Source organism: Grus americana, chromosome 6 (genome assembly GCF_028858705.1).
Source record: "Grus americana isolate bGruAme1 chromosome 6, bGruAme1.mat, whole genome shotgun sequence".
NCBI lineage: Eukaryota > Metazoa > Chordata > Aves > Gruiformes > Gruidae > Grus > Grus americana.
In genome coordinates, this window is record NC_072857.1 from 27,269,342 (window position 1) to 27,330,289 (window position 60,948).

Genomic DNA, 60,948 nt, shown 5'->3' on the forward strand with positions numbered 1-60,948 from the left:
CTGTCATCTCCCTGTCACTTCTACCTTTACTGTGCTGCAGACAAGTAAAATTGCATTTTCTTCAAGTTTTAACACATCCATAAACTGAGAGTACCAAGATATGAAACTATGAGAGACCTCCTGTTGTTTGCTTGTTTGGTGTTTTAAGGCCATCATGTTTCAGTTACTACTTTTCATGCAGTCACCCCTCGTCCAAGGTGTGTTACATGCAGCTGTAACACGTTTGTGGCAAGAGTTTTCTCTGCCATGAGCGCACACAGCAAGCTGATTTTGGTGGTGGTTCTGCAGTTGGATACAGCTGCAGAGTGCACCCACCAAGGTAACATGAAGGAAACTTTTCACCCGTTTCATAACAATGCCTGGAATTACAGGATCTTGATCCTTTTCAAACTTTAAACAAATGACCTTGAGCTTCTTAAGAAGGAATTTTTGGATTTTCTTATTTTAAGTTAGTAATGTCTGAAGGGAACCACATGCTGCAATCTGGAGTCTAAATTAACAAGCTGTAAAACAAGGTTGCACAACTGTGTGCAAATAGACAGCTGTTAAAGCCACCCAACCAACAGAGCCAAATCTGATAGAAATAAAACAGCAGAAACTATGTTCATACTTACTCAAACTTCAAATGACAAGGGATTTTTTTTCCCTTATCCCTTCTTTCACCCTCGGTTGAACTGATTCTGATCCTTTCTTGGAGGGGGCAGTGTCCTGAGAACAGCCTGGTTTTTGAAGAGGTCCAAGCTCTCTGGAAAAAAAAAGCCAGGCGGGTGCTATTCTGTTCAAGATTTGTTTGCAATTGTGTCTGCGTGTGCACACGTGTAAGTGTGTGTGAACCTTTGAGGACTGCTGCTATTTTGCATCTTAGCTTTTCCTCAGAGGGTGATTATTCAGAAACAAGCGTGGGACGATGAGCCTGCCAAGGAATTCACTGTATTCCACCATTCTAAGGCCAACGATGGCCTCGCACAGGATGGGTTCGGTGTACAACATGCCTTTCTTACAGTCAATCTCATCATCACGTTGGATGAATATTTGGTGACATCTGTTTTAGCTGCCCTTTTCTGAAATGCCCTTAAATTGCTCTGTGGAGAAAAATAGTGAGGAATATTGTCCTTCTGTGGGCAAAAAGAGGTTGAGGAAAAAATGAGCTCATGTGTGTGTTAAGCCTATAACTGCCTGCAAGGCAGAGCGCGGCCCTGTGCCCTATGGCTCTTTGTACGTTCAGCAGCTCCGAGCACAGCAGCTGGAGTTTGGATCCGCTGGCATCCGCCATGTACTTCTGTTAACCAAAACTACACACCTGCGCGCTCTGTGCCTGTGACACCGCCGCACTTGTTTTACTGAAGTGACGTGGAAGAAGAATTGAAACCAGCACTCCTGAAGCTAGACTGCAGGCTGAAGAATCATTTCATTTGTGCTCTCACTGCTTTTCCCCTTACCCCTCCTCCCTAAAGATCAGAGGACACTGATCTTTCAGCTTTCACAAGCATTTCTGGAAATTCTGCCTTGGTTTGCCCATGCGCACTGCTTTTTGCAGAAACGAGATCAGTTTCTAGTACTTCGATCTTGGTGCTTTCATATTTATATGTGACATTATTTATAACGTCTCTGGGGAAGGGAAAAAAGTCTGCAAGCACCAAAAATAGTGTCTCCAGAACAAAATATTAATCTGAAAGATAGTGATGGAAACTTGATACTGGCTCACAGAGGCTGTAAGGTAGTGCCTTCCATTGGTGCTGATTTTTATTTCTTCCACGTGTGCAAAATATCAGGGAGATATCTATGCCATCTTTAGTAACAACCATGAAAAGTTATCTTTTTGGGGATAGCTGAGTTGGATAATTAAATGGCTGAATAGCACAGTCCTTCATGCCTTGCATCCTTCACACTCTGGTCTAAAGCAGAGCCACAACCACAGCAGGACTTTGTTGAGAAGAAATTAAAGTGGGAGTGTAACATAGCTGAAATTTCTCCTTCGAGTCTCCCACTACTTTAAGAAGTCTTATTCCATCCAAATGCTTACTTCAAGTAACCACACTGTTTCACTCAAAATGTTACCAGACACATTAACTGTGTATTAATGGCCCTTGCATAGCTGATGTATTTGTAGCTCTAGGGGAAGGGAAAGCAAGGCCACTTTGATATCAGTTTATGTAACATAAAATTTGTTTCTTGGAAGGCTCGAGGCCATTAAGAGCAGAAACTGTATTGCAATACGTTCCATATGGCAGTTTCTCAGGTACTGTGATAGCTAACCCAAGTTAATAATTAAAATCCATTTCTATCACTCTTTCCTTCTGCATGCAAAAAAAGGACTGGAGCTTTCCTTTAAATACCATGCCACCTTTTTCTGAGTATGTAACACTGTCATTATCACAGCATACTTAATTTTTTATTGTGTAACATTTCATCTGGGTAAACAATCACAGGGGAGGAGGATCGGTTTGTTCTTTCAGGTATTTTTGTCTAAGATGAGCCCACGGTGATATTAGTGATTGATGGAGCACGAATAGCCCCAGTAGCTTTAAGACTCCTTTTCCAGAATAATACTGGAAAAGGTCCTCTGCTCCCTTCCTCCCAGCCGCATGTTTTGGTGTGCTATGGTCGTGGTTTGGGCAGCCAGAGAGCGTGCTGTCCTTGTGCTCAGCAGCACCAGCAGCCACTGCACTCGGCAGCAGCTATTTTGGGATTTGCCCGTGTCGGAGGGACTTTCAGAGGTTGAAGGTATAAGCGTAGCACAATAGGGAGATTAAGCTCAGAACTCTGATTCAATGCTCTTAAGGTCTTGGGGACATTTCACCACTTCTTCAGTTATAAAGCATGGGGGTTTTATTTGCCTGCCTGGCAGGATGCTGTAATCTCATGATCACTGGATGGTGCTGTCTCTATATTAAGAAGCCCGTAAAGGAACCATCACCATTATAAATACAGGAACTAAGTGTAAATACTCAGAAATCTGAACTTTAAAAATTAATGTACTTCAGGTTTGGGTTTTTTTTTCCCCAAAAACCGCTGTTCTGCTGGGAAATGGAGTCCATGCATAAAATAGAGAATATTCTAGTATCCTTCCTCAATACAGGGGAATAGGAGTTTGGTGTCCTATCACCAAACCAAAAGAAAAGGTTTGGGCTGAGTTACACAAATGTGAAAGAAAATGAATGCAACTCTCTCCCGCTTGGCAGGGCAGCTCTTCAGCCTCTCCTCGTAGGGTCAGATAGAGCTGTGGAGGTTTGCTCGCAACAGCTGCAATTTAGTGACTCCTGGATGTGACCACTGGCTGATGTTCGCAGAGACCCAGCAATCTCAACTGTTTGCTTTTGGCCTCCAAATGCCAAACTAATTTTTTTAACTAATTTCCAAGGAGCTGCTGCAGGAGCAGTTGGAGATTCAGGAACATCTCTGTTTGCAGATGCTTTCACGCTGCCGGGAGTGGCGTCCAACCTGCTTTCTGGCATGTGGGCTGACTTGCCCTGTGCCAAAGATTTTTTTGTTCTGTGCTTTTTCTACTGCATGACTGTCAGATAGCTTTAGAGTTCATGGTGGGAGCATTCAGAGCTGGTGCAGCTGCGCCTGCTGCTCCAACAGCTACTTTATATCTCAGGCAGGTCACAGTGCAGGACAAAAAGCAGCTGTGCTGCCAGCGCGTGAGCCAGAAAGCATCTTCCACCTGGGAAGAGAACTGTTATGCCAATAGGTTAGGTACCTTAATTCTCCAAAGTTACTAAGTTGCTGCTCAGTTCACTTCTACTTAGTAGTGTAAAATTGTGACTAGAACTACCTCATAATGCTTTAAAATGGGCAATACTTTTGAATTAAATAATATATATGTTCACTTTTTTACTAACGTGAGAACGAGGAGCTAAGTGAAACATCTTTGTTAAGGAGCGTGCAGTCTTTTACCGAAGCTTTACCAATGACACAATCATGAAAATAGCTAATTAGGGAAAACTGAAAGTTAACATTTTTCTCAAATAGTACTAGCTGATGACAGTATTTCGGCTTGTGATAAAAGGGAACAAATTATTGAACATCCTCTTCTGGCACAACTTTTCAGGTATTAAAACCTAATTCCTTTTTTCTCTTCAAAGCCTTGAGCATTTCTGGTCAGAAACCCAGATTTGCTGGGGCCAGTGCTACTGTTTGATGTGGGGTGACCAGTGCCAGCACCCCCCGTCCCAGCCACAGTGCCCTGGGTACAAATGGGGGGCACTGACTTATGTAGAGCCTGGGAGATTTGCCAGATTGCTGCCCACATCCAGTGCCTCTTTGAGGGAGTGAATGCTGCACCATTCTTAAAGGCACTTAGGTTGCTGAATTTCCTCCTTCCCCTTGGATAAATGCTTTATTGGAAAATAGATTGCGAATCTGTACAACTGACAGGTCGGGCAGTCCTCATCAAATAGCTTAAAATTCAGCAGAAGCAAACACACGTGCAGTTCTCTCTGGGGAACAAATGTATCTGCAGGAATTTGGCTCGTTGCATTTATTTAGCAATTTGGAAGAGAGGACTTGCATTCGATTTTTTAATTGCTTTAATTCTCATTTCTTAGAGAAAAGCAATAGCAGAAATCAAGTTACCTGGTACCTCTTTACATCTGCTACAACTATGCCAGTGAAGTGCTCCCAGGTACGGCAGCTTGCCACTTCGAGCCAGGAACAGCACTGTTGTTCTAACAGCAATTCACCATTTGCATGATGTTTTGGCTTCAAAAAGTTTTGTTATCTACTGTCAGGAGACAGTATTAATATATCCATTCTCTAAAGACACCACAGCTTCACCAGAGTTCCTGTGTGTTTTTCGTAAGCTCCAGGTTATGGGCTAATCTGACTTCAGTGGGTTTGCTCTGGAGCTGCCTTACCTTATGCTGTGAGGAGCGAGCCCTGAGCTGGGAGCTGGTTTTTGGCCCCTGCTTGTTGTAAGAGCAAAGCTCACCTGTGCCCAAGGACAAGCAAGCACCTGTGCCCAATTTTGGCCCTTACCAAAATCCTTCTGGAGCACCACTGTGTCCCATGGAAACTGGTAGGGACAGTCCCTGCAGCAGCCCTCGCAGCAGTGCAGAACGCTCTCTCCAAAGCTGTTTGGAAATGCCGAATTACTTAAAATTCCATACAGACAGCAAACTCGCGGAGTCAAAGAAGAGTAGGAGAGTCAAGAATCTAGCTGCATTTCATGTATTCTTGCAAAAATTATTTGATAGTATCTTATTTTTGTGATGTTTAGCAGAGGGGCATGCTGTCAGTCACCTTCCTCGTCTAGTCCTTTTCCTGTCTGTTAGCAAAGGGTAAAAACCACTTGGGTACTGTGCGACGGTCGTGGTGGCTTTTATATGAAGATGAATTCCTGAGGCCGGGGATATTGTGACTGGTCTGCAAAAATGTTGTGCATCCTTCCTTCGTCGTTTAAATAGAAGCAGCATGGAAAGTTTGCAAAGGCTGGGGGTGGAAGAAATATTTGCTGCTTTCCAAAAGTGGGTGAGAGACTGGAATACAATTGAAATTAGATTGCTTAGGTGGTCTCTAATGGTGCAGATGAAGTCTGTTTGGATGGAGTTTTAAGCTACTTTATTTCAATGTCTTAATCATAGTTTTTGAAACCTCATGCAGCCTACTTAAGGGTGAATAGGAGCTCAGCTGGAAGCCCACACTGTTGAAAGCTCAGTATTTAATTTTCCAGCAAGCAGTAAGCTGGGTAGATGGGTACGTTCAGCGCAGCTGCTATCAAAGCACTGGTTTTCAAGAACCAATATATTAGGATACACATCAACGCACAAAAGGCTTGTAAGCGGCTGCAGTTTGGACACTGTGAAAGTGTCATCTGTATTTAGAGCAACTTATTTCCTTTTCTAATTGACTTCTGAAGTGGGAAGGCTTTATCAGCAATTTGCTACTGAGAGCACTGGGACCTTTTGTGAAGCAAGTCAGCTCTCACCTGGCAGGAGAGGATGAGGAGGGTGGTTTGGGCTCTGGCGCCGCGGCTGTGACTGGCACGGGTCCTCAGCGCTGGACCGACTCTGCTGCCTTTGAAGTCAGACAGAAAACAGGAGCCGATTCAAAGTGGTTTTTTGGAACCACCCCCCTTTGTCAGAGCGCGCCAATTCCCTAAACACCATCAGCGTGTTGGAAATAAACATGAACTCCCCCACTCTGCTTTCATTAATTGCTAATGTGCTTTGTGAAAACCAGCAGAAGGGTGTTACCAGCTTATGGCTTTGCCAAGGCAGTAAGGTGGAGTTGCATGTGGGAATGAAGCCTTGTTTAATCAGGTTTTATAATTACTTTGATACAATTTTAGCTGAAGCATGTTGGGTCAAGCAGTTCCTGGTTTAATACACTTACTGTTTAGCCTTAAGTTGCAGATTTAAGAATTTACCAAATACCTATTCAACCACCACTTTTTACTATTGCGCATTGATCATCTACAAATATGCATATAGTCACTGTATGTTGTAATTTTATTTGTTTTTTACTTAAGTAAGTAACCTCTTTTAGATGCCAAATCTTCCCTGGAGTATGCTAAATTTTTGGATAGGTTTTAAAGACAAGAGAAATCAATCCTCAGCTCGAACTCCCACCAAAGGCAGGTGAGCACAGCAGTAGCAGAGCTTTTCCCTCTCTTGTATGGTGGGTGTGGGTTAGCTTTACGGTGCTTTCTTGACTGGCCCATTAGATCTGGAAGAGAGGTGAGGTGAGGTGTAGCCCAGCAGATCGGGCTGTTCGGATGCAGAAGCACCTAAGGAGCGCCCGTGGGTGAGCTCTCTGGGGCAGGGAGGATGGGTAGAACCCTGCGCAGCAGCCCGGAAACGTCACAGCGCTGATAACCCGCTGTCGGGACGCACCGTGCCTACCTGGGAATTCGTACAGAAGCTACAGAGAGTTTGTAGCAATGAAATGTTGTTATTTATAGGCAATGGGAAAGTTTACGCTTTATGTTTGCAACTGCGGGTGAGCAAATATACGATTTCACAGTTTATTCCTTTATCCTCTTTGTTCCGTTGTTAAACCACCAGGTTTCTTCCCCTGAAGCATACTTGTTCCTCTTGATTTAACCTCTCTAACCAAGGCATCTGCCAGTTACTCCAAAAGAGTTTGGGGAGCTGCTTTTTAGTTTTGTTTTAATTTTATAACTTTTTAAACAACTCCAAGGTGTTTTGGGGGTCGGGGAGGAACATCTTGTAATGAGAAATAACAAGAAATTCATGTCTAACAAATGAATTATAGCCTACAAAGTGGCTTGAACTTTTTCAGCTGAAAGCCGCTTTGGAAGCTTAACATGGGATTAATATTTGAAGTATGCCTGGACTATTAAGAAGTTAATCGATGGAGTGTGAGCTATACCCAATTAAAAGGCACAGACATGGAAATCAGTGCGTTCTCCACAAGAGGCTCTTAATGATTTCCTTTCCGAGGCTGTGCACACTATCTTAATTATACAGGAGCCTGCGTAAAGGTACCATTGGATTGGAGCCAACAAAAGCTAAAGCAAACAATATGACAACAAAAAGGGCGCTTGCGTCACTTCACTTTAGCGTTTATAATACAAACAATAACTGGCAAATAAAAAGCTTCTAGCCTATGGTGTGCTCAGTAGCGCCAGCATAATTATTCCTTCACATGTAGTCATTAAAACAAAGAATGCCATAACTGAAACTGCTGGGACAGTCTTTCTTCCTTCGTGATCTGTCTGCATAAAAGCAAGACCACCTTTCAGCAAGGAGGCACGTTTCCTGTGGTGCTCTGCTGGCTTCATGAGGTTAATCACCTCTACATTTCACAGATAAGACTCTGTGTGATCTTCTCCTGTGTATGTGAATGCACATCTCCCCTGGAGGAAAAAAAAAATACATCAGAAAGGATGGGCAATAGAGCTGGCAGTGTGATTGAAGTGATGGAGCTTTCTCATTAGAGATGCCACTGCTTTCTGTGAAGGGTAGATTTTGATATGTCCAGTAATGGTTATTAAAATGATCAGTCATCCTACATTGTAATCCTGGCATTCAAATCCACCTTGTGAAACCGAAGCTTCTGAATCCAAGAGATCCTAAGCTATTGTTCTGGAGAACTCAGTTTTAACGTGTGATGTTGGCTGTGGCAGTTAAATGGTTAACATGCTTTCTCTAATGACCGAGGGGGAAAATGTCGAGATCTCCACACGCTATTCTCTAAAAAGGTACTGATATGGCTTCAAATGTCCCATGGGGAGCAGCTAAGGGCTTTGGGCTTGTCTAGTTTGGAGAAAAGGAGGCTGAGGGGTGACCTCATTGTTCTCTACAGCCTCCTGAGGAGGGGAGGAAGGTGCTGAGCTCTTCTTGGTATCCAGTGACAGGACACGTGGGAATGGTTCAAAGCTGTGTCAGGGCAGGTTTAGACTGGACATTAGGAAGCATTTCTTTACCGAGAGGTGGTCGAACACTGGAACAGGCTTCCTAGAGAGGTGGTTGATGCCCCAAGCCTGTCAGTGTTTGAGGGGCATTTGCACAACACCCTCAACAACACGCTTTAACTTGGTCAGCCCTGAAGTGGTCAGGCAGTTGGACTCAGTGATCATTGTAGGTCCCTTCCAACTGAAATATTCTATTCTATGGAAAGGTCAAAATAGTTTTAAACATTAATAATACATTTTTTTAACATAATTCAAGTTTTCCAATGCTAGTAAAGCCTAACCGATACAGGAGCAGTGTTTGAAAGCTGAATCCTCGCTGTTGTCAGGGAGCCATGATTCAACACACTGACCCATCCCTTCTCAGGGTGAGCCCACGAGCCTGTTGAGAAGAGGGACGTCCACCAAATACACCATCATAGTTCAGTGTATCCCGATCAAATAGCAATGATAAGAGCCTCGGTAAAAGTCTGTCGCACTTTTATCCTTTAGGTGTTGTGTTCTGTAGTATCTCCCCTAATCAAACTTACTCCGAACTTACACAAAAGGCAGGTTCCTTATCTTCAGCAGGGCGGTGTTTTCTCACCCTTCCATATCTATTGCCCTCAATTTTCTACCTGTGTGATAATCGAACCGTTCCTGTACTAAGTGATTGCGTACTTGGAGAGAGGCACAGGTACTAGGGTAGGTGTGAGAGCGCTGACTAACTGCAGGGAAGCGGGAAATGGCAAATGCAGAAAAAATGAGCTCTGGGAATTTAACCAGCTTCATAGGGAACATGCCAATGTTGGCTCTTCCCGGCGTACAGCAAAGGAGAAAGTTTTCCTCTGGTTGACAGCTCATTTTAAAGAGATGCATTTATTTTTTCGGCTGCTGCATTTGGACTTCCAGTTAATATTTTAATCTATTAAATGGATGGGAAAAAATTGCTGGCAGAGTTCAGAGCTTGGAACCATGTAAGTCTGAATTAATTAAAGCTCCCAAAGGCAGCATTCATTTAGCATCTAAAGGGGGCTGAGTAGATAAAGCCCTCTGATAATTTAGCACTCGAAGGCTTGAACTTCCATGTAATGGAATAATTTCTCTGGGCAGCTCAGGTTTGGTTCCCATTTATTTTTGGCGTCATGTTTACCACTACCAGTCCTTGTTATGCTCTTTAAGGAGCCAAGTTTAAAGTTAATGAGACTTCTGTGCACGAAGGGTTTGCCAGCCTGGACCGTATACAGCAGTGAGGTACCCGATTAGTACAAAATGTGACGTTTTTGTGACTTGGCCTTCTGCCTGGTGGGAGCTACTTCTGTTGACCATATCAAATGAATTCACAGAAGTTATCGAAGAATTTCAGGCCAGGAATGGCTGTTGGTTGCTACTGGATCAGATCAGTTTCTGACCAGTCAGCTAGAGAAATACCCTGTTCTCCAAACTCGGGAGTATCCATTTATAAACATTTTAAAATATATATGACAAGATAGAGTTGTCAGACTGGAAAATCCTCTTTAGCATGATACCATCTGACCATTAAACGTCTGCGGAAAAGGGTTGTAATAGCGTAGTGACTCATCAAGGAGTTATTGAACGGTGTAAATAAATCTTTCTTTAGAATTTATTGATCAGTGTGGAAGAGCTGGTGAAGTAAAATCTACCTTTTTGTCTTTAAGCAGTTTCATGCAGGAAATCCAGCCTTTACACAATTCTTTGACTATCTCTAAGTTTAGAAGTAGTTATTTTATGTATACTGGAAGAAACCCACATTATTTTCTTCCTTTTATTCTAGCTTCATTTTAATGGGATTATAAACTCATTTTTTAAACATCTGTAAAATTTTCTTCTGTTTTCTGCTGCAATATTCTTTAATTGACAGCCTGTTGTTGGCCAAGTTTTAGCTCGAAGGAGTTGTGATGCCTGGATCCCCTCCCTCTGCGTGGGCTCTCCCTCCTTCCCACCCACGTCCAGTGCTCCCGCTGCCAAGGATCGGGTTGATGCTGATGCCATTCTGAGCTGCATTGTTTGAACTGATGTCTCAGCACTGAGTGAATGAGATTTATAGCGAATAATGTGAATATGCCAAGACTGTCTAGCCCATCTCAGCCGTGGTTTCACTTGGGAACTCTTACAGTTTTCTGTTTAGAATTTTCTCCTGACTTTTTTATTTTGTCCTACCACTGGTTACAGCTATAGGATAACTTGGTCAACGCCTTAAAGTCAATAGTATTATCACTCTGGAATTTCTTGTACTTCTCAAGGAAAGGAAATGCATTAATTTTAGAGCTGAGTCAAGCCCACAAATGAATTGGCACATTGGGTAAACATCTGACAGCACGTTTTTGTAACTAGCAGCTGGTCACGCAAACTGAGCTGTTCGGTTCCAGATGACAAGTGAGGGACGTGTCCTCTGGGCTTGCTCGTACACAGCCTTTGTGTGGACTCTGTGATGAGGAAAGATTCTCAAGCTCATGTTTCATGTTTTTTTTTAAAATCTTAATTTCCTAAGAAAAAAGACTATATAGGTTATTTTCTTCTCCTCTTGTCCTAATTTTTTAACTCACTGGCCAATTTCAGCCCAGTTCTAGAGAGGGAAGAGGACTTGATGATATTAAGTTTTCAGTACGTTTCGTGAAATAGTTGGACAGCTGAGTGGCAAAGGCTGCACCATGAAATTGCTCGTTATTGGACAATAGGCAATATACAGGAGAGACACACGTTACAAATGCTCCAATGATGGAAGCCTTAGTGGAAGCAAAAATGTCCAACCACTAAATCTATAGGAAACTTGACTGTCTTCATTCTGGAGCTGATAAAACCTTATTTCACTGATTCATTGCAAAATGTCCATCCAGTGAATTTTCTAAATGGATTTGGAAGGAAATGTGTGGTACATTGGTCAAACCTGGATGTGCTGGGTTCCCCTTTTTTGTCTTCCTGCAGATCACTGATAGTGGACAATGTAACAGCTGCTCCATACCTCAATGCATGTTAAAAGGCTTAATTATTCTAAATATGCAGAGTTTTATCAGTGATCCCAGTGAGAGCAGAAGTAGGAGTCAAGATACTAGCAGACTGCTTTTGAATGTGAAGAAGATAAAGATCTTTTCAGTGCAGGTAAATATTTCTCTCCTCTATTTTTCATGGGTTGTTCCTTTATCAGCCATTTGGAACACATGACATTTAAAACTTATGAGGAGGAACAGTATTTATAAATGAAATTACTGTCTTAAAGTTCTTCAACTGTAAAAGTAGAGCACAGAATCCTGTATTATAGAGTAGTATGGGATACAAGTGCATAAATGGACAGAGTCCCATCACCGTAGTCTTGTAAGGGTGGCGTTTAGAAACAGAATGAACACAGTTGCTAAAATTAAAAAAAAGACAGCACTGAATAAGAAAATTCACAGAATCAGCTTTAAAATTAAAATGAACCACAACCTTAATTTCCTGCATCTGTGGATTTATTTCCTTAGTGTGCTCTCTTGGCAAAGATATTAATGTCTTCAAAAATTGCAACTACCCACTGACATAATTCACTGACATGAAGTGCATTTACATTTTTGGAAGATTTAAAGTCACTTTTACTCTCTCTTCTTCTCCATGGTTGTTTTTGTACATTTCTGTATACTTGGCCTCAGCTCCCCGCATCTGATTTGGTGGTGCAGCTGTAATCCACTTCAGTACAGACATCCGGCTCTTCCTTTAGAAACTTCCCCTTGCTATGCTATAGCTCTTGTAAACACCCTGACGGAAGTGGGTTTTTTCCTCCTTCCTCCTGCTGCAAAAGGTCCCAGAAATACATGTCACTTTATAAAATGGACAACGTTTGGGTTGAAAAGAGCCTAAAGTGCTCTACTATTACAAAAAGAAGTATTTTTGCATTAATTTTAATGCGTTTGTTTCTTACCTTATAGAAACGTCATGCATATCACTCATGTATAAACAGAATGACTGGCAAAGCCGGAGAGGCTGTCCTAACATGTTAATTTATTAAGGCAAAACTGCCAGGTTATTTTTCCATCCTTTCTACTCCATATATTTGAGAGAGAACATCTGTCTGGTAACAGTGATGGTTTTGAATCAAGTATATGATTTTCTTCTTTACAGAGAAAGATATTTGAATGACATTTCAGATGTGATTACCTTTGATTTGCAACATTTCATTTCAAATATGTAATTTTAAAAATGAAAATTTAGAAAAAATATTAAATGCATAATATTATTGTTTCATGGCATCATTTTTATTATTTATTATCTTATGGCATACATATTTCATAGGATACAAGGAGGCACTCTGTTCTGCCTTAGCAAAACAGTATTCCAGTTACTCGGTTTGGTTGCTGCAAGCTGTGAGGACATGAAACAAGTTAGCTTTCCTTTAAGTATGTTAAGAAAAATCTTCACCGGTCTAAACTGGCAGATATTCTTGGCATGGTTAGTGTCAGCATTGAGAGAGACCAGGCTCTCAAAAGGCCTAAAAGAATAAATAGATAATGGCCTACAAGACCCTGCCCTCCAAAAAAAAAAAAAAAAAAAAAAAAAAAATTAGGCATTTCCACTGGCAGAGAGAAGCTGCCTACAGATGCTCTGTGGGAGAAAGAGGTGCTGGTTGCTCTCCTGCCACCGCCAGAACAGAAGGACCGGGGAGGTGAGATACACTTGGAGAAGCCAGGAAGTTGCCAGTGCAACCGGAAGAAGTCAGCAGCACCTTCCCGACCACCACCACCACAGAGGAGCTCTGCAAAGACTGACCTCCCGCTTTTTGCTTTCCTTTGCAGATGCAGGATGTGTTATGGAGGAGTCAGGAAACCAAACCGCCCATCCCTGCAGTGGGCACTCCGAACTGAAGTATTGCAAAAGGCAGTGACAGGCCCTTTCCCTCTGACATGTAATAGATACTACCCGTGTCCGACCAGGTTGTCTTTTTCATTTATAGCATAACAGAGGCCTCAGTAGACTTTTTTTTTTTAATAATCTTGGCTCAGAAAGAAATCGCTTAATTTAACAAAGTGCATTTACTGAAACGGAGCTGTGGAAGCTTTAAAGATGTACATGACACTGGGTTGTGCGTTTCCTCATGCATTCTCCTGCTCTTAAACACAAACCCTGCCAAAGCAAGTAACTGCACAGTATTTATCATAGCTTTGTTACTATGTAGGACTCTTCTTTTGTGAAATGCTTGCTAAGGTGAGCTATTTGTTAGCTCCTCCTCTCTTCTGTCTGGAAAAAGCCAACAACATGGAAATCCAACTGCGGTCATGAAATGTTGCTGACTTGGAGCTGCTTGTCCCAGGATCAGACCTATGTTAGGCGGCAGCGTGCAGTTTCTCCCCTTGCCAAGAACCAGTTCTCACCACCATGTAAAAGTCCAACAGGCGGCTTTTGCCTTATTGCACCACTTCTCTAATGCTACAGCCTTTAATATCACTCCCATTTCTTATGTCAAAGGAAGGTAGTAGGCACATAGAGAGCTTTGCTTGGGGTTTTTGTTTGGTTTGTTATTATTTTTATTTTGTGGTGTAAACCTATTCCTAATTGCCCTGTCTAAAAGCTTCTGTATGTGTTATTTGCTCGTGTGGTCATAGCGTCCTCTCCATGGTGAGATCTGTGCCGTGGGGCTTTGGGGACTGGTTCACAGCATGTTGTCCTGCGGCAGATGGTTGTCCTGGCGGGGTGAGGTTAGCCCTCCGCTGAGCTGGGAAACAGAAGAAACAGCTTCCAAATCTGGCCATCCGGACCTCACTGGCACCTCTTGATCCCATTTGGTCCCATCTTCCTCCAGCACTGGACGTCTGTAGCTCCTGGGGAGGCAGCAGAGGAAGAAGCGCAGGCTCTGACCGTGCTACCAAGGGCCCAGCTATATAGCCTGTAAATATTGCTTTGGTTTCCGGAGGCTTATCCCTGTCCCTCCTTACCGTATGGAGAGACACAGATAAATTGTGTAATCCTTCCTGAGGGATCTCTCGATGTAGAGATCTAGCAGGGAAACGATCTGCTCAAAGCATTGGGGAAGCCTAGCCCTACTATAGCAGGGAAGTGCTACTTGCGGTGCACTCAGACATGGGAACAAGTCCCCAAGGGAATTGGTGGAAACACCTCATTTATGTCTTTTTGAATTATGTAGGGTTTGGGGTTTTTTAACAATCCTGTATCTGAAAGAATCCTCTGCAGGCAAAAATTGAATTCAGTCCTCTTCAAGGTTTTTGCTCTTTTAAGAACGAAAGACAGTGACTTAGTGGCATTCCTTGGGCTAAATTGTATCTGTGTGTGTGTATTTATACGCACAATTATATATTCAAGGACAACTCCCAGATGACAAATGTGAGAGTTCTTTTATTATTATTCTTAAAATGTGCGTGTGTTTTTTGCTGCGATGCCTGGTAGTACTGTTAAAGGTGCTGTGGTTATAAATCTTCCTTTAGGAATTTATAATATAGTGTAAATCACAATTTCTCCTTTATCTTATTACTGCCTATGCATTTTTTATTTTAATAGTTTCAAAAATAATTTAGGGGAAAAAAAAGTTGCTCTGATTTAAGTGACAAGATGACTTCACAGGATTTATTTCTTTGAAGTATGAGGAACAAATTATATTCTGAAGCAAGAGAAGCTTTTATTACAGAACAAACCCACTTTTTGGTTACAAGTATTAAAAGAAATAACAAGCCAGATATTTTCCTTAGAAAAAAGTTCCACTTAATATAGGAACTGAGTGTATAATCTTTATGCTTAGAGAGCCAAAGGGAACTTGCTGGGAACGTGTGAAGGTGGAAGTGGGAGTCCAGTACTCTAAGTGGCAGGACTTCAGTGTGAAAAGCTACTGGCTGCTGTTTACATTTCAAACGTTCTCTGAATAAGTGTTGTCACAACAGACAAGCAATTATAGACAATAATGTCAGTAATTTGTGGATTAAGAACTCCTTAAGGATGTATTGGCACGGCAGACAATAGCTGCTTTTAGCTCGCAACTGTTCACCCTCAGCTGTGCCGGCGAAACTGAACTGTTACTTCCAGAAGGTATTGTGCTCCTCCGAGGCAGGGGCTAACCTGCTCCCCGTCCTCCCTCCCGCCCCCAGGCCTCTCCAACACCTCCCACCCACACAGCTCAACCTCAGAGAGTCATTTTTAATAGCTACATCTATTTATGCGTATGCACAAGATAGAAATACCGGCCATTATGTCGAAGTAATGCTGTGCTAGGCTCTTGCCAACAAAACCAGAAAAATCAGATTTTAAGGTTCCAGCACTGTAAATACACCTGCGAGCAACTGCAGCCAAAGGCCAAGCCCCAGCGTGCCGTGGCGGAGGGTGCAGGACACGTACTGACCCCCCCCTCACCCCTCAGGACACGCTCTGTATTAGCTTATGCAGAAATGTGTAGCGTGTGAAACATGCCATGCTGAGAAAACGATTGTTTTGATGATCAACAGGAAAGATTCAAGTGTAGTTTGCATTTTTCTTTTTTTTTAAAAAAACCCAACATCTAAAAATACGGTCCCAAAACATGTAGACTTTCAGAGACAAATTAAATACGAATACTTTTCTTTGTGCCACTTTTCTTTGTTTTAATCTCAATACACTGCATTCAGAAAATTAGAGCGTGTTTAAGAAAATGGCTCACATGATGAGGAGAAATTAATCTTAGGAAGGCTATGTATATGTAAAGTAGTGGATGGGTTGGAGGGGTTAGGAAAAAGAAGAAATGTGTTGCGCTCATTAAGTCAATTTTTTTTTTTTGTAGGGGAAAAATGTTACAAATTCCTTGATAGGTTTGAACTATAAAGCTGGAAAATGAACGGATATTTACTGAGCATCATTAACCTGGTACTTCTATAGGCAGATTTGCCTTTAAACAAAAGGTATCTCATGCGCCTGCCTGTCAATGCCAGCTGAACCCCCAGACGACTCCGGTCCTTCTTGCTGTTTGTGCTTAGTAATTCAGCACCTTTTCCTGAAGATGCTGTAAAAGAGCTGTTTAAAAAGCTTATTTCTCCCAGGCGCCGTGGCTGGAGGTGAGCTTGCTGGGCGTGCAGGGTTCAGCGGAGGAGGCAGCCGGACCCCGCACAGGGCAGCGGTGGGGTCCTGCTCCCCAGGGCAGGCGTGCAGCGGCCTGTGGCAGTTATGTGGCCGCTGCAGGTCAAGCGCAGCCCAGGGAGGGCTCTCGCTGCAGAGACCTTGGCCACCATCTCAATGAGCAAACAGGACAGTGGCGGAGAAACAGCTCCGTCCTTGACCGTGAAAGTGGCCTTTTGTGTGACATCTCCTTCCAGACACAGGGATTGCCTTTTGCTGGGTTTTCAGTTGATTCTGGTTGCTTGAGTACACCCTGAAGCAGAAGATAAAGGCTTTAAGTGTATCTAAGATGTTAACAGGCCTTGTTTGGTACCGCTGGTGTCCCTGCAGACATCTGCCGGTGCCAGAGCAGAGGCTTATCTGATGTCACACCCGAAAGCAAGGCAGAAAGTTGTGCGTGCCCAGCCAAGCTACTTGTCTTCTTGTGCCTTCCCTCTTCCCAGTGCTCCAGTTCCCCAAAGAAAAAAATGTCACAAATACTCTTCTGCCGGCTCTGCATGCGTTTTGGTTTGGAAACACCCTTTGCACGCCCACGGCTGCCCGGCCCGACCCCGGCCAAGGAGCGCCACCGAGCCCAGCCAGGCCCGGCCGTCCCCAGCAACGGGGACCCCCTCCCTGGGAACCGGTGCCCTCCCGCCCCTTCCCCGGCCGCGCCGCCCGAGCACCGGCCCGCCCGAAACCCCGACCCCCGCATCCCTGCCCGAGGCGGCGCGGGTGCGGGCGGCCCCGGCAGGAGGCGAGCTGCCGCCGGCCCCGCTGCCATCACGTGGCCGCCGAGTTTTCTCGCCGCAGCGGTATGAGGAAGTCAGAGGAGCCGCCGCCGCCGCCGTGCGCAGCCCGGGCGGGCGCAGCCTCCGCCGCCGCCTCCCCGCGGCGCGATATGTGAGTACCCGCGGGCGGCGGCACCGGGCTGCCCCGACCCCAGCCCGGCCCCCTGCCCTCCCGCTGCGTCCCGGGTGGCGGCGGGGCCGGCGCTGGCACCTGCGGGGCCGGGAGTCGGCCGTCTGGGGGATGCCGGGGGGCGGCGGTGAGTGGGTCTGGGGGCGGGCCGGGATGTGATCGCGGGTGGGTGGGTGGGTGTGGGAGGGGGTGAGGGCGGGGCGGCGGCGCTCCCGCGGGGCTGCGCGGACGGCGGCCCCGCGCCCCCCGGCGGCCCGTCCCCGGTCGTGGCCCCCGGACGGCAGGCAGGCAGGCACGGCTCTGCTGCTCTTCCCCCGGCAGGCTGGCTCTCTCCGGCACTCGCCTCCCGGCGTGAAGACCCCGCCGGCGTCGCCGTCCTGATGGAGGAGTCCCCGGCGGCGGAAGAGTGGCAAGGGGCGACCCAGAAGAGGAAGGCCTGGGCCAAGAGCCGGGACTCCTGGCAGGCGTCGGAAGCGGAGGATTTCTCGGCAGCGGCGGCGGCGCTGGCCCGCGGCGAGGAGGAGGAGGAGGAAGAAGAAGAGGAGGAAGAGGAGGAGGAGGAGGATCTCGCCGGCGGAGAACTGCCGCTGGCCGCAGAAGCAGGTCAGTGCCGGGGGGCGGCGGGGCCGGGGTCGCTGCCTCAGGGACCCCCGCGGGCCGGCAGCGGGGGCGGCCTCGGAGGGCCGCGAGGGGCCGCCCCTGACGGACGGGCCGTTACTGACTGTCGGCTTTTCTCTCCTGCTCTGCCCTTAAGGCCACAGCGTTCCCAACGAGAAGATCGCGATATGGCTGAAGGACTGCAGGTGGGTGCTCCCGCCGAGCCTGCCCCTGCCGCCCCGCTCCGGCTCCGGCTGCCGCCGGCGGGTCGCTGCGGATGCGGGGCCGGAGCCCGCGGTGCCCCACGCGGGGTAGCAGAGGGGAGGAAATCTCGGCGGCGTCCTCTCCCGTGGGTTCGCGTGGGCATCGCTGCGCTCTGGAGCAGTCTTTGTCATCGGCGCTGCCGCTAGCCTTCCCGGAGTCTAAAGCGCCCTTCGGTGTTGCATAGGTTGTACCTTCAGTTGGGGTTACCAGGGGAGCAGCAGCGTATGTACGTATGTATGTATGGCTAGAGAGGAGCTGGGTTTTGGCACCTTTTCTCTCCTTGATGTCTCATGTAATGAGGTTGAAGACTTTCAGCCACTGCGGAGGATCTCAGTTTTAGGGTAAGGAAGGCGGCAGTATTTTGGAAGCTGTTCTGTTTCTCACTGAGGGGCTCCAGTTTAAAGCCTCCCGCTGCCTTGCCTGGTTTTTGCTGCAGATTCGAAGAAACAGAGCTTACCTGGCAATGGCCTCTGTGCTTAGGGGTCTTAAAGAGCGATGGCACAATTTAGACTGATTTGATTTATCCAAGTCTCTCTCCATGTCTGACATATCGATTGACATCCTTAACTTGCGACGTGGTATATATATTTCATGTTTCTGTTACTATTACAAAATATTTCCTCGGTGTTTGGCTGACAGCATTACCTTTTCTTCATCTTCAGTGACATAAAGGTGTAAATGCTACATCCAGTAGCAGCTGCTTTTGTCGGATCTTTTTCTCCATTCAGCCCTTGGAGCCAGAGTTGAGGGGGAGAAGCTAACAATTAGCTTTCCAGTAGTTAACAATGACATTTCAAGACTTGATATTTTTGGTTTCCTTCTCCTTTTGAAAGCAGCTACGTTAAGATGAAAATTTACGTCTGAGATTAGCTGTGCCTTTATGATCTACTGATCCACGAAGTGGCCGAGCTGAACTTACTCCCGTAACTGAAGTGTGAGTTGTTTTATAGCTACAGGCTCCTTAGTATCGTTTTCTTCAGATATCTACAGGCTGGGGTGTTGGCAGCTAGAGGCTTGAAATCATACTGTATCCCTAAAATATGATGTTCAGACCTGACAGGCCGTTCTTCCAGAATGCCAGAATAGAAGAAGATTTTTCTGACTTTACCTGAAATCTGGTGTCCTGTTGGTCTAGGAAGGTATATCCTTAAAAAAAGTGTTATGAATTCAGTGGTTTATTAGAAGTATTTTTTGAGCAGGGAGGGCAAAAAATGGAGGAGTGGAGGGGCAAGAGGCCCTGGAGAGAGAAATTCTTCCTAACGCTGCAGTGCCACTTCTCTCCGTATCTGCAGGATTTCTCTCTAGAACCTTCCCTGGCCCTGTGATCCTTACCATTTCTGTACAGAATTTAAGGAAAAGCACAAAACTGCAAACTGCCAATGTGAATGTCTAATGGATGGTCACAAATTTTCAGTAATAACACAAAGCTTGCAGTTTTATTCCTGTGCTCTGGTAACTATCTGTTGTTAAAACTGGCACCACAGGCTTCCATGGAATGTGTTTGCATCTCTGGCAGTTAATTCCCAAAATGTGGGAATCTTATTTTACACATAAGGAAATAAAGCACAAGTTTACCCTTTTGCTAATATGGAGATGCAAATTTAGTTAATGCATGTTTGTGAAACCCATTGTGGCCCTTCCACAGAAGTCTTTTAAAGTATGGCTAGTTACTGTTGTAATCTTTTCAGAAGAATCTTGTGTTCTCAGAAAGATAAAATTTCATTTTTTTTAAAGATTTCTTAAACCAAGCTATTCAGACTGGCGTTAGCCTCTGACTCGGTAATGTGCAGAGTGCGTACATATGCGGTTCATATCTGGGAGGTGCAATCCCAGCTACCTGGAGTAGTGCACAGTCCCTTGTGTTTTAAAATTGCAGAATGGTTTGATTTTTTTTGTATCTAATATAGGTGCGAGCAGTAGCTAGTAGGTGCCATAAAATGATTATTCAGTTTGCACTGTTAGAAATTGACTGTATGTATAGAAACCCTGAACTGATTGTCTGTTGGTAACAATGTATATAGGAAAAGAGGACAGCATAACAGATGACAAAATAGCTCTACAGATACTACAGTGTATTGTTTAAAAAAGAATACTTAAAACCAACAATTGTTGAGAAATTTACAGTTGTCATCCCTGAAAATTCCTGTTTAATAACACTGGCTTTGCTGCGGAGCTTTGATTGCTGCAAAGTGCAGGCAGCATACGCAGGCTGAGCTGCTGTTTCTGGTCCATCGCACAACCTCGTTCTTACAAGTTAGCTCTGTTGCAAAAATATAACCATTACTACAAGTGAACATTCAGTTACTAAAATAAAGTATCTTCTTTGTTACTGTATTTTCTAAAAGCAGACCTTTGCATTTTGTCTGAGTTTCTATAAGCTTTTGTGAAATGTACATCAGAAGAAAATTGGCACTTTTAAAATCTCACTTTCTGGTTTGAGTTGGCAGCGGCACAAAAAAAGTTAATATCAACTCACTGCATAAATAGATCTGCTTATAAGATTTATTCCTTTGTTTCCAAAAGCATTGACAGTGTTATAATATGGATAAAAAGAATTACTAGCTGTCCCTTGGTATTCACGTTAGCAGTTTGGGGCTCTTATTATTTGGCATCTTTGTTTCACATCTGCTTTGGAGGAGAGAGGAGAGTTCCTAATATCCCATGCTATTTAACTTGGTAGACACATGTTGTTTGGTTTTTGTTGGGTTTTTTTTTTAAACAATAACAGCAAAACAAAACAAAAAAGCAAGTATGTATCACACTGTGATAAGAATTATGGAGACTGAAGAAATGTCAGATGTTACCCACAGTTTCTGCTTCATTCATGTTTCGGGAATCGCATGCCTTTGAGAGTGGCATCCTTTGCTCTCTCCCTGATTCTTTGAAAATGCATTTTGAAGTAATAAGAAAGCTTACAAAGGTTTCCAGTTTTAACTCTTGTAAAGCTAAGACAAGAAACACAAGTGTTTGTATTATACTGATAGAAAAGAAGAAATTTTTGTCAACACTAGTGACGTGTATTATTTGGATTGAGTGTATTTAAACTCTGCCAGTAATACAGGGGATGCGGGAGGTATTTAGGAGCCATCTCCTGTAGATATGCAGGAAGTGAGTTCTTGAAATGCCTCAGAAAGAAGAGATTTTTTTTCTCCAAGTTTAAAATAAACATGGCTCCTGCCCAATTAAGGCTTTAAAAGCTGAGGTTTAAACACTTTTACAGCACAGTGCAAAACCCTTCTCCTGTTCCTGAAGACCACCCTACCACAAATGGTAGCTGAGCAAACCAACCACTGGAATGAGAGGAAGCCTCAAGGCTCCATATGGTCCTCTTACCTGCTCGGTACCCACGTCCCGTGGCAGTGTGTGCATCGAGAGTTCGTTCAGTTCTTTTTTAGATTGATATTGAGTTAAGTTATTGCCGTGTGTGCTAAAATAAATGAGTGAACGCAAATGGAAAACCATAGGATCCCTTGATCAAGGCACTGGCCCGCTTACGTGCTCTTTGCTGAGGCTGCCCTCCGGTTGCCATTGGCCTCCCTGCGCTGCTCCTCGCTGGCCGCCGTGTGAAGGCTGCCGGGACGTGCCGGGGACCTGCTGCGATGTGCTTTCGGCAGGGAGACCTCGTCCTGAGGGCCGGGCAAGTGGAAAGGTCCCCCAGCCCTAACCTTCCCGAGAGCGCGAAGCTGCTCTGAGACAGAGCTGGCCATGCTGGCTTGTGGGCCTTGCTGGTGGAAAAACAGCCTGGCGTGGAAAGGCAGAGCTGTCCGTGCTGTTGTCCAAGATGATTTTTGTGTGGATACTTGCCCCTTGTTTATACTCATGCTGCGTCTAGTTCTTAAATGCAAGTTTTTCAAAGGTGGGGGGTATAAGGCAGCTGTGCCTGTTGCAGCAGCGCAAGCAGGGCAGCAGATGGGTGGGTGACAGGGCTGCGTTTCTGGTAGCTGCTAACGTGCTGTAGAGGCGACGGACTTAATTTCCGAAAGGAAGTGTCAGCGTTGGTGGTTGCTTTTAGCGTTTTCTGCCAGCCGGTGCGTGCAGCGCTGACCTTGGCTGTCAAAGTCACCGGCAGCAAGTTTCTGCATCAAAAAGGTAGAGATGTGGAAGTAGCTACTGGGGAAGGAGAGCGAGAAGAATGGGAGTGCACCCATCAAAGCCAGAGAGTAAACAACCAGCATAGTTATTACCTCAGAACATAAGGCTTGTTGTAGCGTGACAGGTTTAGACAATATGCCCTAGGTTTTTTCAACCCCTGACAGGACAGACACGCAGAAACCCGGGAGATCTGAGCCTCGGCAGAGTCTGTCCTGTCACCCGAAACACGCTCGTGCACCTGGATGCACTGGCTGTTTGCCTTGACGTCTCACCACAGCGGGGCTTTGCTTGGCTTTGTAAAAGACACGCTCCCTTATCAGCAGGCCACATGTGGAAATAGTGAATTCTTTTTAGAGGGGGGAATAAAAATTAAGGTTGTGAAGTGTAAGACCTGTTGGAAAGCAGATGCAAACTTTCCTGGCTTAGTTTGGCCATGGCAGCAAAACAAATAATGTATCAGAGCACTGTTTACTTTCAGGTCTTTGGGCAGGTTTATGTATTTGTCTAATTAAAAACCCAAATGAAACATACATAATATAGGCACATAAATCATCTGCTTTTCCCTTCTTTATGAGAATTATATTTCTGAATTTGTTTTGGGCTTTCAGAGTGAATGCTGCACTACTTAATAGTGACAGGCCTTTGGTTAAACAAGTCTCAGAGACAAGATGTGGAAACATCCAGCTGGTGCCAGCATCTGTAGCGTGAACCCAGAGAGGGACTGGACCTGCCATTTGTGCGGTTGCTGCTGCTCCCTTTGGGCACCATGAGGTTCATCAAATCCCCTGCCCTTCAGGGAGCAGCAATAGGAGGGATCATCCAAATAAGAACCAACATGAAGAGTCTATAAAGTATCAGAACTGGCAAGTGACATCTGACATAGCTGTCAAGATTTTTATCGTGTTCCTGATCACCAAATACAGTTTGTCACCCCTCTCTCCAAGAAGTTTCAAATGTACAGAAAAATGGCAACAATTTTTGCCATATAAATGAGATTGAATTAGGCCATTCAAAAACCCACGATCATTTTTTCTGGGTGTTTTGCTGACAAGCTTGTGATTTTCCTCGAGAGAGGGCTGCTGACCCCAAAGCTTTGCTACTGGCTGGTGTCTGAACGTTGCAGTTGTTATTAACCTGTTTTGTTGTTTTTCCCTACAAGGCATATTTGTTCAGTGGGTTGGGGATTGTTTAGGAAGTTATTGCCAGTCCTCAGATGTTTGTGCTTTCTGGGGGCGGAGGGAGGGACAACTGCTGCTATCACAAGCTTGTTACACACTGTAAGGAAGGACATGAAGCAGCAAGTTTTTAAAGTAGTATTAATCTCTTCTGTGGTTTCAGAACGCCTCTGGGAGCCTCCCTGGATGAGCAAAGCAATCCTCTGTTGAAGGGTAAGGAAAGGCTTTACCTTCTGAAATCGCTTTTGCTGGGAACTGTGCTTTCGTGGATGTTCACCTGGGACCTCTGCTCGTTAGCAGCGACACAAACCACAGCCTAGTTGGCGTTGCTGAGTTATTCTCGCTGTGAAGTAGTTCTGCCCGAGAAACTGGAGAAGGGGGAAAAGATCCTGAATAAGTCTTTCTGGAGAGTTTAGTAAGCCCTAAACGCCCCCCCCCCCCAAATATGCAGAATGGGGAGTTTGTAATTTCCTCTCCAAGCTGGCGGGCATGAGGCAGTCTCTGTCTAATAACTCTGGTTGCCACACCTGAAAATTTTACTATTTGAGCAGGTCCGAATACTAAAGTTCAAAGTACAGCAAGAACGCGCAGGTAGTGACAGGGTGCAGAGGAATTACTTGCTGTGCCTGGAGTCGTTGCTTCAGCTCTTAATCTGGTACAGGGAGAGAGGAATGCCTAAGCTGGACTCAGACTTTGGATCCCCCTGGTAAGATGTCTGGAGCATAGATAATGTAGCAGCAGAAGGCACAGATGTGTTGGGTGGTACCTCCAGGTTCCCACTTGCAATTAATTCGGTTGTAGGTCAATTCAGGGATGTTTCTGAGCACAAAACTAAAGTAGCGTTGTAGTCATTCTCTTTCAAAATAATTTTTCTGTGTTCTCAAATGTAACTTGTCACTTCTTAGTGTGTTTTCAGTGTATGAGTAGTGCAGGAATCGTAAATATAGCCTGGTTATATCCTGTTGTATCAACTGAAGTGTCTTGCTAATATCTTTAGTTAAGCTGTTGCAAAGAAAACACTGCAGCATTCTAGTTGTTGAACTGCTAACTGTACGTTTTCAGGCATGCTGGTGAGAAATGGAGGAAGTTTTGAAGATGACTTATCCCTGGGAGCCGAAGGTGGGTGTGGCAGGATTATGACTCTTTTTTCTAGAAAAAAAAAATTATGTTCAGTCATCTGATTTTTATTTTGAAAGACAGCATTTCCCTTCTGGTCAAAGGCAGTTGATAAAGCTGGCTAGAAAACCAGCATGAAGCATGTAGAAAAAGGCAGGAAGATTTGCTTTTTGAGCTTATTAGACCATCGCTGGTGTTAAACATTCTGGTCTAACCTGAAGGTCAGAGGCAGCCCTAAGTTTGCTTCTGCCTTCTCGCTTTAATGCCCACAGCAGCAGCACAGCCTGGAGCTCTCACTGAGGCAGTGAGAAAGTGGTTTCTCCTACTTGCTCTTCTTGTCCATGGGTTACTGCTGGCAGCCATGCCTGCCCCACTTCCACTGAATCCCCTGGGAGTGGCATGTGCGGACTTTTGAAAGGAGGAATGAAATTCTGTCAGCCAAGAGGCAGACCCGTTCAGGGATAAGTGCTTTTAAAAATGAAAAGCACCAAAGCTGAGTAAGTATTTTGGATCAGCCATGATGTACGCTTTGCTGCCGCTAGCTGCTTGCCCGTTCTTTCTCTTCCCTTTTTTAAGGGGAAGGAGATGTGGCTGTTCATGGTCGACTTTTTTGTTAGAAAAAGACTTCTAGCTTCTCTGTTGATCGTGGGTTAGAGGTGTCCATAAACAAACAACCAAAAGCACTGTGGATCCTGTTCTAACAGCAGCATCCTGAAATAAAATATCAAAAAACAGTCTCACAACCCAGGTCCTGGGGTTATCTGCAGGATAGGGGATATAAGACAATATCTGTTTTCAGTGTTAAAAAAAAGAAGGCAAACCCACCCACTCCCTCCTTTAGCTTTTAATGTTTTTTGAACTACACCTTTTGCAAAGTATCAGAACTTTGTCAGAAAGCCCTTTTTTCCACAACAGTCTTGCTAGTGCTGTCACAGTAGTGGCACAGGGCCTGGAGGAAGGAAATGTCTTTAATTTTTAAAGATTCAAGACTTCTAAGGAAAACAGTTGATCTGATAATGACTTAATGACCTTGATCTGATAATGATGGAGAAGCAGTAAATGAGTCCCTTACTGCAATAGATTAAATAGGATTAAATTTTCTTTCTGATAGTCTTTTCTGCTTGTTAGATTGCCTGCAGTACAAATATTTCATAGGAAAAGTTTCTTTGTAATGATAATCGAAACTCTGAGCACATGGCCAATAATACAAGAGTCAGAACATTTTAATACATCAGGTTACTTTTTTCTTTTCAATTTTTTCCCTTTATCATTGCCAAGGATTTCTGGTTTTTATGAGCCTTTAGCATGATATAGGCAGGTCGTCTCCCTCCTTTTCAGATGACAAAGGTCCCAACACTAGAATGACTGGTTGATTTTCCTGGGTAAGGGCGCGGGTGTTTCTGCAGGGCTTTGTTTCCCATCTGAGAACAAGGGGACAACAGAGCTGCTTGGAGCAGTGCTGCATGCCCTGCCAGACAGACAGCCCCTTTGAGGCTGGTATGAATGGCCTGCCCTTGTGCACCCGTGGCTGCCTGATTCCAGATCCGAGCCAGAGCCCTGTGTGAATGGTACGGAGGGCATCGGGCAGGGTCCTGTAACCCCCGGCCCCTGCTGAGCTGTTAGAACCCATAGTTCAGCTGTTTGCACCAGTCACCAGCTAATCCACATAGATAGGCTCACCTCCACATTATAGGCAAGAATATTAAAAAAAACCCGAACAAACAAAAAAAGATGTGGCGTCTGCGTTTTGTATACATTTAAGTTTCTTCGTGATGCCTCTGAAGAGAGAGGTTGTGAGGTTTCCATGTTTGCTTTCTGTTGCTGGCTGTACCCCTCTGGCACAGCGAGTTGAGGTGCAGGGTTTTCCTGCATCGCGTTTGACATTATTTTGCTCTTTCCATAGCTGATTCTGAGGGCTGCTATAGCACATACATGCTCCTTATCTGTCTCCTGGGGCGAGTTTGTTAATGTTCAGTCGCCTCTTTGGGGAACCCATAATTTAAGGCTGGCGCTCAACTCTCTGGCTTGACAGGCTGTTGATTTTCTGAAAGAATAATGCTGCCTGGGATGTTCCTGTGAGGAGCTGGGCTGATCCAGCTGCAGAAAGCGCCAACTTCCCTGTCGGAGGCTGGTGACCAGGTGCTTGGTACCTCTCGGCCGGCCTCTCTCCAGGGCCCTCTCGACTCCGAATGCAGCCACTGGTGCCCTCGGCACTGCAGCCTTCGCCTCGCTGTTGTCCGTGGATTGCGCAGCTCGGGCAGCCGGGGCCCTGCCCCGCTTTGAGAGCAGGCTGTGCTGCTGCCACGACGAAGGAATACAGTCTCAGTGCCTGGCCGTGGAGCCAGCTGCCTTTCTTACGTTCCTTACTTTCTCTACCGGAGCAATCCTTGCGTGTCTGCTTCTCCTCCTCCTCTTCCCGCCCAGGAACAGCCCTGCAGCTGATAATCGCTTCTTCAATTGCAAAGCAATAAATGGTTTATATAACAATTACTAGCTTACCACACGTAAAATTTCCAGTTAATATGATTAATGACAGTATGTAAACATGTGTCCATGTGAGATTTTATTTTAAACATAGCCTGAATAAACCAGATCGTCTTTATATCAGCCGTATACTAGAAACACTTGACAATCGCATTTATATGGGAAAAAAAAAACTTGGCTTATGTGGGAGTATTGGTAAACGTGCTCGCTGCCTGCTGCTTCATACCGGTTGTGGGAACTGTAATTTTGAAGAGGTCTGTGTGTAACAACTTCTTGTTTCTCTACAGCTAATCATCTACGGAGTGATACTCAAATGGAAACATGGTAAACATCTTTCTTTTTGTTGTTGTTTACTTCAGATAAATATTTATACTGGAGGGTGGGAGGAAGAGGGGGCAGTGGAAGTCGTGGAGGCTACCTCAGAGCTAAAGTTCTTCTGGTCATGTCAGCTTACGTGAGAAGGAAAGAGAAGATCCAAATAGCACAGGAACAGTCATTATAAAATGCAGAAAAAAGCGCAAATTTTTATTCTTCCAGCAGACCTGACGTAGATTTTGGGGTAGCAGGAGGAAAACAGAGAAATGCCACATCTTCTAAGTAACTCAGTATGATTTACCTTCTTTGTCTCATTGATGCCTTGCCATTTCAGAAATGTCAAGGGAAAATTAGTGTTACGTTTCAGAGCAGATATCCTTTGAGAGTGGGGAGAAAAAGACTTTGAGAGAGCCTGCTTTATAGGGAGAGCTTCTAAATAGAATGTGCTGTGACTAAAACCCCTGTTGAGCCTTCGGCAAATACCAGCACGGCCGTGTGGGCAGCATCCTCGCTACTCCTCCTGAGCCGGGCTCCGTGAATGCACTTTTAGGTGAATTCTTTGGTTTCTTGGTGTTTGTTCTGGGGTGTGTGTGTGTTAGGATTTATACAGTAAAATTCACCCTGGGAAGGTTTGTCCTCCAGAGAGATTGTCAGTAACGGTAGGTTTGAGGCCAGGGTACCACCTAATGCTGAGGCGGCTTCTCCAGATGCAGGGAGGAAATAGTTTGGGATTGGGAAAGAAACTGGCCGGCAGTCTTGGTTGGAGCTCGTCTTGCTCCGTTTCCTCCAGTCTGGAGCCTCTTCGGCTTCCCCGGCCGCTGCTAGGGTGGCTCGCAGCCTTGTGCAGGTGACAGCCAAGGGTCAGGGGGGCCGGGTACCTGAGCCGTGGGGAGGTGGTCCTGCCGTGGAGAGGTGGTCCTGCCGTGGAGAGGTGGCCCTGCCAGAGGAGGCAGCGGCGCGGGGAAGGGCAGGGCAAGGCAGGACAGGGCAGCTCACCCGAGGCCGGGCTTCCTTGCTGGAGGAGGGTGGGATCGGGGAGGGTGGGGCAGCGAGGGGAGATCAGGGGTTTGTTTATTCAGCTTGCATTTGCCTTCAAATTCTTACTGTCTACGTACATTTTTACTGAGGCGTCCCAGGGTTTGCTTTTGTTATTGTATTTCAATAAATGACATGGCTAATATAAACCAGATAACGCTGAAGGGGAAAAGAGAAATTCAGCAGTGCTGGAGGCTTAGCTCTCCTCCGAGACGGAGAATCGAGTTCCCGAACGAAAGGGGTTTATCGCAGGGGTCTTCTCCGTTTGTGTTGACAGCAATGGTGTGCTGGCGAAGGAGAGGAGGCTGCAGTTCCACCAGAAGGGGAGAAGTATGAACTCCACCGGGTCTGGAAAAAGCAGTGCGACTGTTTCAAGGTAAAAGAGTACTATGCTTTGAAGGTCGTGGCACAGTTCAGTGGAATTTGGCTGCATTTTGCTGGCAAAACTTACTTCTGCTCCTCAGTTAAATGGACTTGGCTTGATTTATGTGCATTGTTGCACTTAGTAGCTGAGAAGGGAATTTTCATTTGGTTGCTTGAAAAAGTGCTGTTTGATTTTAGTTGTGGTTTGCAGTAAATACTAACAAATGAGCCCAAACATTTTTGGGCCCTGACATTTTAAAATCAGAGTTCTGCAGAATAAGGGCTGACTTTATAAATTAAAGGATTGGATCTCAGACATCTCTGGCCTGATATCTCTGGTGATGTGAACCAAAACTTCAGATGCAGAGATCTCCACAATTATTTCCTAAAGTAGACTGAGCTGTAGGAATCAAAAGCTCAATAGACCAAGCTGGCTACTGGGCTGAATTAACAGTTGGACAGAAGGGACTGGGTCTTAAAAAGAGACAAGTAGATCGTAAACATCTTTTCATTTGTTTAGTGTTTCTGAATTACTGGAGCTTTATGAGGAAGATCCTGAAGAAGTGCTCTATAACCTTGGATTTGGAAGAGATGAACCAGATATTGCTTCAAAAATTCCAGCAAGATTTTTTAATTCATCATCATTTGCCAGAGGGATAGATATCAAAGTGTTTTTGAATGCCCAAATACAGCGCATGGAAGTGGAAAATCCAAATTTTGCTTTAACAAGTAAGTATGTTTTTGAAGCAAAGTTTATTTTTAAGGTTGTGAACTATGTATACAACTCTAAAAGAAGGTGTATATCTAGTGTTTTGGCAAAACCCTGTTACAGTCTAAAGGACAAATTGCCTCCGGAATCCATGATAAAACTCTTGCCTGGTATTAAACATGGCAAGAGGTGACCATCAGTGTTGTACACCTTGGGGTGAGAGGAAAGGATTTATGGTGGGGGAGGGAAGTGACAGGCACCCTGTAAGATGCGTTGCCTTCTGGTTTTGTATCATTCCTGCTTCTTGCTCCTAAGCTCGTCTTCCCTTGTAGCTTTAGAGCACTGAAACAAATAGCAGTTATCTATCTTTTTCTTGTGTTCTTCAGTATCCGGGTGGGATTTTTGAAATCTGTCAGCAGTGACCTACTTCTGTAGTTATTGAAATCTGGGCCAGTGTTTCTATTGACTTGGACAAGAGCTTTGTTAGGTCAGTAATGAGTGTTGCTGAAATGAGGACATAGCTGAAATGTCCTCTTGTAGACGGAGAGAGCAATGCGAGTAACCCTTATCTTCGTGGCATTTTGTAAATTAACTTGCACACATGTACCTGTGTCCTTTTTTTACTTTGTGAAAGCTTTCCTCGCTGTTCCCCTGCAAAGATTTTGTCCTCTCTTGCAAAAGTTTTTTCCATTTTTCCACACTGTGTGGTATAACTTTCGCATTACAGGACTAGGCAGTGTTCAGTCAACTGTTGGGGCCCTTGATATAAGCAGGAGGAGATTTGGGGGTGAGGGTGGGCAGAGGTTATGATGAAAATTCCCTCTTCAGAAATGAAAAAATGAGCTGTCTCTGAGAATTCAAACCATCGTGTAGAGATGGATCAAGAGGTCTGGGGTGTGATGACAACAAACATCCTCATAAACTCTGCCTTATGTTTTGTTCTTGTGCAGGTCGTTTTCGTCAGATTGAAGTGCTTACTACTGTGGCCAATGCTTTTTCTTCTTTGTATTCTCAAGTCTCTGGGACTCCTTTGCAGAAAATTGGTAGTATGAATTCAGTGTCTTCCAGCAAAGAGGCATCCAGCCCTCCTCCTTTAAATCGCAGCAATACAGCCAGTCGGTTAATGAAGACCTTATCTAAGCTCAATCTGTGCGGCACACAGCAAGCCGATGGTAGCGGCTCCTCGACTCCTTCACCTGTTGAAAAAGGGAAAAGTCCAGCTGAACAAGACAGCGAGGAAAATGGTGTTAAAAACGAATCTAAATTACCAAAATACTCTAAAAAGAAAGACTCTCCCTCTTTTTTGGCTACTGTAAAAGAGGAGATAGCCAGTAGTCAGACAAATGCTGTGGACACGTGTAAACCTGCAAGCCTTTCTGCTGGGACTGATGATAAGCAAGAGGGTACTGTGCCTCCAGCAGATGTGCAAAGCGGCAGGTTGGCAAGCACCCAGGATAGACCGTGTGAAGAATCTGGTCTTTTGGACTCACCAAGCCTCAGCAGCAGTTCCAACACATCCAACAGCAGCACCTCGACACAGAGGCTGCCCGCAGCGTCGCCGGGTAGAGACCTCTGCGCTCCCCTCGCGAACCCGTCCCTAATGAATGTAATGCAGCAGCAGAAGGACTCCTTTGAGATGGAAGAGGTAGGTGGAGATAGATGGCTTTGTTTTTGCATACAGTTTACATAACTTGCTGGCTGCCAGCAGAGGAATGTTCTCTCCTGTGCAGTTGACAGTATTTTCTCCAGGAATACTTTAAATTCTCTGAGTGCTAGGACAGTTGTCGCTCTCTCTTGGTAGGCTGCTGTAATCGACCCTTGTAATGAAATAACTTGGTGCTGCTGCTGTTGTTGTTCCTGAGAGTCAGCAGGAAAGTTCTCGTTCTTTTTTTCATTGAGCTCAGGTAATTGCAGTCACTTGCAAAACTACTAGGAACTTTTCCTGTGGAAATAGATCTAGATTCACCTTTATATCTATAAAAGCCTTTGGTTTTAAATTTTTGCTTTGCTCAAATTGCTAACTGGAAATCTATTTTTGTTGCCTAAAAGTAAATTCAGTGTATCAGTTGATACTGATTGAGGATAATTTGTGGATGGAGCAAGAGTGTTGTTGCATGAAAGGGAAAGGGTCTGTCAAGTAGAGTGAGGTGCTCATCTTGTGCAACTTTTGGTTTTAATGGTGATCTACTATATGTTGATTTGTTTGTTCTCTGGAAATTAGCACACTGAAGGGTGCTGTTTGATGTGCCTTTGGTGGGAGCTTAGTTACACATTCTGTGCTAGCTGCCTTTTAATGTCTTCATAAATGCATGTATCAATTTTTAGATTGATAATTGTCGTAAAGAGATTTTAATTTCCAGGCTCCTGTGATTTGTTTGTTTGTTTTAATTCAAGAATGCATTTTTTTGCATAGACTTACACCTTGAATTGTAAGATCTGTCGTAACTTAAATGAGCAGGTGTTTTTGTGAACACGTTTCAAAGTGGCTGTTGTTAACAATTCAGCAGTTAACTTTTTCATCTGTGTGAAATACCTATGTAAAATGAAGGATTGTGATTTAATTGGTGAAATGAGTGAAGAAAGCAAGTGAATAGAAAAACCCCAGAGTTTTACAGCAAATGAGGAAATGATTTAGTAGATACTATGTCTAGTGTCGTATTGGCACTGCAGGCTTCTGAGGCTCCTCTAGATCAACTAATATTGTAGCTGAAGGCACTCATTAAGTAGAAAGAGGTAATCCAGCCTCTGGTAGTTCTTGCCACTTGTTTGTGCCTGTGTGTCATCGCTCACATGTTGTGTGTACATCTTCTGAATCAGAACAAAAGACTGGTCCAGTTGAGAGGGGAAAAAGAAACCCAGTGTATTCTGATTTATTTATTATTCCTGGCTTAGTTTTCAGCCAGACAATTTTCTTGATCCAGTTTGTTGTGTAGCTGCACAGATGTTTGCATTGGCACAATGGGAGGGGTCTGAGTGGCAATGCATTTTGCTATGTTCTTGATAGCTGGACTGGTTTCACATATCCCAGAGGAGAAATCTGTTTTTTGGTACTCTTGGGTAAAGTCGAAACAACTAATTAAAAAAAAAAAAAGGAATGGAATTTTCCTTCAGAGTAAGTTGGACTGTAAAGGGTTATGACATGAAGAAGACTTGCTGAATTCTGCACAAGCCAAATGCAATGTGTTTGCAAAGTTTTGGTTGACACACTTTGCAGTGATGCCAGTGCATAAACACAGCTGTTTTGGCAAGACAACATGTGATGTGGGATGGGATTGTGGTGAATTTTTGTTTACGCAATATAATATATACATATCAACTGCCTTCAGATCCCTGGGAGGGAGGGATTCGGTTTTCTTGAAGAAACTTAGAACAATACCTGGCAGCATGATTTTATTTTTGCGTGTCTCTAAGCAGGGTATAATGAACAATAAACTGTATTAGAAACAGTGACAGTAACTCCTCCCTCCATTTCCCCAGCTTGGCTTGGAGTGCATTCATCCACATAAGAATGATGACAGATATATCAAGGAAGCTCTTTCCACGCTTATGAATGCCTTGGAGGTTTGAGCGCCCTTCGGAAGTCTGTGGCTGTGAAGATAGCTAGTGCGAGAGTGAGTCAGGGCAGGATTTCCCTCCAACGCCCGCTCCTGAGGTGGCCAATTACAGTCCCGAAGGTCACTTACCAGCATCAATATTGGCTGAAGGGATGGGGAAGGAGAGGGGAGTGCTTCTGCGTGCTCGTGGAGCTGCACCGTGCTGCGGACGCGGCCAGGATGCTGTCTCCCAGCCAAGGACAGGAGGTGGAGGGCATTTAGATGAGAAGAGGCTTAGCTGTTGGGAGGCTGCAAAATTAGCCGTCGGAAACAGGAAGGTTTCAGAGAATCAAGACACCTTTCCTGGAAGGCCAGTCCAATCAAGGGGCCTGTAAGAGTTCCTTTCTTTTTTTAATAATTGTTTTAAAAGGTACTTTTCCTAAATTTTCATGGTGAGCCCTTTCTACACTCCCTTGCGTTTGGACAAAATGAGCATTTACCCTTTGGTACAGCCTTCATCTCCTAAAGGAACAGAAGCCTCTTGATTTATTGTACAAGAGTAATGCTGTTCACTTACTAATGGTGAAAAGTTCAAGCTAAGTACATCTCAAAACTCTTGGAATTAAAAAAATATGCGCCTTTGTGGCTGCTGTACGCATGATATCGATGCAAATATAGCTTCTTCTTTAGCCAAATACTAATTTGAGCTTAAAACCATCAGTATCCTGTTTTTGCATTTTTAAGTTGATCAAAAATGGAGATGAAAATTTCATTGCTTGGTAATTTAGAAATTAGGCAGGCAGCCCATTAGAGGGAAGGTTTGGAGGGGGGATTCGGGTTTTTGTGCATGTAGACTTGCATGTGAACCATCAGGATTTTTTCTGTAGTGCACAAAAGAGAAAACCTATTGTAGCTTTTGAACTAAACAAAGGCCTCCCTGTTGAGATTTTAGGCATATTCTCTTCAGTGTTTGAACGGTTGTCTGAGAACTGCTTTCTTAATACGGCTGTGTTTCACAAAGTGATTCAGTAATAGGATTAATTTTCATGTAGTTTTAAGTTCCCCAGTTGAAATCTGCATGGCTCTGAATACGTTATCTTCCTTTTTTTGTACTGGTAGACACAAGAAGTATTTCCACGATTAATGGCTTGGTGAAGTCTGGAGTAGGTTCTGGCAGTGTCTGGGTCCTTGTGGAGGATTGGTGGCTTGTGGGAAATACTTGCAGGGCAGCCGATGACAATCCTTATGTGCTCACCTCTTGATATATTTTTCTAAATGTATTTTGCTTGTTCTTTATATTCAAATGAGGGGCCAAGAGTGCTGAATGGAAAAGACAGTAGTAGTCTAAAGGTGGTCAAATGTATTTTCACACAATTATTTCAGTCTTTCTTCAAAGAGGAACTGAGAACTCTCAGTAGTGTCACAGGATGTGATTTCCTGGTCTTTTTGCATGGTGAATGTAACGGGAGGGGAGCCCTGCGCTGTGGGTGAGAGGTGCTGTACTAAGGATCACTGTTGTCCTACGGGGCATTGCTGAGTACCTGATGAAATAAGACTTTTGTTCAGGGAGATACAATTGACTCCCTCAATCTTTATAGGCTGTTGGACTGGAGAAAAAAACCCCAACAACCACCGCATGTGCCGTGTATATAGCTTGGGCATTCTTAAGCACAGGAACATATTCCAGTTGTCCTGAAAAAATTTCATCTCCTCTTCCTGACAGATCCAGAGTACAGAGGGCGATCTACCGCACGTTCCAACTTCTCACCAGCTGGCAGTGACCAAGTCAAGGAAAGGTGAGTAGACTTCAACTCCCAGGAGACAGCAGGCTGCTGAGTGTCCTTCCCTCTCTGAAATACTGATTCAGATATTTAAAACTTCTAAAGTTTCTTTTCTCTTTAGAAATAAAAAAGATCCGGGTTTCTTTTTCAGCTAAATCACAGAACATTACTGCAAAATGGCAACCAAATTACAGGCAAGATAACAGCCCTATAACCTCACTGGCTGTTTTCACTTTTGTACAGTTGATGCTATCAGAGGAACTGAAATGTTAATTCAGATTGTATGGGATTTTTTTTCCCTGGCAGATCCTGTAATTTAAGATACCCATTTAAACTAAAATTATATTGTTTTAAACCTAAATTGCATGATACATCTAACTTTTTCCTATGTGCTGCTGCTCTGTCTGCAAGCTGGCTGCACAGAAGACTAGTGTCTGTCTCTGCACCCACATGGAAATTGTAGTCCTTCACATGGCAAACTGTGCATTGGCTCTTGTGACTCAGTTTGTGCTTTCATCTCAAATTCTTATTTATGTATTTTATGGCTTGGGAGAGAGACAAAGCTGATCTTTAAGTTCATTTTGTGATTGTAACTTTGCCCAATGTTGGCAAGTGAAGTCCGTTTTCTGGCTGGTTGGTCTAACTAAAGAAGAAATAGGGCTTGCTGGATTTAGTGAGATGCTTAGCTGCAATGTAATTTCTTGATGAAACATCATTAGAATCTCTAGATACTAAAGAGAGACAAAAACCTGTCTTAAGAAAGAGAGATGGTCTTATTTGCCTTTTCACAAATGACAGGCTTGTGAACTATCGGCTGAATTGCGGTAACGTGGTCGAGAATGCTCTGGACTAAGCGCTGAAGGTTAATGCCTGGTTATTAGGGATAACTTGTGCTACTGGTTCAGCAGTGTTTTGCACATCACAGCATTGCACTCACTGGTCTTCCTCTGTTACAAACACAGGCCACCAAGAAGGACCGCCAGAAACTACATCCCTAACTGTTCCCAGCATTTCTCCCTTGGCTGTATTTTAAAGTTCATGATTCCATGCTTTATGCGATTACATGTAAAGAGATGCATTCTTTACAGGTCAGGTCTCTTGTTTGCCTGGCCTCGGCAGTTTCAGGAAGAGCTTTTTGGAGAAAGGCAACTAAAGGAACCAGGAGCTGCAGTCAGGGAGGAGAAAAATATGTTTTTTTAATCTTCTGAAATGCTAATTCTTTGTTTTCTGATCCCAGTAGCGATCTTAACCTCTTCTTCCTCTGTGCAAGGAAAAAAAGTCAGGTGGTCCTGTATGTACCCGCTGAAAGGTGCCAGCAGTTCTAGCAATAGGTCTTCAGCATGGCCGAAGCAGGGCGTGCTGTCTCATGTTTCCCAGCTGGTATATCCCACCCATTTCTGAATGCATTTGGCATAGTGTAGTGGTGACGCTTTGTTATCATGCAAGTATTGCCTAGAGTTTTCTATGAGTTACCTAACAAGGATGTCAGTGCTGATGGTAAGCCTGCATGTTTGCTAAAAGTTAGTCTGAGACCAACATTTTATTTCACCTGGAAGAGGTGGAAAGCTTAGGACTTTGTTCTATATGGGTTTCAGTAAAACTGCCAAGAGGGACAGCATTTGATGGAGAACTTATCCAAAACGTTAAAAAACAGTAGCCTTTTTTTTTTTTTCAAGTTGTCCAACATGAGACAACGTAGAGGCTTGTTTTCTCAGAGTGTTGCTCACCAAGTTTGAAGGCATCCCAAGTTAATGGTCACTTATTAAAAATGCTAGCCATTGTGTCTGAATGTGAAATGCCACTCTGACTAGCAATCTCTTGAGGTGGGATCAGCATGAAATTCAAGCACCGGTCTTCTGTTGCAACGTGGTTTCAGTTAATGATCCTCATACATGATGACCCACCTCCTTCAGTGGTGCTGGCTCTACTGTACATAAGCACTCATAAACAAAAAAATTTGTTCCAGATGAATTCTTCCCCTGAAGGAATACATTTGTACTTCTTTTTCGTGTAGGGGTACTTCTGTGTCAATTAGCAGGGTTAGTGCTGTTCAGTACAGACTGTTGTAGACCTTGCAGTGTCATTTTTCATCTACACAGAGGGCTGCAGATGCTTTCTCTGACATTTACAGCGGTTTATAAGGCATTTTAAGAGGGCCTATAATAAGATGTGAAGTATTTGAATTTAAAAAAAAAAAAAGAGATTCTCTTTCCTGCTGAAATAGTCTGAGGACTTAAGACACGCTTGAACAACACTGAGTCTACTGCTGCTTAGACTCCTCATTAAAGCATGTTTCTCATTTCAGATTAGCTTTGTTTACAAGTGGTAAGCTTAGATTTTCAAAAAGTGGCTTGGAAATGATTGCTTTGCTATAGTGTTGTCTTTGTTAAACGCTTTATGGGGGATACAAAGAATTCTGTATTGTATTGACTAGCTTGATGTACTTTTTAGGTTATGTCTTCCAAATGGTACTGAACTGAACTAGTTCAGCCATTATGCCTAAAACCGGCATTCTGTCCTCTGTTGCTGCAAACCTCAAATGTATTTTTGTTCATGCATTTGGGTTTTTTTTTTAGGAGCGCAGTAGAGAAGAATGAAAAGCTTCAGTTGCTTTGTGCTGTAAACACACAGTGCTGCTAAATGTCCACTATAAAAAAAACTTATTGTGAATTTATCTGGAAGGAAGGTTTGTTAGTTGGAAAACAAAATTCTTCCTGATGTATTTATACAGCAGCACCTTCCATTCCAAATGTGCCCAACAAACAAGACAAATATAGGTACAATGCATAGAGAACAAAGTATTCTCGAGGCACTGTAATTTGTGAGTGTCTGGTTGTCGACATCAGTGGCTCTGTGGAATTTTGAATAGCCACCAACCTTTTTCTTTTAAGGCATCTGACACTGATAGTCAAAAGTAGTGATTGATTTTTGAAAATTTAGTTCTTGAAAGTGAAGAAACCACATCATCAGCACTTCCTGTCCTTAATGTATTATTGTATTTATAACTCTCTGTGGGTGCAGCTCCACAGGAGATTGGAGATGGAGGAGTGAGAAGAAAACATTTGGAACAGATTTAGTATTTGTGGGAGTCTGTGCTTATCTGTCCAGAAACGAGGAAATCCCCAGAGACTCTGAAGAGTTTCTGCAGCAGGGCTCTGTGCTGGGCTGGTTTTGGCAGTGCTGAGGTGCAGGGTGTGATCAATGTGGGAAAAAGGGGGCAGCAGATATTTCATCTTGTAATGGAATACTTCATATCTAAGTTGGGAATGTCAATTTAATAATCGCGTGAAATACAAAGTGCATTAGAGCTTTGCCAACGCTGCAGGTACAAGAAAAACATAGATGTTACTAAAGCTTTGTGGGCAGTTTCCACGTATTTCTCCTCTTCTGTGTGAGCGGTCGAGTGATGCAGAAAGTGTAAAACGAGTACCTGATGGGACTGTTTGGATTGGTGAGACTGACAGTCCATTGGTGGCTGAATATTATTTTACAATAGATGAATTATTCCACTATTTGATAGCGATTCTCCGATAAATCTGTGCTCTCATGTTTTATAAACCACAGACTTGTTTCTTCATCATCTGTTCTTGTTTAGAACTTTGTCAGTTTATTTGATATATTTCTGAATACCCACATTTCTCTGGCATGTATTCAATGCCTAAAAATATTTTTATTTTTTTTATACAGCTTAAAACAATAATCCAGGGGCATTTTCATTTGTGCTCTGTTTAACTGGGACGTGAGTTTGATTGTTCCTTCTGATTTTGTTCATCTTGGCTGGTTCCTTTTCCCACACTTTCCTTGTTATGCTGCCTCTAGCCTTCTCCCGCTAGTTCAGAAGATTTCCTCTACATAGTGTTGGTAATAGCTTTGGGCTGCGGGGTCAGCATCGTGCGGTGACCGTTTTGTGGAAGGTACAGTTGCCTTAGTGGGGTTACTCAGGGCGAGGGATGATCCCAGGTTAGCCCCTACAGCCCAGCCTTTGGTGCTGAGTTTCCCGCATTCAAGGCGAAGGGAGGGGAGCCATAGCTTGTCACAGCCTCCTTCCCTTAAGACTTCTCATTGTCAGGAGGCATTTTAATCAAGATCTGAATGTAACTCTTTAGCTTTTTTCCAAAATATTTTCAGGCCTTCCCCTTGTCTGCTTGAATCTGAGAGACATCCAGGTTGTACATCTGGATCAGCAGTTGACAAGGAGGGTGGATACAATTATGTATCAGTATATCCCAATGACTAGTTGGTATTTCCAGTCTTTACAGAGCCAAATCTTGCCATTTCACTACTTGAGATTCCTGCTCTTTAAAAAATTTTACTGCATCTGCATGGTAGTGGTATAGTGGAGAACTCTGAAAACTTGCAAGAGACAAGGGTAAGGTGTGGTAGAAGACTACTCATACTTACAAAGAAAAGTCTTCTCTGATTTGCTTTAAAACATTAAAAAACCCCACAGCCTAGCAGCTCTGCAACACAGAAAGCAAGGGATGGCTGTATTAAGGGGATGTCTCCTTAGATGGAAACAAGGCAGTTTGAATCTGTTCATGCTGTGCTAGTCTCTTGCCATGGATAAAGACGACGAGGCAGGTACCTCTGCTCTCGACTGACCAGTTGACTGACAGTATCTGTGATGTAAGGCTGTCAAAGCATGTGCGTAAATAAGAAATGCTATAGAAAATGATTTAAACCACTGATTTTTACTTTAGTACTGTGTCTCCGAGGAGGCCTGGAATTGATTTGAGGAGACATGTATACATATATATAGATGGAAATTTTTTTTTATAGCCGAAAAGGAAATATTGACTGAGAAGGAAATAGAAGGGCAGGTCGATATTTTTCTTGAGCAGAGACAAACTTCATGCACATGAAACCAGATGCCAGCACACACACTGGTGAATTGCTCTACCTGAACTAGTTGGTACCTCTCCCCTGTGGCTAAGGCTTTCACCAGTAGTGCTTTTTCCTTTTAAATTAAAATTCACCAAATAGGAAAAGGGACAGAGAGGAGGCCAAAGTAGGTGACTGTTCACCTTGGAGGAGGTGGCAGCTTCCCACCAGCCTTAGCTGTAGTGGCAACCTGTTCATGGCACGCTCTTTCGGCTGTATTAATTGTATCGGGCAGTTAATAAGAGCTAGTCCAGTTCTCAAGGAAGTCATTTCCATTGTCTTTATTGAGAGCTGGGTGGGGATGTCTGTCTTGAGGTAGAAAAGTTGTTTATCATCGCAGGATATTGTGGCTACCATGATAACAGAACAGCAGCACAATTTGAAAGGCACTCCCTAAAAGCTGTGTGAAATTGCTGATACAGAATCTTAATGGGCAGTTTGCCTCTGCTGCTTGTTCACAAGCTTCTGGGCCTGTGCAGGCTTTTATTTCTGCGTTAGTGAAAAGTTCATCAAAATTAATACTGAAAAAAATTAGTTCTGAATATCCAGCAGTTTCAAAACAGTTTTCATAATGCATTCCAATGCATTGAGCTGTGAACTGGGTTTAATTATATGATGACAGTTAAGTGGTTGCAGGAATGTGGGGCAAAATTCTGCGTTGAGCCTCCAAGAAGACAGCAGCGAGCTTTCGCCCCAGGGTGAGGCGGAGGAGGCAGGGGTCTGGGGGCTAGAGGCCACTGTGGTCTCATCCCATCTCCAACCTTTTACACTTCTGCAGAGAACTAGGGGTCAGATACAGTTGCCGCCCAGGCTGCCATCTGGCTAAGCAAAATGTTTATGGTGCCATAAGGTAAATCCCATACCTGGTGAGTGCCTCCTGCGTGTAGTAGGGAACGATACACATGCAATACTGTACTGCAGAGCTTGCTGAGTTCTCCTTGAAAAGCAGCTTTGTGGCTATAGTGCTTCCACCAGAGGAAACCGCTTCTGGGTAGCACTGAGGATTTTAGAGTCTCTTTAGGCTATTTTAACACTTACCTAATCTAAATAGAAAGGAAGAAGCAGGAGGATCTTATCTTTTGTGTATAAAATGAGTGCTGGGAATGTGCTTTGGCAGATTGCCCGTTGATGTGTCAGAGATGTTTTGTATTTGTCCGCTAAACCAGTGGAGGACCGTCTCTAGCAGTTCTCAGAGTCCTGTGCATCGCCCTCTCTGCTCATGTGATGGTGTTGTTCTGGGTGTATGGGCTTCTGGGTGTATGGTGTAGGCTGGCAGGAGACGAGTGATCTCCTTTATCTCCATGATCAGGAGGGGTGGTGAATCTCTACGTGTCAATACAAAAGCAACTGTTCCACTGCCTGCATGTGAATTAACCAGTGATTCAGTTTTGTGGAAGGAAAACTCCAGCAGTGGCAACATCTATAGAGTGGGGTTTTTTCCACAGTACAGGAAAGAAAAATGTAAAAGATGGTTCCTCTTCTACCGTTGCTCGAAGTTTCACAAGTAGGGCTTTGCATGAGAAGAGGTTTTGCTTGAAACAAACAATTTGTATTGTTCAAAGTGGAATTTCAAAAGGAATTGTGTTATCCACTTCATGTTACTCTGATGTAAAAGGAAAGCAGGTATTGAATGTGGTTAGGCATGAAAGGTTGTGATTTGTAAAGTAATTACGGTTGGGTTTTGCTTGTTTTAAACAGATCAGCTGTTACGGACCGCGAGTCAGCACTCTGACAGCAGTGGCTTTGCTGAGGACTCCTCCACAGATTGTTCTCCATTTAATCAGCTTCAGGTAAGGTTCCCATGCTGTGGTTGAAATATTATCGATTACTGTGGGACAGTAGGGACCGGGAAGGGATGTTGATGTTTGACTGTTACCGTGACTATCAATCTAGATCCTATAAAACTTCTCATATTCAGAGCTAGACCTATTGAATCCCTTATAGAACTGTGTTAAAATTTTAAAGGCTTTCTGGTAGGATAATCTGGGTGTACTTGGGCCTGGAATAAGCTCTAAATTCAGTACGTCCTGTTTGCTGTTTCTGGTGTGTCTTTTCTCACCAACTGAGGCTCCAGAATTGCAGTCTGTTCCTCTCATGACTGCGGTGGGTATAGATTAAGGTAATGAAAGAATACAGCTTTTCTGCTGATCATTTAATTTCTTGTATCATTTTTGCCTTCCCACTCATTTTCTTTTGCGTATTTTTCTATTTTTTTAGTTAGCAGCTGACAGAAAGTGAAAAACAATTTCATGCTAACTTTACTGTGAAGCTATACTACTGTCTAGTCAATCTCGAGCTCCCACGTTCTTTCTTGTTCCAGTTCCTTTGATCTCGGTCCCAGAACTTGCCGTGATACTGACCAGAGACGGCGTTTCTTAGGGGAGGCTTTTGTTCCAGCATGGTGCTTAGGCGTCTGCTCAATACACACGTTTGCTCAGCAATGTACCTGATATTTTGGAGAGGTGTTCTCTTGCCTCTCCTAAAACATTCACACAGTAATAGCCATGATTTGGTTGGCCTGTCAGTCAGCCAGAGAAAAGTCTTGAGTTGGATCCTGGCCTTAAGGCCATCAGTTAGCTGAATGGGACCTAAACCACAGTCTGGAGGAATACAAAGATGGGAGTCTGGGTATCACCAGGAATATTTCTGTGGCTTACAGCTGCTGAACTTTTTTTTTATGCTACAGTATTTTTTTCCTTGTTGCACACCAAATATTTTTAAAGCTGTTTGGTACTTAATCGGAAGAGATTCCCACCCTCCTCATCCATCAACATCGCTTTTCCATTTTGGTACTGGTATCCTGTGCTTTCCAGTTTAGTAGTTTTTCAACTGAATACCAAAATGAAAGCCAAGACAGTGCTAGTCTTTGTGTCTCCCTTAAACATCAGCTTACGCTTTCCAAGAGCGAGAGAGTGAATAAGGGAAATCGTGAGCCTGAGTCTCTGTAATGAGCATAATAGGTCGAGATACTGGTTCTTCTCTCTACTACACTGGGACTACACTGAAGTTGACAGGCATGTTAGAAGGAGTCACAGGGTAGAGTTGCTCACTCCTGATCTTTATATTGGTTGCAGCCTGATTCAAAGTCCATTAAAACCATGTTGCAACTAAGTGCCCCTTCACTGGAAGATTGGCGGAGTTTATTTTTGTTGGCTGTAAAGGGATGAGATTTTTCTGCTTTCCATTACACTGTTTTGAAAAGATGTATTGAGACTGCACAAGATTTGTGCCATGGAGTCGCTAGGCTCTCTTCTGCCACCTTCACTGCTTTATTCAGACCAACTGCTGAGCTAAATTCTGAAAATATGGGTGAATGATGAAACTAGGGGAAATGAGAACTTGGCAGCTAGTGAAGAGAACCTGTGAAAAGAAGATGAAGGGGATACAGAAGAGTGTATAGCGTTTCTTAAAAGTATGGTAAGTTAGTGCCATCTACTGTTAAATAATTGAGTCTAGCAGCCATAGCATTGCTCTGAAACTCAGGAGAAAACTCAAAATCTGGAACTGTATTGCCTTTCATCCTGGACATCCAAAATAAAGATTTCTAAGGGAGATATTGGCATTAAGATGGGATATTCTGCAGCGGAGATTCATGTTACCAAAGAAGCAAGAATTCTCCATCCAAGTTCTTGAAGTTTTGCTTGCCTGACTTGTAAGTGAACAATGTGATGGAGGAGTAGAGACACAGATATGCACACGTGTAGCACACCTAATTTCACCTAGACATTACAATCTTTTGTTCTTTTAATACCTTTGACTTGAGCAGTATCTGAACCTGTACAGTCTTTCATACAAATCTGTAACTGTGCCACCGAGTGCAATGCTAAGCACATACTTATGAAGTTGACCTCCATGACTGAAATTTTCTTCTAGATGGTTGGAGGAAGAACTATTGCCTGAAGTACACCATAAGTAATCTCTTTAGGAGAATCTCATAGTTAGTAACCTAATGGCAGTGAGAACTGCAGAAGTTACAGATGGGAAAAGCTTCTCTAAATTTCTAGTTCATGCCTCAACTATGGTAAACTTTTAAGACTGTACTTCATAACACCTATTCTTATGAAAATGTCTTGGCTGCTTGTAAATATACGAGTCAATCAGGCCAGCCTAAGGAATATGCTTCGTAATCCATAGATTTTTTTTTTCTCTTCCCCCCCCCCCGCCCTTTCTTATAGATACTTTTCCTGACATTTGTTACCTGTTACATTAGCATCTCCATAATACATGTGCTGTGTTTTAAACTGTGATATAGAATGAAAAGGGGAAGAAGTATTAGGAGAAAGAAAGGGAGGATGAGGTAATAGTACTGGATGCAGTCTTCGGTAGAGATTAGCAGCCTAACGTGAGATTCCCAGTCTCAGACGATTCTGTGACTTAAATCAGGCCGAGTGTATAGGCAGAGTGGTTTTCTCATTCTTAGTGTTGTCCTGTGACACTAGTTTCGCTACAGTCTGCAGTTCTCCTCACTTCTCTGTATGCATGCCCTAATACCACCCTTCGTTTCAGCGCTGTGAACCTTTATATACGGGAGATGCCATGTACTTCCACCCCACTATCCCTTTCTCATCGCTACTTAAAATACTAGCATTTTGCTCTTTTTACTCTTTTACTCTGCTGTCACTTCTGTTCTTCTGGCAATAAAGACTTTATTGTCAAGTCAAAGAAACGTGAATAGTTTGCTCTTATTTTTTTTTAACCCTTTTCCTTTTGCTGCCATACTTCAATGTGCTTCTAACGTCTCTGATACTATGGTTTCTTTGTTCTCCTTCACTGTTTTTTGTGCACACTAACTGCATTTTGTATTATTCATTCTGCTCCCTACCACAGTGCCCAAGGAATATGGACTTGGACTCTTAGGCTGACCCCTGAGAAGGCAGTAGTTGAGTCTCCAGTATGTTCACCCCTTTGCTGGCTCGTGTCTCTTCTAGGTTCAGGAGTCTTTGCAGGGCATGGGAAGCAGTGCTGACAGCTGTGACAGTGAGACAACCGTGACATCACATAGTGAAGAACAGAAGACACCAATAGCCAAGGAGCTGTCCTGTTTCAGTAAGTTTGAGGAGGAGGAAGATGATGATGACGATGATGATGATGATGAAGAGGATATTATCTCTCAAGTAGAGAGACGAAAGGTAGGGGTACCTTCTGAGAACAGAAGGACCGAAGACAGAAAAATTGACTATGAAACTGAAGAAAATCAAGAAGGAGAAAGCAAGTCATCTCATATATCACAGACAGGCCAAGGAGAGGTCAGCTCTAAAGAGGAAGACATTTCCAGTGAGCAAAAAGAATTGGACCTGCTGGAGGAAGGCAGTGTGTTTGAGTTTCCTCAGTACCACACACACCATATCCTCAAGTCGATGGAGTCTCTGGAAGGTGACAGCTCCTCCCCATCATCCGTGGACAGGGTTCACGTCGCCTTGCAAAGAGCCGAGATGAGGATCATCAGCACACCTGATTCCAGGGCTGGACGCACTCTGCTTAAGTCAAAAGATCTCCTGAGGAAGCAGAGACTCTGGTTTGCTGAATCGGGCTATCCTCTAAGGCGGTCTCAGTCTCTCCCAACTGCATTGCTGAATCCAGTGAAAGTGGTGTCCTCTGTGAATGTCCAGTTAACTCCAGGAAAAGAGACTCTATGCAGTCCTCTTTCTTTCACCTACAAGTACACACGTGTGGAGGAAGATGAGAAACCAGTATCTGAGAATGACAAAAGTGAAGGTGAGGCAGCCGCCAGCCAGCCGGTGTGCAAATCCACGCTGTTCATTGCGCCTTCATCCTCCAAAAAAGAAGGGTCCCAGACTGGGCCCAACAGACTGTCTGAGGAGCCCAGTCCCACCAGAGTACAGAGCTGCCCGCTGCACTCGCCGGCACACATGTCCCAGTCGACGTGCTCCCTGCACTCGCTCCCCGCCGAGTGGCAGGACAGACCGCTCTGCGAGCACGTGAGGACGCTGAGCACCCACAGTGTCCCAAGCATCTCCGGCTCTTCCTTCAGCGCCTTGCTTCCCCCCTTCAGCTGTCCCTTCTCTCCAAGGCATTCTGGATTTCCTCATCGACCCCATGCCATCAACCCTCCCTCCACCGTGGAGATGCAGCTGCGCAGGGTTCTACATGACATCAGAAACTCGCTGCAGAACCTCTCACAGGTAAGAGGAAGCCAAATTTTTGCCTTTGGCAAAGAGGCTTACGAAACCAAAAATGTTAATCTGAATATTCCTTTGCATAGTACAGCAGATCAGGAAAAAATGACATTTTGTGCAAGTTTGATTTGCTACTGTTTTAGGAGCTTCTGTTTAAAGTGGCAAATGATCATCTCTCCAGTGCTCCACTATTTTTGCATTTATTTTTTTCTTGTTGCAGTTGACCCAGATTGATTTTTGATTTTTTTTTTTTTTTTTACTTTCGTGATTATTCTTGGGTGGGAGGGAACAGTGTACTCTTTATCAGATATTATTTTAAGGCGATAGTAATTAGCTTTAGATTTGAAAATACATATTGACAATCCTTTGACCTCTTTATTGTCTTGGACATACTTTCTCGTCCAGATGATTATTTTTATCATTGCAAGTCCCACGGTTTCACTAATGATGCCAGTGACGATGTCTGTTCCATGTACATTTCTGTGCTGTTTCCTACTAACCTTTTGCTTGTTCAACTCTGGAGCTAGTCAACATGATGCTGAAGTCATCTGTCTTTTATTAAGAACCCGTTTTGCCACAGTGTGTGAAATTTTGTCTATCTCATAATTCAGCAAAGAAAAGCTTGAAAATGCAGGCAAATTTTTTTTTTTAACTAGTTTCTGCCACACCTTCTGCTCTTTCCCTCCTGGTTGCCAGCTGTCCTTCCTCTGCCATCCCTGTACTGCTGTTCTGTTAGGTGAGCTCCAACTTAGGAGCCTGCAAGCTGCTGCAGGAGGCTACATGGGCAGAGCAGGCTCTGTTTCTTTATATATGAATACATGAACACTCTTCAGTTGTAGAGCTTCAACAATTTCTGTGGGTTTTACCCAAGGACGAATGCATGCCTGCCTGCACCATTGCAGGTGGTAGGCTGTAGTGGGCTTTTTTACCCCCCTGTTGTTTTGTTTTATTTTGCTACTTGTCAAAAGTTAGAGGCTAGTCCATCCTGACTTTGGTTATATCAGCTGGCCTTGCTTCTTGGAGAATGCTTGGGTCCTGGGACACAGCTCTGGAGTGGAAAGCTGTGATCAGTCGTGGTTTGCATCAGCCATTGCTCAAGGTAGTGGGCAGTGTGCCTGGGAGTAAGCATTTGCAGAATTTAACCTTCTTTGTAAAATTTCCTCTTGGGAACCAATTGCAGCCTTGATATGGTTAAGGTTACAGTGTGCTACAGCACTTTTACACCACGCTAACTAAACCTGCTGAAGAAGTTATCTCTCTATTACGTGCGGAACTCATGTTCAAGCTGGTTCAATTAAAAAAACCAAAATTAGTATCAGAGGGGATAATAATATCTCCTAGCCCACTTGTACTTCCAGCGTAATTTGTCTAGACTAGTTCCATTTCAGGGACTTGGTCCTTCTTTTACAGAAGTTTGTATAAAAACATCTTGCTTACAATGCACAGTTTCCTGGCGCTGCTTTTTCCTACAGCCACCAGTTTGGCACGCAGCATACTCAGCTGCTGAAGAAACAGTTGAGATGTTTCAAATATATGATTCTGATTTGAGGAGGTAATAAAGAGGAGTAGATAAATTCCTGATAGAACAAGGAACAGAGAAAACTGGGAGAGGAAAAAAAAACATCCCCTTGATGCGATCATGTTTGAGCAAAACTCCTCTGGATGAATGGACATGCTTCAAATTTTCCATGGCGTGTCGATAGTGCTTTGAATTCTTTCAAAATTATATTGGACAAGCTGTCTTTTTCACATTTGAAAAGGTGAATGTTTTTGCTGCTTCCACTGTTGTTTGTTGTGCCATGTCTCTACATGTAACAGCCCCTGAATTTTAGCTGGTTGCTTCATGTGTTGATGTAACACGCAAATAGAAATTCTTCAACACTTGTGTTTTCATGAGGGATCATTAGCACGCAGGGGTCTTTGGATGTAGGCATGTAGTGAGATTAAAAACCAGCATCAACAAAAAACCCCAAACTCAAAACTGAGAAAAACCTCACAACAAATGTGACTGTAAGCATGATTTGAAAATGGCACACTTTAATTTGCTCAGTTCTGTTTTCTGAGTTGTTCTTTTTATTGTTAGCTAAGACAATCGAGACTACTGAGTTTTCAGGCGCAGCATGCCTGCTGCAGAAAAAACTCAGCTTTTATTCCTACTCACTGTGTCGCACAGGATTAATTTGGTTTTTCACCTGCAGCACATCTGCATTAGAGATGTTTTAGTGCACATGCTTCAGGTAGGAGCTGGCACTGCCATTTTCTAAGGTTTCCTTTTCCTGATAGAATATTTACATAGATAGCAGAAATCGCAGTGCCAGCAAGGTTGTGTTTTAACAGTGCTGTCGGAGTATCTGCGCGTTTGGGAAGATGAGTTCGTAAAGAGGATTGCTGACGTTCCCATTTCAAAATACTTGTTTCTTCCCTAGTACCCGGTGATGAGGGGTCAGGATCTTTCAGCTGCCAGCAGTTACACTACTCAGAGATCATCCATTCTACCTCTCTACGAAGTAAGTGACCCTGTTCACACAGTGGTACTTAGTCAAAATAAAACACAAAGAAACATCCTAAACGTGCCACAGATTGTGCTGACTTTGGACAGTTCCCTGTCTTTGCTCTTAAGAGATAAAAGATGACTCCATCCTGCAAATAATGTTAAGAAGGAATTAATCTAAATACATGGATATCCTTTCATGTGTTTGCTTGTACGATACATCTAGAAATGTTGTTTTCTTGAATTATTGTGAATTCACAACGTGCAGCCTTTGTAGTATACTGAAGTTGCTGAGGTTCTGCTTGACTCAAAGGGCACATCCGGGCAAATGTGGTTATAGGATCCAGACTTATTTTAATTCAATTTTCCATGTAATGCATTATTATCTTACCCCCTCCCCCCTCCCTCCAGAATACTTTCCAGGAGCTACAAGTGGTAAGGCGAAATCTGAACTTATTCAGAACCCAAATGATGGATTTGGAATTGACTATGTTACGTCAACAGACAACGGTTTATCAGCACATGACAGAAGATGAAAGGTAAACTGATCTTTTAAAAAAAAATGAGAGAAAATACTCTGGTACTTCAGGAAACGTGCCGCTGCCCCTGAAATCAGAGCAAAAAATCTTATTAGTTTCAATTTGAACAGTGTTGTAGCTGAGTTTTTGCCAAAAACTTGTTTACTCTCTTCTTTACACGTCTTCATTCTGGGGTGTTTTCTCTTGGTTTCTTCTAATCCCTATTTCTCATTAATCGATGGGGTTTCTTCTTCATCCTTTCTCCAAAGTGATTTTACAGCTGTGGATTTTAAGGATTTTTATCATAGGCTACTTGAACATAGGATATTGAGGAGGGGGAAAGCCTTAAAGATTTTCTGCTTGGATTCCTTCCCCTATATTTGTAGATGTAAATACAGAATGAACATCGTAGCATTCAGATGCTTTTCCAACTTAGAGCGGCCACTGGGCAGGCTATGGATGGCATTCCTATTCTGCATCTGTGTCTTTGTGCTCACCATGAGTTACAGCAGCAGCTGATCTGGAACAATTTTCAAAACTGCTTATACATTTACTTTAGTTGAATCAGCTCTTGACTAATCACTTTAAAAGTAAACATGTTTGAAATCAGTTGGCCTTATTAGACAGTGGCATCCTGGCCAAATTGTAGCTGTGACTGCTTGGGAATCTAGAACCACGCAGGAGAAATAATACGCGATTACTGCGTTGCTCTATGGTTTTTGTTGTTACTGGTTTTAAATTGGATTTGATTAGATGTATGTATAAATGCCGATTTCTTCTGATTACATATATTTAAGCCTTTAAAGCTAAGATATTTGGAGAATATTCTGTGCTATACTATGTTGTTTAGTCTTCTCCATGAAGTGATATGTATTTTCTATAAATGGAGAAAGACTTTTGTTCCATCTAGGCATTCAGCTAATTTTCCTATGAAAGAGGAATTTTCTGTGTTCCACTTTGAATTCCCTTGTATGAAGTCCTTTAGTCACGGGACTGTCCTTCTCAGTTCCCCTTTTGTGGTGTGCAGCTGAGTGCAGTGAATGCCCTTGTTCTTTTTGTGATGGACTTCGTATAGATATGAAGCTGATCAGCTACAGAGCTTGAGGAAGTCTGTCCGCATGGAGCTACAGGAGTTAGAGATGCAGTTAGAAGATCGTCTGCTTGCTTTGGAAGACCAGCTGAGAAGTCTGCACATGTCTTCACCTTACAGACCTCAGACACACGTAGTAAGTATTACTTTTGCAACAACATTATATGTTTTCTCAGTGTAACGTTAATAACTCATGAATGTTAAAACTCTTACAGTGGGATGATATCTGGGGAATCTAATGATGCCGTGTGTATTATCAGGGGTCACATTTTATTATTTTCAGTCAATCTTTCATCTTGGGGAAAAGGTGTGTGAATAGAGGGGCTTTCTTGGTGTTAATACATATCAGTATATATCTTCTGGGGTTTTAAGTCTGAGATTTGAGACCTCTTCTGCCAGTGCTTTCTTCTTTTTCCTCATCATGACCCTGAATTCTCACAGTTTTGGTAGGTAGTGCTCAAGTCTAAAATCTTTGAGGGAGGGTGATGGTCTTCCTGGAGTTTCCCTACACTGATTTTCTTACTTGTGAAATGAGGGCAGAGATGAGAAATGCGCAGTGTTTTTGTCCCAAAAAATGGAGTGTGCTTGCCCTCTAGCTCTGCCAATCCACTGAACAGAAACCCAGGGAAATCCAGTCGTCGTCTTCAGTTTTTTCCTCCATCGCCTTTTGTAGCTCCTTCAGATGAACGTGTGGCTCCCCACCAAACAGTGGGAGAAGCTCTGCTCCCACAGACGCTCCCCAGAAGCACAAGAGAGGCAATAAAAAAGACATTTGCATTTGTTTATTGGCGGCACAGCAATATACTTTCCTTTTTCATTCAGCGGAAGACTGTTCCTCTTTTTTTCTGCTGCAGTTCTGTCATCAGCCAAACAAAGGCAACACAGACGAAAAGTATCATATGTTCTTCCTGGGTTTCATTCCTCTTTCTTAGCCAATCTTCCTCTGTAGAAGCAGCACAGGCACAAGCCGCATTTTCCTTTCAGTACTTTGTCATGGGAAAAAAATTGAAACCCAAGAACAGGAAAATATGGTATTACTGTGATCCCAAGCCAAATTTGCATTCTTTGAACCGTATAAATATCTTTTTATTTGTAAATCCTTTTATAGAAGAGGGTCAGCTTTAAAAATGACTGAAATAAACTTTCTCCAACCGGCTTTGCTTCCTGTTTCCAAGTTTCTGCTTTTACAGAAAGTTGTCTGAGACATAGCATGTTTATGTATTAGCTTCTGACAGTGCTAAAAAAATCCTCAATGCATTAACTTGACTTAATTTTTCAGGGTATGTATGGAAGCAGAAGTGCTGACAATCTATCATGCCCTTCTCCATTGAATGTCATTGAACCAGTAAGTAATTGTTGTGTGCTGTATGTTTTGCTAAGAAGAAGAACCAGGAAGGGATTTCTTAAAAAAAGATTGCAGGAGATTCCTTTTACACATAATCTTGGAAATACTTTACTCGCTTGAGTAGTTCTGTCCAGAACAGCTGCATTTTCCCTTAAGCGAAATTAACCATAGATGTAAACAGCTGTGAAGCCTTGTTTGTTTTTAAGAGGAATATGTAGAAGTGAGATGTTGTTTGTGTTTAGTTGATACAATGACTACATGGTGAGTTTTGTAGGGAAAATTATTTCTCATTTTTCTGTACATTTTATGTTAGGAGTCCTGTGTAAGCTCCTGAACTACTGAAAACAAGTAGTTCAAAGACTGCAGAAAGAAAAGAACAAACTTGACTTGTTTTAGCAGAGAAAAACAAAATCAAGCCTTTACGTGTGCCTCTGTCAATGGCTCTGGCAGGATGCATCCGTATTGCAAAAGTCAGTGGCTTGGGGAACTGCCACAATTCGTATTTATGTTGGCTTTCAAAAAAGCCCATTCCTTTTTATGATCTTTGTTGCAATCATAAAGGCAAAGCATATATTTATTTTATAGCTGTATTTGTTACATGGAGGGAATGAGTAAGTGATTGAATAAATAACAAGAAAGTATAGTTGTGTCTGTATGTGACTTTTTAATATGCTTATTCAGGACTGTTTCTTTTCTGAATCCTCAGGTCTCTGAACTTATTCGAGAGCAGTCATTTCTGAAGTCTGAACTGGGTTTAGGACTGGGAGATCTTGGACTGGAAACTCTCCCAGCAGAGGGTACAGAGTCTGTATTCTCCCATGGAAACTCTGATTCCTCTTCAGTGTGCTCCGGTCATGCAGGTAGAAAAGCTGGTGTTGGATCCTCTGAACTAACAGGAAAGTCTAAGGGTCAAAGCAAGAAGCTATACCGAGCCTCTGTTGCCTTAACACCAACCCCCCCGGTGAGACCAGGTGCTGGACAGCAGGTGGAAAGCTCTGAGGAGCTTGTGGACTCCACGCCAGAGATGGAGCAGAAACTTGAGAAAGTCCCTCTCGTGCCTTCGGTTGATGACATCCACAAAAGCGTGGAGCAGGAGGAGCTGCAGCAAGTCATACGGGAGGTGAGGAGGGAGGGGCTGAGATCCAAGATGTTTGAACAGTGTTTACCGAAACCTAAAGACAGACTAGCTGTAACTCTTGGCCACGGGGGTTTTCTCTTCCCTCTCAAGCCAAGGCTCCACACTGTTACTGTCCTATTTCTAAAGGCTCAGCGCTCATCACCTGGTGTTCAGCTACGGTTGCATTACTGTATTAAGCAGCAGTATTTCAGATTCCCAAGTAAAAATTTCTGTCATGTTTGCTTGCTAAAATGCCAGATTGGAGTTAATTTGAAGTACTGTTTCTGAAATAGTAAATGTTAATACTTTCCCAGTCCCTCTACCTCAAACCACTAAGGACTGTAGGAGTGTAAGTGAAGCACACTGAAGTCAGATGAGAAGTTATTTCAGACTTTAAGACTGATGTTGGACCAATGCTGTTGGACTAATTTTACTTGCAGTCAATGAAAGTGAAGGGTGCTTGGCTATTTTTCCTGCAGGCCGGTTAAAAAACAGGACTAAAACTGCATGTTTTGTTTGTCAGTGACATGACAGAAAGCCTTATGGCAAGTAATATAAATGAGAAAGGGAAGCAAAGAACTTCTTGTTCTCAAAAGCCATGCCTGTGAGAAAGTGGAGCAAGTTCTCTGCTGTGAGTACACAGAAGAGGGGGATGGGCAACCTGTGGGTTTTATTCCCTCTCCGTCACTGGAGAGGGAGCACTTAGCCTTTAGCTGAGGGTCACTGTCCCTTAGCCTTCAGCTCATCCCTTGAAGCTTTGGTGTGGCTCTGCCATAAACCCCTCAAAAGGCCAGGAGAGGCATCATGCTTGGGAATGTACAACAGGCCAGGCTGTAACACTGTGGTACCGGCCAGGTCTGCTTGCTTTGAGGCTGTGAATAACTGGAACCAGCTTTGCCTTAGCTTTGTTTTTAAAACAGATGAGAGGCAGGCCACTCATCTCACAATAAAACATCAGTTGTGATTCCAGAGAGATCTTTTGTCATGCCTTTGCCTCTCTTCTCTCTGCGCAGAAAGAGGCAGAGTGTACTGGACCAGAAGGTATGCTTTTACTCATTGTCTGACCGCAGGACTCTGCCGTGTCTGTCTCTGCAAAGCAGAGATGTTTTCTTGACTGACTCACTGTGGGCTTTGCTGTGCGTAGGCACTTTATGCTTGCACAGTGAGATTTGTGAAGCAGTAGAGCATTACTAAGGAGTGTTCTGATAGAAGATGATGGCTGGAAGCATATGAAGATATTTACTTTTTTTAGCTTTGGGTAACTCTATAAATAACCAGAGCTGAGAGCGCAAAGAATAATGCATAGCCATAAGCATTAACAGTGAGTGAACTCCTGCTGTTAAAAGAGGATGCAGTTTGGCAGCGAGGTGAAATGGAGACCAGCTTTCGATAAGTAGCCTCAATGCTGAATAGTGCTTCACCCCATCAGTAGCCCCATTAGAGTCAGCGGGATGAGTTATGGAAAGTGGCATTATCCTGTGGAAGGAAGGGTACTGCAGTCAGCTTGTGGGGAGGTACCACCAGACAGATGACATCATCGTTACTGTGCTCAGCATTCGGTACCAAACACCCTCTGGCCATCGCTGGTCCTTGCAGTGGAGCTTGTGATGCTACAACTTTACACCTTTACTTTGAAAGCAAAGGGATGAATGAGGCAGGGTGTCAAGCATTCAGTTTTTAAATGTCTCCCCCCTGCCACCCTCCTGCTGCCATCTTTTGTAAAGGCGCTGGAGTAAAGTTGGAAGGAGTCTTGGGAAAGGCCTTGTTTTGGAGATGTCATAAAATATTCCCAGACACCCCAAATTCTTTCTCTGGTCCATTTTTTTCCTTTCATCCCTTTTAAAGCTGTTCTTTGCTTAATGCTCAGAGAAGGCTTGCACATGAGTATTTATCACACCTTGCACTTTGCTGCCAATTCTGAAGTGAAGCCAGGATTTGTATCATTTGTATCATGTCTAGCCCTTCCGTAAAAACCTGCGTGTCATAGTGGTGGTGTGGTGGAGGATTGCTAAAAGAGAAACTGAGAGACAAAGGCGAGAGCTGTAACTCAAATGTACTGTAAAAGCAGCAGAGACAATAAAGGGAGCTGTAGTCAAAGTACAGAGTTATTTCGGTCAATATTTTCTCTGAAGTTAGCCTGTGTGAAAGTTCCTCTTTAACTTCATTAATGGATAGCACATAAAGATGTGTACTCTTTGCACAGAGATTGTTCTTTGGGTTGTGTGGCACTGAGGACATTGTAACGCTGAAAGAATCCGCACTGAACTGAGAGGCTACTATTCAAAGATGAATAGTCAGCAGATAATTGAGCTTGACTCACTTCGTAAATGTTTGAGCACACAGAGAGATTGTCCTTCAGTGTAACTTCATTGGCAGCCTGTTTCGGATCAGCCCTGATTCTCAGCATGAGAAGTTTTGCAGGTCAGAATGAAGATACATTGGCTCGAAGCACCTGGTAGTTTTTGCGGAGCCAGGATATGCTATTAAGTACTGGTCAGGAAAATCTTTTGTATTTCGTAAAAGCTAAAACAGAGCATAAATTGAAATATGTCTTCCGTAAGTAGTTCTGTAGTTAACAAAGGAATTGCAGTTTCGTTGTCAAAAGAAATCTGGTAGGGTGCATTCTTGATGTGTGCACTCACAAATGTTAAATCCTTCCTTATTCCTCCCATTCTCTGTAGCTGCGTGACCTCATGTTGGGCGAAGAAAAGTCAGGCAGCGTTTCAGAATATGCCTGGGTGGGTTGTAATGCATGTGAGCTTTGACCTGTAACTATTTGCTGGCATTAAAAACCCCTGTGGTGTTAATTTTTATCGTTAACAGACTAACTCCCACGGAAAAGTATTCAACAATGCGAAATGTTAAGACACCAAACAGCGGCCCTCTTGTTTTGGTGTAAATACAGCCTGACCTCCACTGGAGTATTGTATGAAGCACTTATTGCTTGACTCGTAGGTCACAGTGTCGCTAGGAGTGTCACCGGGCCCCTCACTCTGCTTTTCTGTGGTTTAAAAGAGGTGATAGTTTAGAAAGCTTTCTCCTTAAGAGCAATGTGGGATTTGGTTTTGCTAACAGTTCTCCATTGTGAATGACATTTAATGAAGTTATACTTTAAAGAAATGTCTGATTTTCCTGTCAACACTGTTTTTAGAGGCTGTAATGGATCTTTATGGGAGAGAGATGATTTGATAGAGAATATTCCCTTTTCCGTTTTCCATTCAAATCCATGTTAGCTCAGCATCTATCAAAAATGTCTGTTGGTTGTTCATACTTCCCTTGTGCAGGTGTTGGGTTCCTCATCTTACTATCTTGAGCATAAAAACTCACCAGCTGTTGCCATGAAGAGTGGCACAAGAAGAAAAGAGTAGAAAATAATTCTTTTAATTTTAGAAAATGTGCCTCAGATTAGGAGTATGAGGACTGTGAAAAGATGAAGAACATCCATCTCCAGAATTGCCACTGTGGCAGCATTGGAACAGGCTGCCCAGAGAGGTGGTGGAGTCACCATCCCTGGAGGTGTTCAGAAAACATGTAGATGTGGCACTTCGGGACATGGTTTAATAGGCATGGTGGTGTTGGGTTCACTGTTGGACTTGATGATCTTAGAAGTCTTTTCCAACCTTAATGATTCTATGATTTCACTCTCAATCAGTTCATTATTTATCAACAGCATAATATTACGCTAATGGTAATTCTTTCATAGAGAGAAAGATCACTGGTTTACTGTAGTAAAACTGTCTATAAATGTGGTGCTGTGCTATTAATGCAATATGGAATATTAGTGTTGTATCAATGTAGTATATGTACCATAAATGAATGGGTTCTCTCCTCTTTCAAATGATGAATTTTTCATTCAGCTGCTAAAAATACCAGTACAGCACTCATTGACTACTTCTGTCTTCTGTACGGAGGGAGCCTTGGCAGCGGGCTGTGCCCTCTGCAGAGTAAATGGAAGGTGCTCCTTGCCCTAAATCATTTGTAATGAAAAAAGCAAACATTGGCAATTGTCATGACACACGCATGGGACTGAGTCACTGCAGGAATCGATGCCATGCTCGCCATGCGGGAATGACCTTGAGGAGTCTGGAAAGGAGGGGGGGAAGCAGTGGCAGTGGGAAGAAGCAGTGGAGGGTGGCCTTGTTTTCGTCCGGGCGGGAAGGTGAGAGGCAGAGGGCTCAAGTGATCCACTAAGGTCAAGCCAGAAGTTGTTGGAAGAGCTGAGAATAGAACAGGAGCTGCTTCCCTTCCAGTCTCCACCTTGCCACAAGACTGTCTGTCATACTAGACCATTTACTTGCTAATTTGGGAAGCTTTTATCAGTTTTCTTTGGAAAGTGAGGTTTATTTTTGTCTATCCGTTGAGAGAAGGACACAGAATGACTGTTTTGGAGCGTACTCGCAGACCCACCCCGTGTGATACTGGAGAAGGAAAGCGGAGAGCAGAGCAGGACTCTGACCACAGCGGCCTGCCGCACAGCCAAGGTGCTGTTTCCCTGTGCCAGCATTTCTAAAGCCCTTACCGCACTGACAGCGGTCCTAAAGCTTTGTCCGTCTGTGTGTGCATCAGCATAGACATCCTCAGGACTTGTGGCCATTGGTATGCCAGGTCCTGTTACACACCGGCTTTTCTTTTGTCGGTTAATCAGCAAACAACCCAACTGGAAACCTGTTTCCCAATAATAGTATAGTCTCTGAATATCTGCTTGATGCAAAGTAGGAATGAAATGAGGAACTTTGCCACTAATGGTTTAGGGATTGAATTGCTTGCCAATGAGAACAAGGGATAAATAGCCTGTTGCTAATGCTGCTGCCACCCTTCTGACGTTGTTGCTTAATCCTTTTGACGCACCAGGAAAAGGGGAGACTTACAAGAATAATTGCAAGATGCTCATCAAGATCATGAGAGGGCTACGCAAACGTGGCAAGGCCGTTGGGAAGGCTGGGTTTGAGTAAATACTATTCCCATGGTATTGTTGGGCCATCAGAACATGAAGGGATTCGTTACTGGCAAAACTGGGATTAGAAATTTGGGCTTTTTTTCTGGCATCAAGTCTCATGTTCATTACTGATACTCAGGCACTTGAAAGCTACTTTGAAATGACACTATGAACAGTATTTTCTTTAGTCTAAGATCAGCTATTCGTGCCAGGAAATTATTTGCCCTTTTCATAAGAGAAAGAAAACCGTGTTGCTTAACTGGGCTGAGTAGTGCTTCTGTGAGTGACCCTGGCGGCCAGGCTCTGGCTCCTACCCCCTGCGCTTTCTCGCTGTCATCGTACTCCCCTGTGCTTGGAACCGCATCTGACTTGTCAGTGCTTCCCCAGGTGAAGACCATCCAAAAAATGAGTTGGTGCCAAAGATTTCTTGTACTTGCGAGGAGCCCGTATTGTTTTTCTTTGTCATGCTCTGCTTCTTTCCGGTATAACATGCCGTTTTAGAGCTGGATTTTGCCTCCTTTTCTCCTTTTTCTTTACTGTGGCCGTCAATGCTCTGTTCTTTGTTCTAGCCTCAGTCACGCTCAAGTGCCTGCGAGTAGTAACTCCTGGGTTTGTTTTACCCAAAACTTAATGGGTAAATGCTTTGTTGCAATCCTGTGAAAAATAGTCTTTGCTGGCATAGATCATATCCCAGGGGCCAAGCGATGATGTGAGCAACTGTTGAAGTTCTCTGTTTGCTGCTGAAAGTATGTAATTAGGAGTCATCTCCTTTTGATTTGTATGAAAACAGCAGCTCATGTTCATGGACTTGGACCTTTCCTACTGCATAATCCATTTGTGAGGCAGATGGGTCCTGCCTTCCTTTTCAAGAAGTAATGGCCAATGTCAAGAAAGTGGTGCATTTGGGGCGCTTTTGATGTGTATATCCTGAAATGCCATTTTCAGAACTTTAGCATAGTTGAAATGTGTTTTTTCTTGACATAAAATCAGTAATCCTAAGTGTAAAACACAGATATATTTACCATCTGGAAAAATAAAACTACTTTGGTTTGCATTTATATGATTTGTGAGAACTTTAAAATTACTTACAGTTATTTTTCCAAGAGAAACCCTTATATTTTTCCATTTGCATTTTTTTGGAAGTTGACTTTTTGGTATTGTACATTTTCATATGTCAATAATGTCAAACATATCTGCAATATCATTTAGTTTTATCCGTTGGTTATATAACTTACTGACCTTAAAACTTTGGCTAATCCCTTTCAGATCAAGGAATCTATTGTTGGTGAAATAAGACGAGAAATAGTAAGTGGATTGTTAGCAGCTGTATCGCCCCAAAGCAGATCTGCAACTGCAAAACAAGATACACAACCATGAAACGGGTACTACAGGTAATCTGTGGCGAACTGCCACAACCAGATTTTTTTTTTTTTTTGTCATATGAAATATCATTATTAACTTAAATCTGGTTTTGTTTGCATTTTCCCCTTGAAGCATAAGTAATCAAAATGGAAGTTCATTAAATACAGAGGTTACTGATAATCCTGCATAGCTTTGGAAATTCATCTGGTTTATAGTTTGGCCCGTTCTACTGACAGCTTTCATGAAGTGGTCCTGGATTTTTGGTTTTGGTGTACTCCGTGATGACTTCGCATGTGAATGCATTGTGCGAGAGGATTTCTGTAGTTTGCCTGCCTTAGATATGAATATTATCAAAATATATACTTAAGCATAACAAGCAGATGTCTGAAAATCTAATTTAGATATTCGTCTTGCTTTTTGTTTTCTGTAAGGTTGGATGTAGTCCGAAATGCTGTGGGATTCTGCTTTGGGCGGCGTACGCTGGCGAAAGTGTCAAGTTATTTTTGCTTCAGGAGATGTTAAAGCTGCTGAAATAGGCTACTGTATTCGACGCTTGGTTCTATGATGTGTACCTTTTCCTTGAGGTCATCTATAAAGACTTAGACACTTTAACTAGTTCATTACTTTCCTTAAAGCATCAACAAAACTGTGGCTCTCTGAAAGGTTTTGTATTTATTTGTATGTCCGTGTTGTAAATTTTTATGTAGCTAATTTCTTTGTTTAATGATGCATCATGAAACTTGAAGATTTCCAGACATAACCAATTTATAAATAACACACACGCATTCAGCCTAGCTTTTTTTAAAAAAAAACAACAAAAAACACAACAAAAAACGCCCCAGAAACACTGACCTCTGTGAGGTATTTACTGTGCAATAACTGATCCACTTTAAGAGCTTGAAACAACCAATAATGGTTTCCACTGCTGTTACTTAGTGCCACTTCAAAAGAAGGAAACAATCCTGATGTAAAGATTGCTGTTAATTCTTGGGGCGGCTACTATTAGCAGAGTGGTAGAATGGCATGAGGTTACTTAAAACTACTTAAAGTTCTGACACTGAAAGCCTTATCTTTGTGTAGAAGACAACTTTTAACTAATTTTATTTACTTCCTTACTGTTTGCCCATCCCTCTATAGAAAAGTGCCTTACTTTAAGCACTGTTTTTTGTCTGTGTTGACTGTTCTCAGTCACACCAAGAGAAGTTCTCTTCTGCTTCATATTAACCAAAATGCAATAAAAGTACTGATCTTCTGAAAGCAATTAGGATGTGCAGCTGGGAATGGATGAACGACCTTGCTTGTATTATGGGGAAAATGGAAAAAAAACCTCGTTCCCTTCCCCATCCCTCACTGAGTGTATTTTCAGTTAGCCTGGTGAACGTGCGTTTGTTCCAATGGAGCAAATTGGAAGTCATTGGAGGTTTTATGTGGTCAAATAGACATTTAGGGGATATGTAATATCCCGTTTTGCTGTGCTTGGAATTTCTTTACTCCTTTGCCATTTCCATCTACTAAAACTCTTTACACTATGTCAAGGTCTTTAATCAAAAATAGTTTCAGATCTAACAATATTATATGAAAAAGTTTATAAGATTTTAAATTGTGTTAGGAAGACACACAAGGGCTGATTTCTTAAGTAAAAAAATGTATATTAAACCAATAAAATATTTATTTTGCCTATAGTCTGTGTCAGTGTTTTTCATTGTGCATGGTTTACTTTTAAGCAAAATAAGTAACATAGATTTGATCAAATAGTACACAGAATGGGGAACCGCAGGAAAGCTCAGGACTTGGGTTTGCAAAGCTTTCAGATGTGCAGGGGACCCTATATGCTTTGGAAGTGGGAGACATAAATTTCAGAAATGTTGGCACTTAAAACCAAACTTAAAGTTGTTGGCTCCTGTTGCGACTCCAAGAATTGGGTTGGTCTTGACCTCTCCTTAGAGTTTGTCCCTGTGAATAGACGCAGAGCTTTCTTGAAATCCTCATGCTACCTGTTTAAAAGCTGAAATATTAGCTCCGACAGCACTTATGCACGGCAATCCGTATGACGTGGTAAGCTGCAGTAGGTTTCTGCTGTCCTTTGCAGCTTGCATGAGTCCTCAGTTCCATTCCAGAATGCCACCGGAGAGTAACCAGCCAGACCCAAGCGCCTACAACCTTCCTTCACAAATGTGCAAACCCCAAACCTATTCAAATAATCGCAGCAGCAGATGCTCCCCTTGTCCCCCAGCCAGGTTAATTAGCGCACCCGACCGTTAACATAGATCCT

The 60,948-nt window shown here is 43.3% G+C and overlaps 1 protein-coding gene across 2 annotated transcripts; it reads left to right on the top strand.

Moving 5' to 3' along the window:
- The first annotated feature begins 17,101 nt into the window (after positions 1-17,101).
- Positions 17,102-60,358, top strand: ITPRID2 (ITPR interacting domain containing 2). Of its 2 annotated transcripts, none has more exons than XM_054829737.1 (19): positions 17,102-17,317; positions 17,657-17,938; positions 18,090-18,138; positions 23,627-23,676; positions 24,526-24,582; positions 27,351-27,387; positions 28,691-28,789; positions 29,297-29,505; positions 30,436-31,130; positions 34,742-34,814; positions 41,379-41,470; positions 44,609-45,823; positions 48,244-48,324; positions 48,720-48,847; positions 49,902-50,052; positions 51,196-51,261; positions 51,968-52,381; positions 58,581-58,705; positions 59,108-60,358. In XM_054829737.1, exons 2-18 carry the CDS (start codon positions 17,716-17,718, stop codon positions 58,689-58,691), a joined length of 3,750 nt encoding a protein of 1,249 aa, XP_054685712.1. In that variant the 5' UTR covers positions 17,102-17,317; positions 17,657-17,715; the 3' UTR covers positions 58,692-58,705; positions 59,108-60,358. The 2 variants fall into 2 exon arrangements, with proteins under 2 accessions (XP_054685712.1, XP_054685711.1); XM_054829736.1 differs by lacking the exon at positions 17,102-17,317 and adding an exon at positions 17,324-17,462.
- The last annotated feature ends 590 nt before the right edge of the window (positions 60,359-60,948 follow it).

Bases quoted from the DNA above. Each gene is read 5' to 3' on its own strand.
- ITPRID2 (XM_054829736.1), top strand. The intron at 17,939-18,089 runs GTCAGTGCCGGG...TCTGCCCTTAAG, and splicing joins GCCGCTGGCCGCAGAAGCAG to GCCACAGCGTTCCCAACGAG. The intron at 48,325-48,719 runs GTAAGTGACCCT...CCCTCCCTCCAG, and splicing joins CCATTCTACCTCTCTACGAA to AATACTTTCCAGGAGCTACA.